Source organism: Corvus hawaiiensis, chromosome 6, assembly GCF_020740725.1.
Source record: "Corvus hawaiiensis isolate bCorHaw1 chromosome 6, bCorHaw1.pri.cur, whole genome shotgun sequence".
In the NCBI taxonomy this organism is placed as follows: domain Eukaryota; kingdom Metazoa; phylum Chordata; class Aves; order Passeriformes; family Corvidae; genus Corvus; species Corvus hawaiiensis.
In genome coordinates this window covers 53,993,572-54,064,644 of record NC_063218.1, presented here as the reverse complement: position 1 = coordinate 54,064,644, position 71,073 = coordinate 53,993,572, and the positions used below count along the sequence as shown (strand labels likewise).

At 40.4% G+C, this 71,073-nt stretch overlaps 2 protein-coding genes, 1 long non-coding RNA gene and 1 other non-coding gene across 4 annotated transcripts in view; 2 read left to right on the top strand and 2 right to left on the bottom strand.

Annotated features, from left to right (window-relative positions):
- Positions 1–19,608: 19,608 nt before the first annotated feature.
- Positions 19,609–25,219, bottom strand: LOC125327209. The gene is made up of 3 exons (XR_007204150.1): positions 25,026–25,219; positions 24,809–24,942; positions 19,609–20,210 (listed from the first exon to the last, which is right to left on the bottom strand). It is a non-coding gene; the product is annotated as an uncharacterized LOC125327209 (long non-coding RNA).
- Positions 25,220–25,469: 250 nt separating this feature from the next.
- On the top strand, positions 25,470–36,678 carry EIF4G2 (eukaryotic translation initiation factor 4 gamma 2). Its single transcript, XM_048307473.1, has 23 exons — positions 25,470–25,499; positions 25,631–25,669; positions 27,232–27,296; positions 27,451–27,516; positions 27,933–28,058; positions 28,408–28,510; positions 29,195–29,326; positions 29,420–29,486; positions 29,571–29,722; positions 30,135–30,245; positions 30,797–30,880; positions 30,965–31,063; positions 31,249–31,390; positions 31,480–31,640; positions 32,076–32,189; positions 32,950–33,075; positions 33,311–33,415; positions 33,500–33,715; positions 33,997–34,255; positions 34,473–34,677; positions 35,116–35,327; positions 35,435–35,556; positions 35,855–36,678. The coding sequence occupies exons 1-23, from the start codon at positions 25,470–25,472 to the stop codon at positions 35,918–35,920; spliced, it is 2,802 nt and encodes a 933-aa protein (XP_048163430.1). The 3' UTR covers positions 35,921–36,678.
- On the top strand, positions 32,229–32,390 carry LOC125328229. The gene has a single exon (XR_007204611.1). It is a non-coding gene; the product is annotated as a small nucleolar RNA SNORD97 (small nucleolar RNA).
- A 15,098-nt stretch (positions 36,679–51,776) lies between the features above and the next one.
- CTR9 (CTR9 homolog, Paf1/RNA polymerase II complex component) overlaps positions 51,777–71,073 on the bottom strand; it is a 20,332-nt gene continuing 1,035 nt past the window's right edge. Inside the window, exons 2-25 of the mRNA XM_048307600.1 lie at positions 70,049–70,147; positions 69,058–69,297; positions 68,579–68,696; positions 67,904–67,993; positions 66,483–66,631; positions 64,085–64,192; positions 63,465–63,572; positions 63,106–63,342; positions 62,292–62,381; positions 62,056–62,184; positions 61,768–61,951; positions 61,097–61,185; positions 60,644–60,829; positions 60,376–60,463; positions 59,974–60,122; positions 57,820–57,936; positions 57,514–57,659; positions 56,055–56,126; positions 55,125–55,260; positions 54,556–54,702; positions 53,957–54,114; positions 53,549–53,645; positions 53,115–53,227; positions 51,777–52,862 (exon numbers count right to left, since the gene is read on the bottom strand). Of these exons, the coding sequence (XP_048163557.1) occupies positions 52,451–52,862; positions 53,115–53,227; positions 53,549–53,645; positions 53,957–54,114; positions 54,556–54,702; positions 55,125–55,260; positions 56,055–56,126; positions 57,514–57,659; positions 57,820–57,936; positions 59,974–60,122; positions 60,376–60,463; positions 60,644–60,829; positions 61,097–61,185; positions 61,768–61,951; positions 62,056–62,184; positions 62,292–62,381; positions 63,106–63,342; positions 63,465–63,572; positions 64,085–64,192; positions 66,483–66,631; positions 67,904–67,993; positions 68,579–68,696; positions 69,058–69,297; positions 70,049–70,147 (3,462 nt within the window). The 3' untranslated portion in view covers positions 51,777–52,450. The remainder of the gene's footprint in view (positions 52,863–53,114; positions 53,228–53,548; positions 53,646–53,956; positions 54,115–54,555; positions 54,703–55,124; positions 55,261–56,054; positions 56,127–57,513; positions 57,660–57,819; positions 57,937–59,973; positions 60,123–60,375; positions 60,464–60,643; positions 60,830–61,096; positions 61,186–61,767; positions 61,952–62,055; positions 62,185–62,291; positions 62,382–63,105; positions 63,343–63,464; positions 63,573–64,084; positions 64,193–66,482; positions 66,632–67,903; positions 67,994–68,578; positions 68,697–69,057; positions 69,298–70,048; positions 70,148–71,073) is intronic.

The following is a 71,073-nucleotide window of genomic DNA, read 5'->3' as shown; positions in this document are numbered from 1 at the left end:
GCACCATGACCAAAATCCTCAAGGCTGCTTCCTCAGTTTCAGTATCTTCCTTTATCTGTGTGGGAGATTATCTCCTCTAACTTAATGAACCAGCAGAAAACGAACATTCGTGCAGTCCTAAGTACACAAAAATACACTACATTAGCATTATAAAGCATACTAATTTTTGACAGAAAAAAGAAGTTATTTAAAGCAACAAGTAACATGACACAAATTAAAGGAAAAGAGGACACTGTACCTAAAAGTCTGTATTTTTGCCATACCCTAAATCCAAGTACTAGACATTTTGTTTAAAGTAATTTATTCTTAATTACAACTCTCACATAATGTGTATCTTAGTGCAAAAACTACACAACTAGCACAAAATGCTTGTACAAAGTAGTGAGCAGTACCAGTTAGACTAAGCTGGACTATGTTCATTACAGCAGAACAAATTGAAAATGTTGCAGTTGCTTCAGCTTTGGATTTTAATGCAGGTGATTATGAGTCTGTATTAGTAACGCTCAGGCTCAGAAGAAATGTTCATTGTTCATATATAGCAACTGAAACAAATTACAAATTAGGTATTTCTGATTAGAGTGATAGTTTATAACAAGATTGGTACCTTTTATATAAATACATGTCTGAATGGTGCAGAATTGCACAGCTGGAGTGCCTGCATTCCATAATTCAAACCTGGCTTAGGAGGACATCATGTGGCAGAATAATATATAAACAGACACTGCAACTTTCCCACAAAAAACCCCTCCTTCTACAGCTGCTGCCCCTTGCAGCCAAAAATAATCAATTCGGTTGACAGACTTGGTGAATGTAGAAGCAGTGTCCAATATTGGATATTAGGATACAAGAGATTATTGTTAAGACGATCTGCAATTCTGTTACAAGAGTGGGGGTGTGTTGGGGAAGATGAAACAGGAAAGCCTTGGAAATATGATTGCCTGACAAAAGATTTTGGGAATATGAAAACTACAGGCAACATCGAAATGAAAGCCACTTTTGAAATACCAGGTCTTAGTTACTGAACAACTAGAAAACAATGGTATGGCCACTGAAGTAATCCCCTCTTGATGGAACAATACCCTCTGCTTGCAAACAGGTCCAAGGGTCAGAGCAGACCCTACTAGCTCAGCAGAAGGGGTCCAAAGAGTAGTTTTCAGAAGTTAAGATGTAACACTCTATGGTAATATAAGAACTCTTATAGGCTGTATGTAAATGCTATAGGATTTGTATCTTGTATTAGATTGGTTAGTGACAATTAGAATATTCAGTGCAGAAGATGATTTATTGTATTGTAACCAGGACTTCAGACATTCTCATTCTCACTTCTATTCATTCTCTCTCTTCTATTCATTCCTCTCTTCCACTTCTACTCTTGCTCCTACTCTCTCTCTCTCTCTCTCTCTCACCCGTTCACTCTCTTGCTCTCTTGGGCCTGCTCAGAGCTGAGTCTACCAGCTCTGAGCAGTGCCCCAATACCCACGCCCTTTACAATAAACCGACTGTGTCCCGAGACCTGCCTATAGAGATCTCTCGTCTCCGTCTACATCCGACCGTCCCGACCAGAACCTCAGAACCCCCGTAACCTACAGGGGTGAATTATTGGACTCAGAGGAGGTTTCCTCCGTTACCAAGCCCTAAGCAGCCATTTTAAAATTTTGGAGGCACACAGCCCCATTTACAGTATTAAATTTCCCCCTTCTACACGTTAGGATCAAACTGCCAGAGCCCTACCAAAAGCAGAAATTTGTGCAACAGTGACCTGAAAGCATCAATAAGGAACTCCAAGGAATATATGAAAGAGTCCCATCCTACTTCATCAGTAAAATCTCTCCTGAACAACTCCACGATTACTAGCACTTCAATCAAAAAAATAGCATGCTAGAGAGGTATTTCTGGAACTTGTGTTGCATTTACCTAAAAATCCATTTGATTTCCCTTGTAAGAGGCTGATAGTAAATTCTTAGAATATCAGATGAAGGTGGAATCTACTTACACATTAATTTTAAAAATTAAAAATAAAGCAATCTGCTTTAGTTATAATACTAGCAATGAATTATAGAATCAATTCAGATAGTTATGGTATCAGTCCAGGAAATAAGACTGAACTGAAAGAACAGAGAATAATTTAATGGCATGGCTAAGGATGGACATAGTTAGAAATTCACCACTGAAGACAACAAAAATTTTGAATGAGGAAAAAAAATATGGAAAAGGAGATCTTTGTCTTTCCTGTTTCTGCCAGAAGACATAGGCTTGGGTCATACTATTTCCTTTCATAAAAGCCCTGAGATGAGATCTCTTGGTCAGAGCATGGTGCTAGTAACACCAAGGTTGTGGGTTTGATCCCTGTATTGGCCATCCACTTAAGAGTTGGACTTGATGATCCTTCTGTGTCCCTTCTAACTCAGAATATTCTGTGATCATAGAAGCACTCTTAAAAATTTTTTTGACTGATGTAGAAAAACTATCATAGAGACAGTAACACTGCTTTTCAATGCATTCTAAACTTAAATCCTCCCTATGGATAAGAAGAATTCTGTAATGCTTACATTAACCCACAACTGAGATGTCCTGAAATATTTCTATCTACAAAGCTTTTGTAATCAGTCTCAGTCTATTGATACTCAGAAAACCTAGCCATTTCTTCCCCTACTACAGTATCTTCCAGCAACCCTAGATCTTCCACCCTATTCTTACATTCTTCATGTCATATAAACTGACAAGATAAGTTTGTGCATTCCCATAACTCAACTCAGTGAGCAATCCTAGACATACTAGAAACAAACCTCCCCAGAAACGTTCTGACAACTCAAGAAACTGCACAACCAAGTCTGCAAGCTGAGTGACACTTCCAAGCACAGATCAATTAGCCATGAAGGCTGAGCAAAAAAATCATGTTTCCAATCAGTGGGGTCCCAGAGCAGCACTCTGGCAGAGGCAGCTGGAAAGAAACACCTACATACCATCTTTTCATGTGTATATCTTGGAAAAAAGGCTTACTTAGCAGCAGTGAGGAGAGCTGAGGCCTTTCAAGTTCATTAACAGCATTTTTTAAACAATGAAGGATATTTCAGAGCAGGTGAGGTGGGTGACAACGCAGTTTCAAGAGTAAGTTGGGATGTTTTTAAAGGGAGTTTATGAGATGTGATGAATGCTGCAGCAGAGAGGTGGATTCTGTGATCCAATGAGTCACTTCCAGTCTCACATTCCTGTTCTGCAGGCAGAGATTGGGAAAGTATAGAGAAAATAACAGTAGCAACTTACAGCAAGACCACAGCTGTTCACTGCCTTGGTCAGAATCAAACTTAAATACAAAATAAAAGAAACCTGCTTTTCAGGTTACCCTGGCAGATAAAAAGGGAAAACTGGTTGGCTAAAATCACACAATATAAAATGGGACATAGGCTCACCAAGTCTGCCGGTGGTTACATTAGGTAAAAACTCATAACTGAATAAAAAAATAAAATTGTCTCTACCTGCTCTCATCAAACCTCATGTGGAAAAGCCAACAGTATAAAGTGATTATTCTGCCATACTTGCTTACTTCCTGCTTAATTGCTTTTGCTTTTTCCTAGGCAAATACATCAATAGATAGAATACTTTTAAGAAAGGAAAAAACCAGTATCAATGAAAGCACACTGGTGTTGCAGAGGAGACTTCTATTTAAACAACACATCCCTCTATATCCATTGAAGTGAAGCAACAGAAGGATTACACAGACTGTGCCACCAGAGCATTATTTTATCTCAGTGAAAGGGGAAAGGGAAAAAGGAGAGTATTTACAAATGAACATACTGTTCTTAGAACCCTGAAGGAACACTTCCCAAGGTCTATCTAACAAATACTCCCTGGGAGGGACAGAAATCTCTGCATGCCAGTGAGGGAGCTTGCACAATGGGGTTTCAGTCTCACCTGCCCCCATCAATCCTGTCTGGTACAGCCAGTAGGATAAAATGCAAAAAGGAGGAATGCAAATTTCTTCAGTCCCGGTGCTCAGACAACAAGGAAAAGGTTCTTATCAGCCAGTATCCAAAATAACCCGAGGTCAGATTTCCTGGAACCTGGCTGCAGAGGGTACACATTTGAGTGTACAACCCTCTGCCATTCTCGTATCTCCTGGTTCTCTCCAGGCTCCTGATTTACGTCTCCCATCTGCTGAGTAATCATACACCCCAGCAGTAAGATTTGTCTCATGGATTGCTGTTTTCAACATCAGGGTTGTTGAAGTTCCAAATCTCAGGTGACTATTCCAGTTGCCTGGGACAGAATTGTGCAGTCTTGCTTGGCAGGTGTTTTGAAAGGATTTTGCATCTCATCCTTTCAGCAGTCGGGTGAAAAATTTCTTGAGCATCTGGGATGACATGTATTTGGGGTTTTACACTTAGTCAAAAAGATATTTATCCAACAGATGGAAACATGACAAACTAGTCTCTAAAGTAAGCATGTCTTCTGAAAATCTCATGCCTGAGTCAATATCTGTAGCTGGCAGGAGACTGTTACAATTTCAAAAGTGTCATTGCACACAAGCGAGAAAATGTCAGAATCAATCCTCCCTCTTCTTTATATAAAAAATCTGTTGATAGCCTAGGAAACATATGAGTAATCTGAGTAATTGAGAAAAATCTAATACATTAGAGGAGTTATTTATACACAGGATGAGTCAAAATTACATTTGTTTTATGTACTGTAATACATTAATCCAAGCTTTGAAAAATCCTCAATAGGGCCTGATCTACAACTAAAATCTTTTGCCATTCTAGAAAGGTTGGCTAAAAGGATGACCAAAAAAAAAAAAAATCACAGCCCTGCTTAGTAGTTTTATGCAGTAATTCACTCCTAAAGACATAAATGTATTTAAGGAAAGGAAATTGCTTTTGAGTTTATTTTATTGAGCTGTAGAGGCAAAAGAATTATCTGTTCAAGTTGCTTTTATGTAAGTGGGAATTGTCAACAGCAGCACAGAAAACTTCAGCAGGAAACAAACTAAACACTGGGCCTAATCTAAACAACACATTTAACACTGGTCATCTTTGATATTTACTTCCAGATCTGAACTTTGCAGGCAGAGTATTTACCTAACTAGTAAGAGGTGGTACAGCTGTGTTTGTATTAGCAGGCACAAATATTACCTTGATTTCCTTTACTTCCATCACATATTGTGCCATCAGAGTTACAGAGAACTGAAAAACGTTCGGGCACATAGACATAACAAACTCTTTCCCAGTAAAAAACTAGTGACCCTAGCATTTTGATTGCACAACTTATCACAAGCCACAGGAAAAAGAAGATGTGATATTTCATGCTGAAGAGCCCTTTGTCAACAATTATTCACTAAGGCAAAGTTCAGGAAAAATTGCTTTCTACTTCCTCACTGATAACATTTATGAAAATTATCAATTAGATCTTAAGAGTATCTTTAAAGCTTTTGTTCTGCTTCAAGGGACTTCACAGATTATCTGTACATAAAATACTAAGCAAATCAGAAAGAATAATCTCTGTGAATTACCAGAAATTACTTGTCTTTACTCTTTGCACTTACTCAAGCACTAATAGTTTTTCCCCAGGAAACTCTCTGAGTTCTACTGGTCTTCTCGGTGAATAATTTTTGTAAAGCTGAGTATTTTTGCAGTCAGATTTCAGTACATAATGTTATACTTTCTTCCTTGCTGCTTTCTCAAAAAAAAGGTGCTTTCAACCTGCATAGTGCACTTACTCATTGCTCATAAATTGGCACATCACAGAGAATTGTTATTCTTTTCCTCCATTTGTATCCAAAATTTGAAAGTAACCTCTGATTCACCATCAGACACACTGAGGAGCTCTCACAGGTGTCATGTACCTCAGCAGAACTAATTCACCATCTTTACAGGGCTGCTGATAGATGTTTCAGCCTTAAATGTATATTGACAGCCACCATTTTTCAAAAGACTTCAGAAGAAACACACTTCTAAGCTTCATTTCAATCAATAATAATGACCAAAGATTACACTGGCAAAAATGCTGTGTAGTTATTTGTTCTCCTAGGTCTCAAATCAGCCAGCATTAAAATTCCTGACCCTCTCTGTTGCAGGTATCTTGTGAAAGGTTGGAGGAGAGAAATAGAATTTTGGTATTTTTCAGTGAGGTTTTTTTTTAACCATAGTTGCTCAGCTGCTGAATACATATAAACATGCAGAAAGATCCAGAAAATAAGATAGAGAGTTGAAGAGAATACAAAAACCTGCAGGGAATCAATTAGTTCTTACATATGCCATTGCCTTTTTTCCAAAAAAAAAGGCCAGACCCTGAGGCACCAAGTAGCACTTACTATTCAAGCAATGGTTAGAATTACTTAGGCCCTAAATATTATTAAAAAGTAGATGTTCACAATAAGGTATCAAACCTCAAAAGATCAGGGGCTGGAGAGTTTTTGAACGTGTTACACTACAGCATACTCTTTTTTCCCAAATAAGAGACTGAGATGCTCATAGACACCCAGCAGAATTTAAAAACATCTCCAACTCAAATAAATTAAACGCTGCTCACCACATGAACTTAAAACCAGCAGTACGAGGAAAGGAGTTTCCAGCTCCAGGGCTTCTGCTGAGCTCTGAAAACATATTGGTTCTCTTAACAAACTCTCTCAATGTTATGGCTCCTAGCCCCATGCTAACTCTGCTGCCAGCCTTTTATAATCTGCAATCACAGGTTGCCAAAACCTGCTTTACTCTGGCAAGACTCCCACTGGCCACCACACGTGCTGATGTAGTGCTGAAGGAAGTATCACATGTGGAACAACAACATAAAGTGGTTCAGAAAGGGGGAAAGAAAGTTTGGGTTAAAAGAATGCTTACTTTACATGTATTTTTTAAAATACAGCTTTTCAGTTATGGATTGACTTCTTTTATGAAAGGCCAACAATATTAATGTGTAAATCTACATAAATGCTGCAGCTCTCATGATAAGGCTTGTAAAAGCTTTGGCACAAATTTCTACATGGCTCATTACCTCTGCTCACCTGACCACTTACCTATTTTAAGTAAAGTCTATGTAAAAAGTGCCATGGCCTCTGGCTTTGTATTTTCACCTTGGTGTTACATACTTACATTACCGGTTTCCACTGAGAGCCATACCAAACACAAGTGCAATACAGCATTGTGCAGACAGTTGTTTAAACAGAGTTTGAATACTAAGATGTAGAGTTGGATTTCATCCTGCTTTGTAGTCCATTTTTAGACTACCTCATGAAAATGAATGCATTCATCGCTTAGAGCAAGTCCTGCTTCATCTGAATGAAGCAGCAGAATCAGCCTCCTCATCTCGTCTTTCCTCACGGGCTTCCGTGCTACAACTCCTGTAAACAATCACAGTCTCAGAAGACAAGCCTTGGCAAGAAAGCCGTAATTCTACTACTTTCACAATTATATAACCTTCTTCAGTTCTACCATTATTACAGGACTATCATATGTCTCTGTATTCACTGCTGCATTGTTTTACAGTACTGACTCAGAAGAATAAAGGCAGCAATAGTATTGTCCGCAACTAATGCTATGGAATTAAGCGCTGTACTGGATTTCATGCAAGGTCTTCAGTTTATCAGTTTTCATTTTATGAAGAACAGAAATATTTGAAATCACGGAATCTCTCTCAGTTGTATCTCTAGAAAAAGGTAAATAGTGAAGGCTTTGAAACAGTAAAATCACATATATGGAAGACACATTTCTGTCCATGAACCCTCTATGTTAGTTATGAAACAGAATGTCATCACTTATCAGGTGAGTCCTTTGTTATTAACAAGTAGCTTCTCTTGTGAACACCTTTATGTTCTATCATGTTTCCCTCTCTCTCAACCTAGTCCAGAGAATATATACTGGAATATTTTTTTAAGCATCGGTGAATATAGAGGGAATTTGTTTTCAAAGGGCAGAAGGTACTAATTCCCTACAGTCTGGCAGAACATGTTTACTTTTCAAACCATCCAATCAATGGATACATCTTCATAAATCTGTACATTCACATCCGGAATATGCTTTTAAAGGGAATCTCCTGTTCATTCGCTCTTACCTTATTTAGTTTCACCCAGCACAAGTCAGAGAGTACAACCAGACACTTCCAAAAGACACAAAGCCGAAAGATGCACTCTACAGACTCTGTAGAGCATCTCCTGTGCCCCAGCTATTACTGGACTTTCAGTTCACAGGAGCAAACTGGAGCTAGTTCAAAGCACTTTCCCTACTTTCCACCCACTCACATGCAGTGTGGACATCAGGTTCTTGGCACCAGAGGCAAACTGGCTCTAACTGCACGGCACCACTTGCAAATGTAGACATGGACAATATTAACTCAAGGTGGTGGGTAGGCTGGAGCCAAATTTTGCACGGCAGGATGTATTTCCTTCTTGCATCTCAGCTTTCCTCTTAATAAAACTTCCTTTGATTAAATCATTTCAAAAATAGATCTTTTTGTTTGCCTAGGAGGAATGGAGCAAGTTAGAGTCACCTATGTCAGGAAGTTCAGGATGGAAAGTTGAAGTTGTAGCAACCACAGCACGTTATCTGCATGTACAAAGATGAATGTACTGAATGTGTGGGCTACGTAGTCCCTTTTATCATGCTTAGAGTCTGCTATCATGCTTATCCTGTGAATCCAGCACATTTTCCCTGAAGTCTGAAAGCCTCTGTATTTATTTCAGCCTGTTTTGTGGCAAGCAAGTTCATGTCTCCACTGAAGCACTTAAAAAAAAAATGCAGATTTGGAAATCACAGCTAAATCAGTGAGTGAGAACTAGGAATATAATAGATTTTAAAAATGCATTTATTTAGTCTGGATATGAACTCACGACTGAAATAGGTTTTGCTATTTTTGAAGCACTATTGTAGAAAGGCTGTGGAGGGTGGATGAACTAGCTCTCTTGGAAGATCTGTTTTTTGAAAATAACCTGATTTTTCTGTCCAAAAAATGAAAAATAAATGTACTGAATAGAATAGTTCAGTTGGAAGGGACCTACAATGATCATCTAGTCCAATTGCCTGACCACGCAGATACAAGTTTTTATAATCAAGAGATTTAGTGATGTATGTTAAGAAAGTTGTCCTAGAAGAAACCAAAACCTACAGTATTTCTTTCAGCAAAAACAAGCTAACTTCATGAAAATATAGGATTTTGTTAAAGGCATAAAATAAAAAAAAAATTAACATTGCAGGTACTATTTCTAATTACTTAATAACTTACTATTTTCATGCTTCCATCTGTAACATCTTAAAGAATTAGATACTTTGCAACAAAAATCTCACAAGTAAACAAAAGGACTGGCTAGAATCAGTAAAAGAAAACAACTAGTGTATAAGTATAATACAATATTATATCAAGAATAATATTTATAGTAGATACAGCTTGGTCAGACGTAGCGTTGAGGACATGGTTTAGTAACTTAGTGGTGAACACTGTGGTGATGCTGGGACTTGGGGATCTTTTGGAGGTCTTTCCCAACCATAATGATTCAAGTTGTAACTGAGCAAACAATACCAAACATAATAGCTTCATTTTGTGGATACTGGACAGCTTAGTAGATTCCTAATGGGAGGATGTGCAAGCTTCTCTTTAACTTGAAAGCTATTTGGTGGCTTACAGGGAATATTCCTGCGCTGTTTGTCTGATTTACATCAGAGATGTAGATCACTGCAACCTGCACTGCCTGTCACCTTTGCAGTTAAAAGAGAGGCTAATTGTTTAATCTAAGAGCGAGATACCATTTCCTCTTTAGAAGTGCTCTCTTCACTTTAAATTGGCAGAAAGGAAGGGAGAAAGTTATTCTATTTCCATTTGTTATGTGTCCTCTGCTGCACAGTCTGCTTTTTTGTGCACCTGATGTAAGCTGAGCACAGGCTGCCACGTGAGCCAGCCTCAGCAACCAGTGCCACCAGTATGCCCAGTGCCTGCTGGGCCCCAGCAGCACTGCTTCTCTCAGGAACAGTGACCAAGTCTCTCACAGCACAAACACCTGTGTTTATCCATACTTCAGCAGGGCTTCAGCATCTGCCTTCCCATCTCCTACATCCTTGGCACCGCCAAAACACAAAGTATGGGGCAGAGCTACAGCTTTCCTCCATTCCCTCAACTGTACTTGCCAGATTGCCTCAGTCCCTAAATACAGCAAGTGAGGCTGAGGAGGTGAGAAAAGCAGTGGTGCCACGTGGGAACCATAAATAATAGCAGTGCTATGACAGCAAAGCAGAAAAGAGAGTTTAAACCCTCCCTTCACCTGAAGCCCCACTCCATGGGATCACCCACAGCATGCGATCATTTCTATTTTTAAATGCAGTATTTTCTAACATGAGTCAGTTACCAATCTATTTCTGATCTGAACAGGAAGGACAGCGGAACATCCTTAATCACAGCTGAACCAAAATTAGAACAGAAAAATGGATCAGTTCAGCTCCTTTATTTATACTAACCAACTTTAGGTGTACCCATATGAGAATATATACACATAAACTCCTTTTGCAGATCCTCAGTAGATGATCAGAAGCTGGTTTAAAGAGAAATTAAAAATGCAGAATTGGGTATTGGAAGGAGCCTGTTCCCTCCAAGGCTTTTACTTGGAAAGCTGTGATTCAGCCAGCCAAGTCACCATCTAAGAGGTGGTGACAGCAGCGTGTCTAAGCAATGCCTGCAAGAGTCACCTCTTGGTCGCTCTTTGATCAGCACTTGTCAGGCCACAGCCAAAACATCCTTGACTGGAATTCTGTGTCCAGTCTTGGCACTCAGCATAGGAGAGAGAAAGAACACAACAAGGCCCTGAACCTCAGGGACTAACCATGCCTGGAGCAGGACTGTGAACTAGGTGACATCCACACGCTCCTTCTGACCTTAATTCTACACTCCTGAGACTCCCACACCACATATATGTTAAAAACACGTCATGAACTGGTTAAAAACCAATCTAAAATAGTTTAAAAAAAAGAGGTCATGCCAATGTGTGACATCAGAAGTCGTCTTCTCCATGGCAGAACAGTGAAACTCTAGCAACAAAAATAATGTTGAAGAAAATAAGAAAAAAATTCTTATTAACAAGACAGTGATGTTACAGAGAGCATATTGTTAGAAGATCACCAAAATACACTGGACGGCACTGGAAATGCAATCAAGCACCAAGATGGCAAATAAGAGTTCAATAAATTATTAAATGTATAAGCTTTGTAAAAACTGCAGAAAGACTGCTGTCACTGCAATCTGCTGAAGCCCTGCTGCTGGTTTTCACATAAGTGCTCTATCTCGTAATTCCTTTGGAAAACTTGCAAACAGAGAATCACAGTAATCAAAATCTTACAGAGGCATTAATTAAATTAAGGAAATATCCTGATGTAAAAAAATTGGAGTGATTAATATGTAAACCCCTATATTTTTAGTCATCCAAAAGAAAGAAGTAACTTTCAGGACAAAGGCTGCCCTTAAAGCTAGTTGCATGTGAGGGAAACGTGCCTAAAAAGGGGGAGGGGAGAATCTGTGCCTTTTTCCAAGCTGTTTCGACTATTAACAACTCAGTTTCAAGATAAATTCAATATGGGTAAGATATGCAGCATGTTTACCTTTGACGTTTACAGCTGCACTTAGGTAATTTTACAGATGTATGTATAGATAAACAGAGGGTCAGGCATGAATACAGCAAACTGCTTCATATAGAGATGGAGATTTGTCATTTAGTTGCCTAGCAATAAGATCTGACTCCTGGAAGCTAAAAAATACTGATTAGAAAACAGAATTATTTAATATATCAATGCATCACACAAAAAGGAACATAAGGCAATTGAAGAAAGGAAAATGTTAGGCCAGAAAAAACAAATTCTATTCAGTGAAATCTATCCAGGAAATAGATGATCCTAAGAAACTGCAATATTTACATTAAAGAAAGCCTCAGTCTGTTCATTCTGTCAGTACTTTTCACCATTATTCCTTTAGCAGAAAGTCTAATTCCATCTCGGCTAATGGATCTGACTTTTGAATTGCTGTGTTTAACTTTGTCCAGCCTCCTCAGTAGTGTTTCAAAGCAGAAGACAGAGAGAGAGATCTTTTTAAAAATTGAATGAACATGATGGCATTTCTCTTCCTGGAAAACACAGCATTGTACTAATGGAAAGTTTGCTGACATTTTCTACAGTGGTGGAGAGGCAAAAGTCCACATTTGTATTTTACTTTTTACGAAGAGCTTTAAAACTGCACGGATGCCTTTTAGCACATTTGTAAGGTCTCTCTCAGTTCTTTCAGTGTTACAAATGTTTTTCTTTCAGTACTTCAGCAGTACAACAGGAAGATCACAAGCCAAGGATGGGTAGCCTACCACAAGTCCAGCACAGATCAGGAGTACCCACATCTTGGATCAGTACTAGTATTGGTCTTTCCCCCTTATAGTCTAAATTTAAATAGATTAGTCTACAATAAAACTGGGGAAACAGAGGCCACTGGATAGTATTCCAGCATTATAAGCAGCATGGGCTTGTAATGCACTACTCAGGCATTATTTAAACTTGAAAAAAGAACATGACTCCTCTTTCTGCTATTTCCAACCATTCTTTAAAACATTCTCCTTTAACAAGCCTTTAAAACAGTACCTCCCAAATCTGTTCCTGCTGGAGCTGTCACTTAACAGTATTCTATGTGCTTTGGACAGAAAGTCATAAAATTTCTCTCATGTCCTGTTACATCAGCATAAATCTAGAGTAACTCCCCAGACTTCCTGTGTGACGCACTTGCTTGGGGCTTGCCTCCACAAGGAAGTAAACATAAAGGAAAACTCGCCTCAATCAGAGCCCAGTACCAACCCTGGCTCAGTCCTGGTAGAAACATTCTTACCAGACAGAAAAGAAAAGCAACTTTTCCCACTCTGGATATGGGTTTAACTACTTCGAACAATCCTAGTAAAATCCAAAGGTGTAATCACATTCCATAATGAAGTGCTTTATAAAAATGAAGTTTCAGGATCAGAAGCAGCATGTCTTCCATCCAGTCAAAAATATCCTGCTTCTTGAACTTTCCCTAATTCAGTTTAGAGGTACTCTTAGATACTGGACACAGCTTTGCATTTTGGCATGAAAATACTTTTCACTGTCAATAACATACATTTTTACAGAATGGTCCATAACCTGGTACTTAAAAAGCACTCATTTTTCCATGAAGACAATGACTTTATTTCTTAATCTTCCTTTCCCAGTTGCAAAGACTATCACACAGACTAATTAACTACATCTTAATTTGGTCTTGTAATGTGTCTCCTTTGTCCTTGTTACAGCAGTGTTAACACCCCTAAATGTGACGTAAGTTATATTTACTACATGAAAGGTTGTATTAAGATGGCAATTTATATTAATGTTTTTTTCTGTGTTGGTCAGACACTATAACGATAGGAACTACACAAATATCTAGAAAAGCAAAAGCAGACAAAAATGAGGGACACATAAGTGAAGATTTTGATGTGTGAATCATGGTAAGTTTTTCAACCAGGCCTAATTTACTGAGATGCAAATCCATTGGTAGTTTCATTACAGTATTCTCTGTATAATAATAATAATAATAATAATAATTGACAGACTTGTAATAATTTAATCACGTATGTGACCATCACCTACATGCTTAAAAAGCTAAGAAACAATAGTATTTATTTGCACACATTCCTTAGAAGGCACTTGCTGTTTACAAAGACCTGTCAAGAAAGAACAGACAGTCTGGGATGAAAAGCCTTGCTTCTAAGCTTTCCCACACAGATAGACATCCCAGAATAATCTGGCACTAGGGAAAGTCCATGTGGTCAACAGAAAAAATCATCATCTCACAGAGAAAAACTGTAGAGGGAGTAGGGACACAGAGTTGTCTTTGATCTCTTGTTGATTCTCACAAGTTTTGTACACATTCTGTGCTATAAACACTGATTTCAGTGAGTTTCTGAAAAAGAACAAACTGGACAGAAACCTCAAAGGTGGAAGTAATTAATTTTCTCATTTGGAGCCATGTGGTCATCTTTTCATCTATTCTGATATCCTAAGTACAGAATCCAACTTTTACTTTTTTTTCCTATGTCATAAGAAATAATAGCTTGAGCTATTAATTTCAATTATATGCACTGTAATTTGAACTCTGCTCTTCACTCCATTTTTTTTTGTTTTGATCTCTTTTGACAAGTCACGAGAAAAGTAATATACGAGGTTTGAACTCTTAATTCATTGTGAAAGTAGTATACCATCTACCCTACTTTGTATTTCCATGTCTTAAACAATATTCAAAGATCTGCTGTCAATAACATAGCAAAGATCATACCTAATTTGCAAGATGAATTGAAAGGAACTGGTATTTATGAATGTATGAACCAAAATACTTCATGTTCTCAACCAAGATTCAGTAATCCTGGTTGTTTATGGATACTCCAGTGTGGAGAATAAGAAAAGGAGATGCTCTGGTATTTATATATTCTGTATGAAGTGTGACTACTCTTTATCTTTTTATCTAAATTATAACCAGCAAATAGCCAAGAAACTGTCTTATCAAATGAATTCCATAATAAAATATAGATTACACATATATGTAGCCCAAAACATGTTTTATTTCGGCCTAATAGCAAAGTTTATCAAGCAAAATGCACCATAAATTCTCACAGTATTGCAAACAAGGCAGTATTGCCACTCCTTCTTCAATTGGACATCAGTTTGGTGTGTACTGCTTTAGGTAGTCTTATCCTCTTCCTTTTTTACCACCCAAACTATAAACCTTGCTTTCACTGACTACTTCTAAAATTCCTTTCAAAAATTAGTAACTATAAGGCCTGCACAAATCCTGCAACTCAATAACGACAGAAAAAAAGACATTTTGGTGCAAGAGCATTTTGTATAGTTTTATCTACAGGTTTGTCCTACTGTATCTACTCCTTTACTAAGTAACCATACTTAGAATTGCAGTAAATCATGTGTTGTACTCTCTCACTGTAAGCAGGAAATATCCATCCCACTCTCTGTGTTTGTTGTCCTGTAACACAAGATGTTGTCCTTTGAATTCTCCCTCTCAAAAAACACACCCCAAAAGCAAGATTCAATATTACAGTAGTCTGACCATAATTTTTTAGATTACAGTTAATTCAAGCAGTTAGCTGTAATAGGTTGTAAGACCACACAGAGGAGCCGGCATCATGTGAGGCCAGATCACTGGCTGACATCAAAAGGGGCCAACGGCGTTCTCAGTTCTCTTTCTTCAGGCAGCCCCATTTGCATTAGTAGTGATTTCCTTTCAAAAGCACAATGGCAGCAGGTCTTAGAGGGGACAACAGAAGTGACAAGTTTGCATCTTGTAGAAGATCAAATGGTTTGAAACATCAGTGCCAACCCTTTTCAGGTCAGCTCTAACAAGCCTGAGAAGTGAAACTTCTGACATCAGTTTTGTTTGTTTACTTTCCAGTAAAGTTTCTAGCTGCAAATCCCTCTTTTGAATCCTGAGGTTCACTGATTCTGACGTCTTGCTGCCCTAGAGTATAAACGCTGAAGTGTTTTGTTGGGTTTTTTTGGTTTTTATTTTTCCTTGCTAGTTGGCTAACCCCCAAAAAAACAATTAATGTCTCTCAGTAATATTTACAGAGATTTTCACATTTGTAAACATAAATACCATGGTGATGTTCTGCATTTTCTTAAAGAAGCCCGATGACTTCTTTTAGATTCTTTCTACTTAAATCATGCAAATCAATGAAGTAACAGCTGAAATAATAATTGACTGAACAAATTTTCCATACCAACTAGGATGTGTTTTCTGTTGAATTATTCTTGGTCTTGATACAGACTTGTGACGTGTGAAACCCTCCTGTCCTGCAAAGATTTGTGGAAAGGTACCACTATCAGAGTGGAAGAAGCCATTAATGAATTTAATATATCAGCGACACAAATATCAGCTGTCCAAATTCTGTGTCTTATCCAGAATTTCTGCAGATCTGGGAAGTCACTGACGTGCATATTGATTACAATTTCTTTTAAAAGACTTTTTGTTCTCATTTCTGTTGAGAAGTGACAACAATCTCCAGCAAGTAGAGAGTTAGATTTCCTCTTCCACTGGCACTGAACTAGATAAGATTACACTCAAAGGTTTAGAGGGTCTAGGAAACTTTGATAAGAAGAGAGAAGGGACCTCAGAAGCATCCAAAATGTAGCTGCTAGAAGGTAAAATACCTGCCCAGGTGTGCTGGGGTTTTTGCCTGTATTCTATCTGATGTTTCTGTAGCAGTTATGATACAATTTGGGCAGGATGAAGCTTGTAACAGATAAAATCTGTCTTCCATAACTTGGCTTCTACTGCTTTGCAACTTTTGTGAACACAATACAGAAAGAACTGTTAGAAGGGAGCACTCTGCACCCAGAGTTCACTCCAGTCAATGAACTTGGAGTGTGACTGCTCCTGGCACCTTTCTTGGCCCTGCCTGTTCACGCTGTGCTGCTGCTCACAGTTCACAGTGCAAAGCAATTGTCAGTCCCTTTTTAAGTCTGCTCTTCTTAAAGAAAGGATCTTTCCTGTGAGTGACCCTCTTGACAATGCATCATCTGTAGATACAGTTGTGTGTTACACAGGGACAGTATAATGTTGGTTGGTCACAGGATAGATAATCTCCTTCCATTGTACAATCTAGCTTTGTATGAGTTCTTCCTCAGCCTGTCAGCTGGTGTGACTACACCTGTTGCTACCAAACTTCATGAAAAGTGGAACTGAGAAACACAGCCTAGAGTACTGAAAAAGGATGAGAGTTTCACAAAGATTCAGAATGTAGCTATTGTTTTACTCCACTTTAAGGGCAGCTTTAGTCCTTATTTACCTATATGAGGTTAACTGCTCTGCTTAAGTCGTCTGTTGTTTCTGTGTAGGAATACACAGGAAGTTATCTTGATCGTCTTTTTAAATGACCAATTAAACTGCTTTATTTCTAACTGGACATTCTTACTGCTCAAAATTAATTTGGTTTAACTGTTTTTGTAATTTATTTAGAAAGTACTTTAATAATTTAATTTAAGACTCCTGGCTGAAAGTATCCAAGTTCTAATTTCAATTAATCCATAAACTCTCTGTGGTTGGACTCATCTTCCAGAGTGTTCTCCTGCTGACACATCCTCATCCTTGTACTTTTTCTGTTTGTTACACTGCTATCATGGTTCTATATCTGTTTTACTGAAGGACATAATGTGAGTATATTTACCATATGGTTGCTGGGAGCAAGATGAATGGGGAGCTGACTAAGAATGTATTTATTACTTAAGAAAATCAGAGCCAAGGAAGAGAAGGACAAGCGTAAAGAACTCCAGAAAGCTTTCACCAAGGTAACTGAGGATGGAAATACCCATTGGCAAGAACAGTTTTAAAACATCATTTGTGTATGTTTTGGCTTCTCTGGGTACTTTAACCCCTTACAGGAGTGAGAATATGAGCTTGGCTGGGGTTTTCTAGTGCAGCTTCTAACTTCCAAAGGCGGACAAACCAAACTGTCTCTTTTAATCAGAGCAAGCTTTAAATTGAAATTACTGACTCCTCTTTTTCTTAAGCTTTTCTACCAGTTATTTAGGAAACAACCACAGTAAACGTGTTATCTACTAATGGAACCAGATGAAAATCAGGACTTGAAGCCAGCACCCTATAGCTGTGCTCTCAGCTAACTCTCTGAGAGCTACAGCATTCAATAAATGAGTCAATAAATTATACAAGATGGATAAAATGCTGAGTTAAATTAATCCCTGATAAAACTGACCTTAAGTCAGTGGTTAAGTCTTTTAGTGTCTGTTTAGGGCCTAAACAGAGTTCCATTGCTAAAAACACAATATTAGGAGTTTGTAGAAGGAATTAAAGCTTTTGATTAGCTCAAGAGTGGAGTTTATGTCTCCTCAGTACTTCAATCCCAGAAGGCTCAGCTCTCGCAGTATCTGAAAAACGCTTAACCCAGAAATTACCTGTAGAACTTACCCTGTATAACCTTTTGTCAATTCAAACCAATATTGTCTCAGTCTAGGGACCCAGCTATTCACATGTGAAACAAACGTGTCTGTGGGCAGAGGAGTTAACTCAGATTCACGGCATGTGGGACTTCTGCTTCAGACACACAGCATGTAAATGCTAAGACTGAAAGCCTCACAAAATTAGTATCATTTCAGTAAATCCTTTATGTTAACCAGAATAACTACCTAGGATGAAATTATGCTTATTTATATTGTTTCCACTTAAAAAAAAAACCCCAACAACAACCACAACCCAGCAAAACCCAAAGCAAACAAACACCCTAAATTTAAACAAATGAAAAGAAAAAAAACCAGAGACAAACCCATTTCCTTTTTACCAAGGAAATCCGGGAAAAGAACACTCCAGCTTCTTCTGCTGCTAATTCTTCTGCTTACAGGTATTTTACAATAAGCACACATACAGCTGAACTCCCCCATAACCCGATATTCACCTTGCAACCCTTCCTGAGATCACCCCCCAACCAGAATACAGTGATTCCCACAGCTCCATGTGAGGCTGCAAAGCCATACCAGCTCAGAAACTTGCAAAAGAACTAGGTTTTCAGAATCTTTTCAGACCTTCCATTTTTACTCAAAATTTCACAAGAGCGAACCCAGAGAAATGGGATCATGCTATTCAAATACATCTCTGAAGTCTTTTTTACCTTTTGTTAATGATTATCCATCCATTCCCTGTTCATTAAACTTGTGAAGCTGGCTAACAGGAAATAATTCTGTGGTGCTGAAATGCCTCAGAGAATGAATTCTTTTCAATCCACAGAACACATTAAACATTTTCATAGAATCGTAGAGTACTTTGGGTTGGAAGGGACCTTTAAAGCTCACCTAGTCCAACCCCCCTGCAATGAGCAGGGACATCTTCAACTAAACCAGGTTGCTCAGGGCCTTGTCCAACCTGACCTTGAGTGTTTCCAGGGATGGGGTATCCACCACCTCTCTGGGCAACCTGTGCCATTGTTTCACTACCCACATCATAAAGAAATTCTTCCTTATACCCAGCCTGAATCTACCCTCTTTTAGTTTAAAACCATTGTTCCTTATCCTATTGCTACAGGCCCTATTAAAAAGTCTGTCCCCATCTTTCTTCAAAGCGCCCTTCATGCCACATTAAGCCCTCCCTGAAGTCTTCTCCAGGATGAACAACCTCAACTCTCTCAGCCTGTTCTCATTGGAGAGGTGCTCCATCCCTCTGATCATTTTTGTGGCCCTCCTCTGGACAACTGAATTTTTCCTGTATGACACAAAATCATGCCACATGAAGCCAGAAGTACCTACTGGTTAATAAAAGCTATTTTCAAAGTCAGATCCAACCTTCTTTTATTTTTAAAACATCTAACAGTCTTGCAATGTTTGTCCTGATTTAGGTCATGTTCTAGTAGTGGCTTTGGTTCTCCCATCTCTCTTCCCAAAATGACTCCTTTATGCAATTTCTTTAAAAACAAGAGAGATTTCACCAAAATAGGGAAAAAATTACAGCTGCACTCGAGCAGCTGCACTTGCTTTAAATGGATTAGGGACTAAAGAATGACAATATAAAATTAATCTACAGAAAAGCAAAACAATTTTAACATACCCTAAGTAGGCTGGATTTAATAAAGGGAACCATAGATCAAACAATGGAAATGCTGTTTATTGTAATCTAATGGTTTAACGTTCTTGAACATATCTAAAAATACAGGTTTGTACTAACATGCTTATATGTACAAGTAATCATCTTTTTTTAATTAAAGAAAGGTTTTCAACTTTTCAAATGGGTAACAAGGGAAAGCAGAAGAACTTCACTGCCTTCCAAACGTTAATTTGGATTTGTAACTATTTGCCTGATTTTCCTGGGTTTTTGCTTCCTCCTAAGGACTGAAAAGGCAAAGCAGCTTTTCCTCGTCCTTTTTCTAGTTCAAGTGGATCTTTGATCCCTAAATAACAGAAAATGTGGTCTTACAGAAACCTAACAGAGAAAGAATGCTCCCTTTTTTTCATTAATAGAAATTATATTAATGGCAAACCACTGATAACTATTATGCCTGAGTATTACCTTAAATTGCAAGTAGCCATGCTGTGTTTCTGCCCATGGCAAAGTAAGGCAAACAGCAAGGAGTAGTTCCCTATATCCAGCAAAAGCCCTTTGCTACAAGTACATAAATGCATATGAACGTTCTGTGGTGAACTCCTTCTGTTCCTTCATCCACAAACCGTGACACAGCATCTTCTGTACTGAAAAAGATAATACAAAATTAGTTTGGTAAGATCATGTGCAGCATTTCAATAATAGTAATTTCCCATCCATGCTTCTGAGCTCATCAATAATACATATTTTTTAAGGAGTAGTGCAATGCGGCTATAGGACATTCTGATGATCTTCCAACTCAACTAACTGTACTGTGTGTTCAGCTGCAGTGCGTGTTTCTGAATATGATAAGTATTCCATATAGAAGATGATTGCCACAAAACCACTTAAGCAGGCAGATTACAATGGAATCGAGCCAATACATCCTAAAACTGGTACAAGGATTATTACTTCTTAAACACCATACAATTAAACCACAGGACTCACTAAAACATGCTACTGGAGGGCCTAAAAGCCGTCAAAATTAGACATGAACATGGCAAATCAGAATTCTAACAACTATAAAAATTACAAATTATGGATGTGCTTTAAGGTAACTCAGACATGAGCTGGCAGTGGTTAGGAGAAAGAAAAGCTCTTCTCCTGGCAAATAATGAAAATTATAAATTGGAAATCTTTCCTACTTTATTGTAAAGCTGGTGCTAACCAATGCCAGAAACAGAACATTGCAGCACAGCACACTCACTCTGCTGAGCTAAGGACCATGAACAAATCTGTCATTTTAGAAGACTAGAGAACGTGAAAATTTTGCAGCTTATATATTTCACTGAACTTGACCTGATGAGCAGACAGTCACTGCTGGGTTGATTTTTTGGTTGGTTTGTTGTCCTAAACCATTCTGGGAATACACATGCAATCTTCCTCTTTGCAAGTTATGATGATTATGCATTAGTACAATTATATCGGCTAAAAATATCCCCTGTTCTAAATAGGCCTGTGAAAGCAAAGCAAGCTGTGCTGCTATGGGCACTGCCTCGCTTCCCTCACGGCATGTACAAACATTCCCTGGTGAAATCTCACTATCTCTGACACTTGACTATTCCAGGCAGTTTTCACTGGCTAACTCTCAAGTCACACCCCAAGTATCTTTCCAGACTTCTGAGGGAGAACCACCGTAAGAGTCCTGTGCAATTGTAACTGCCAGACATATTGTTACACTTGAGAAATCCAGCAAGTCTTCTGAGTCTTAAATTGGGAATCAGGAGGTGGATTTTTTATATATATATTTTTTAGTATGTCTGGTTCTGAGCAGCAGGAATCCAGCTGGTGAGTTAAGGTATTGGATGCAGCATTTCAGAAGACAACAGAATGAAAGCAAAATAATTTATTAGATAGAAGACTCAGTGAAATCTACTGCAAACCATTTTCCAAAGAAAGGGAAAAGAGAAGGGACCTCCCAGGTGGTTAAAAGTCCACCACTGTCTAGAAGGGTTGGAATGCTCTTGCCTCAGCAAGTATTGTTAAATCAGTGTCACTCAAAGTCACCTCTACAGATATTCAGAATTTTAATACCAATACTCTGCAAATTAAAATCCTGTAGAGAACAACCACAAAGCCTTCTGCAATACTTTGACACCATCCACACTATATTGTACAATTTAGGCACATACCAAATATATTATTAGTACATTTCTCCAAGAGACAATGCAAACAATTCCTGTAAAAGCGAATCTGCACAGTATGAATAGGTTCACTGTTAAGAACATTCTGCTTCAATAGAAGTGCCAAAAAAAATGTTTAAACATATAAGTATATTTTTCAGTTTTGGTTTGGGTTTTGCTTTTTTTTCTTCTTTCCCCAGGCCTTTTATCCTACAGTACAGCTCTCCTTGAGACAGGCTTCTATCACAGGAAAAACTAAATGAGTACATTTCACATTTGGTTAAATGTGTGTGCCAGCTCCTTCGTTCATTGGGTGGGTCAGGATGGCTTTGGAGAAAAATAAGGCTCCCCTGAAAAGGCACAGGCTGAAAAACTGTTTGGAAAATAAGAAGGTGCAGGAGGTGATTACGTTGGAGAAATTAACATGGAATAAACTAGGGTGTGAATTGCCAATGAATTACTTACTCTGCAGTAATTACTCTCTACATGGATGCTTCGGCTCACAGTATCTGCATGTCCACATTGCATTAATGGGGCGCTCTGAATAAAGCCAGCCCAGCCAGCCCCACGGCCAGCAGGGGATGAGGTGCAGGATGCACCGGGGTGGGGTGGTGCAGCGCCACACTGCCCCAGCCACTCTGTCACCAGCACTGTCTGGAACCCCCACCCAGCAGGACCCAGCTTTGGAATCACTGCAAGGCAGCCTATTACACTGGGTAAGTCGTGGTGATTCCAGCGTGGAAACAGTAAGGGAAAGCACCCTGTCCTGAAAGCTCCTTTTGCTCATTTTGTGGGCTGTTTTCATAGGAGCCTGTCCGGGTTCTGAGCTCTCCCGTATGTGCAGCAAGGGGCATCTTTCTTCCTCTCAGCCAGATGCTGCATCTGTGCAGCAACTCCTGCTCCTGTGCCACACTGCCTGCAAGGCAGAGGGCTCCTCAGGACACTTGACAGACATCTCTTCTCCAAATAACCAGTGGCAGTGCACTCAGGCTGGAATTACGTATTGATTCTGCAAGTTCAGACTCGCAGAAACAAATCCAGAACTACCACTATGCCAATTGGAAACCACCTGATTTGAATTAAAGCATCACTGGTGTCCAGCACAAGTGGAAGAGAGAAAGGGGCAAAATACAAACCGGGTGTAGAATTTGGACAAATCACAAAGGGGACTGATGGATGCAAGGTGGTGCTGCAACTGGGAGCCATAAAATTACTTTTTGGTTTTTTGGTGTTTTTTTTGTTTGTTTCTTTTTTTGTTTGTTGTTTGTTTGGGGGAGGTTGTGGGGGTTTTTTGTTGGTAAAGTCAAGGGCACAGATGGGAAGAAGTACTTTAGGTAAATTTGTTACTGAATAATCAAACAAACAATTGGGCTACTACCTTCTCAGACATGAATAATGGTGTCTTCCACGCCAAGAAGCGAAGGAATTTAAGGAGAAGGTGAGGTGTATAAAATAGAAGGCATTTCACAATCTTTTTTGTCCTCTGCATTACGGTTCACTGCCTTCATCAATTGTACTTGTGCAGCAGGTCTCTGAGGCTGACAAAGTGTGGCACATGTGAAGGGATGCTATGAGCAGCCAAGCACAGAAACTTCCTTGGTTCCCACCTGCTAAAGTCAGTGTGAGCTATGGAACACCATATATCCTGCTGAATCCTTCAGCATTCAGTCCTAAAAAAACAACCACAGCTTTAAGAAAACATTGCTATTCTCTTACTGACCAAATGTGGGGGGATTTTCTGTTGTTATGGTAATAAGTAGTTTGTAGTATGCTTTAAAAAAAACAATGAAAGGTGACACTTCCTCACTATGTACCTACTATGTTTAGCAGGTTTCCCAACCTGTCATCTTCCCTTCCTGCCCCTTCCCCCCCAATACATATAAATTCTTAATTTTCATTTACAGTTTAACAGTATTGGAATGCTTATGCTGGAAACACTGAATGAGAATATTCTGCCATCCAATGCAAAGCAAAATCCCTGCTTTCACTCACATTTTTAAGATTTGCAAGTAATTTTTATTGCTTTTTACTCTGAAAACGTTCAATAATATTAATCGGTTTTAACATCGTTTTAAATCTTGTTGACTTTGCTGTTTCCTCTGTGCCCACTGTCACCTCCTTTCAAGCTGGATTCCATGGATTTCAATGGAGTTCTGCACAGTTCTGTTATTGCAGATTTACTCATGAGGTCCAAGCTCTTGCAGTAGTGTGGTTATCGTTACGTGTGGGAAGGTGTCATTATATAAAAGTTCTGGTATGACAGGTACTTATCACAGTTGTGTCACCTTTGTTCAACAAGCATGCACTCAAAACTTACTTTCAGGTAGTTTGTTTGTATGAGATTTTCCATAACACAATCCAGTGAGTAAACTGTGCTTAATGCTTACAGGTATGAGAGGAGGAAACCTACCTTGAACAAGCTTCATCCCACATACAATGCAACATAACTCCTACATGACAGCCCCCTTTCGGCCTTACATAACCCTTGGGACATAGTGGCACGCTGTGTTGAAAGCATTAGGAATGAGGCTGGCTTTGGGAAACTGGAAGTTCTGCAGGATCATGTGTTTGGACTTGCCATCTGCACAGTTCAGGAGTTACTACATGGATCACTTTCTCCCAGTCATCTGCACCGTGAGTCACACAAACTGAAAGCAGAAGGCGGATGTGTGAACAAAGCAGATGTGGGTGTTTGTGGGACTTCTCCTCACCTTTCCAGTGCCCTTGTTTTCTGACCCGCCCCATCCAGGGCAACTACGTTTGGACCTTGGGAGGCCAGGGTGGCAGCCACTTCAGCCACCACCGGGGATGGAGACCAGGCTGTTAAAGGATAAAACCCTTCATGGGTGAGTCTCTGGAAGTCTCCATGACTCAAACTTCCACCTACAGCGGAAAGCCTGGCCATCTTTGTTTTGTTTAACTGAGGAGGAGCAGGAACACCCCACAAGCTGAGTGCTTACCATGGTAAACATAAATGTCTCTCCCGAGCCCTGGTTGTCCGAGAAGTGCCTGCAGCCCCGGACAGGCCGGTTCACGGCCAAAAGCACATGCAGAGAAATAGTTTCCAAAACCCAAAAGCAAACCTGAAACTGGATCCATCCACACAGACTCCTGGAGCTGAGATGGCAATACCTCCTCCTCCGGGTCTGATTGCAAGCCCAGGGCTACCGTTTGCTGTCGCCTCATTTTTTCACCTCAACCAAATCCGAAATGTGGTCTGACAGAGGGGGCTTAAATAAATCTATTAAATAAATTTTTTAAACCCCAAATGAACAAAAATCTTACGAACATCTATATTACCATATATATATATTAAACTATCCTTCTGTGAACGTGCCTGAAGCTCGCACGGCAGACCCCCGGCACTGGAGCTCTGTGAGGGCTGCAGCTCGGCAGCGAACGGCGCGAGGACGCGGCGGCCGACCGGCCGCCATGAAGCGGCTGCGCCACTTGCGCAGGCCCCGATACCCTGCGCGGCGGCACCAGAGGCCACCAGCGTAGCGGCGTTCGTGAATACCGGTGCTGCACTGCGGCGGCAGCACGGCGCAACCAAACCGCCTCCCTCCACCGCCCACCCCGGTTCTGGCACCGCCCCTTTCCTCGGCTGTGATTGGCAGGGCGGGTGGAGCGCTCGGCAGCGATTGGTGGGTGCCGGCGGGAGGTGGGGTAGGTTGCGTGAAGGGTGATAAAGTTAGTGGGGCTGCCGGGGAGCGCCCGAGACGCGGCGGCGGTGGTCGGCGCTCTATGGAGGTGGCGGGGGGCGGCGTCGGGCCGGTGCTGCTGCTGCTGTGGTGACTCGGAGACTCGCCCTGTCCCGCGCGCTCCCCCCTTCCCCTCCCCAGCCCCGGTCCCCGGCTCCCTTCCCCTCCCCCCCCTTCTCTTGCCTTTTCCCCTGCCCTTGGTAGCCGCCGGGACCCGGGGAAGCTGACAAGGCCTTAGGGAAGGTGAGAAATACGGGAGTGGCGGGAGAAGCGCGGGTCTGGGGCTGGGAGTGAGCGGGTACTGTTGTAGCTGCAGCTTAAAATGGCGGCTGCCCGGAGTGGCCGCCATTTTCTTGTCGGCTGCTTGTCTGTTGCTCCCGCACAAAATGGCGGCCCGGGCCGGTGGCTGCTCCAGCTGCCGGCTTTGCGAGCCCCGCCGCTGCTGAGCGAAGGGCTGGAGGAGCTTGGCGGCCCCCGCCGGGCGCGGAGGGGAGGCTGAGCGGCAGCCTTACGGGTTAGAGCGAGGGAGATGGGATCGGGCAGTGCCGGTCCGTACGGGCGATACGTTTAGGGGCTGCAGTATGGTGGTCTGGCCGCGGTGTGCGGGCGCCCGCACTGTGCCCCAGGTTTCCCTTGGAGGGAGTAGCCGCGGTACACGTAGCGGTCTGAGCATCCGCTTATTGCTGGTGGGGAGGTGACGAGAAGATTTTAAAATATTTTTTTATTATATTGTTCATTGCCTTCCCCTCGCGGGAGGGAGAGCGGGCGCCGAGGCGCCGCGTCAGCCGGCAGCAGCCTCGCCCACGTTTCCTGTTTGGGGGCTCGGGCGCCGCGGTGCGGGACGATACCGCCAGCTTCCCCCTCACGCCTCCCCGGGCGGCGCGGGGTGGCCGGCGCTCCGCCGTGGTGCGGAGGAGCGGGTCCCGCCCGGCGCCCTGACGGAGAACAAAGAGCCGGGTGGGTGCGGGCAGCGGGCGGCGCCCGCCGGGCGGGGCGGGGGGGGGCGGCGGCGCCGCGCGGAGCCTGCGGGGGGCGCCCTCCGCGGCCGAGCCTTTTGTTCGCCGCCGCCGCCGCCATGTTGTCCCCGCTCCTCGTGCCCGCGCCGGGCGGACGCGGGACGCTCGCCGCGCTCGGCTCTGGGAGGGCTCCGAGCCCATCCGGGACGCTCCCTCCCCCAGGCGTTTCTGTCCCCGTGATCGCCTTTCTGCTACGTGAGCAGTGCAGTGAGGTTCTTTCTGCAAGCTGAAAGTTGAGGTGGTGGGTGGACGGCACCTTTTTTCATTATTGGGTAGGTTAGTACGCCATTTGGACGGAGAATACGCGCCTTTTAGTACATTAAGTGTGCGTTTTGTTGTCTGATGCTTTTCGCTTCAGAATTCGGCTGCTTTGTCGTGCTATTATAAGTCATGGTTTCTAAGTCACATCAATAAAGGACTCATTGTCCTATATAATCAGAAAAAAGTACTTTCCTTCTTTTGTGCAAGTACTCCTGGCTTTTTGGGTAAACTTGAGGGTTTTGCTCAGTCCGTGATTACTTTACCTCTTTCCCCATATCCCCTCTGGAAAAAATGGCTACGATTATAAAATCGGCCTTTCTGCGACTGTCCCAAGTATTGCATGAATGAAAGTTTTCTTACTTTATAAAAAGTTCAGTGTTGGAGGGTTCTTATTCTCGAACAAACATTTGTACTTTTTAAAATAAGACGCTGTGGCTGATAGTAAAACAACTGTAATATGAATGCTTGGTTTGTCTTTCTAGGTTTTGTTTTTCCCTACCCCGTCAATTTAATTTTATTCTTTTGAAGATTCTTCGTTGTCAAGCCGCCAAAGTGGAGAGTGCGATTGCAGAAGGGGGTGCTTCTCGTTTCAGGTACCAGTGCCTATTGTTTGTTTAATGAGCAGTTAGCAATGGAAAATCTCCTCTGACGAGGACTTTAGTTAGTGTAATGTTTATACTAAAACCGAGATACTTGAAGGCATCGAGTGTTTGAACTTACCCAGGGTTCCATGGTTGTTTTTAACAGTGCTTCTTCAGGCGGAGGAGGTGGTAGGGGTGCACCTCAGCACTATCCCAAGACTGCCAGCAACAGGTGTGTCATCTCACTCTTTGAGTTTGCATGATTTCAGAGTCAGAACATGCTTGATGGTGAATGCAGAACTGAAAATAGGGTAGCTTTTAAGTTGTACAATGAGTACCTACTGAGTTAAAGACCTTTAAATGTTTTCCAGTCTGTGCTCTGTAAAGTGTACCTCATGGGTGATAGGTGGTGCATGGGCTTGTTGATGTATTTAACTTAAAATGTGTAGAGAGTTTCTTTGGGTGCCTGGGATTGTTGTTGTTGGGTGAGTACTTTCCTGTGCACCAGTGTTAAAAGGGGCAATTGTGCACTCTTAACAAAGGAAGGAGTAGAATTGGTCTGAGTAAGGCAGCACTGAAAGGTTAAAAGGGCAGTTCCTTAAATCACTTGTTTCTGGTTGAACAACTATATTCTTCAAAATTTTTCAGCGAGTTCCTGGGGAAAACCCCAGGGCAAAACGCTCAGAAATGGATTCCTTCACGAAGCACTAGACGAGATGACGACTCCGCAAACGACAAAGAACGACATGATGCAATCTTCAGGAAAGTAAGAGGGTAAGTTCTTCATAAAATTACTGGCTTCTTTCCTTACTCTTTTCATTAGCAATGTGTACCTAAGAAATGGGCTGGTGGAAAGGGAGATGTGGGTCTTGAGTTTGGGGGAGGTGTGTCCTTTAGCAAGGAACCAACCTGATAATCTAGCAGCAGCAAATGCTTAAGGTAATTCCTGTAAGCAGATTAATGATATTTCACATTCTGAAGATTTCAAAAAACCCAGTTAAATGGAAAATTACACTTGCAGTTTTTAATAGACTTAAAAAGTAAAGATAAGTTAAGTCTAAAGTGACTTGTAGTGTGCTTACAATATCTTTATATTGTGGTTTTGGTTTTTGTTCCTCTTTAGCATACTAAATAAGCTTACTCCTGAGAAGTTTGACAAGCTATGCCTTGAGCTCCTCAATGTGGGTGTAGAATCTAAGCTCATCCTAAAAGGGGTCATACTGCTGGTAAGCTTGCTGCATTTCTTTTAACTACAGTTGTCTTGCATGCTAAAAAGCAAGGGGTTGGTTGGTTTTGATGGGATACAGAAGTAGCATGGTTAATGCTTTTGTGTATTTGGATTATCCAACACCACCTCCCACCTGTGCTTTCTGTATGAAAAAGGATCTCCTGGGGAAGAAGTAGGTTTAATGCTTGAACTTTGTCATTTAGAAATCTCCATGATCACTAAATGTGACTGGGGATCCTATGATTTTATTTTTTTAATAATCTAAGATGCTAATTAGTGGTCTTATTTGCTTGCACCCCCCACTTGCCCCTTCTTTTCCTGAGGACCAAGCCTCATGGTTTTGGAAAGGCTACCACTGGTGACCTCTTGGGACACTGATGTAACTGTTACATCACTTTTTTTTAATCTGAGATCAGATTGGTGATACTAACTTTAGTGTTGTGATGATAAACTTGGGTTTTGTTGGCCCAGGATTACAGAGGCTCTTCAGTAACATGCAATAGCTTTTGTCCTTTGCTTCAGCATTAAGACTGGTGCTGGATCACACTATTTCTGTATTTGATTTAGCAGAAAATGGGATGTTTTAGATGAGAATAGTAATAATCCATTCTGTGTCTTGCAACTCACTTTCCTGGTAACGTTTGCACCCTACTGCTGCCTTACTCAATGTGAATCTCTGCAGATCGTAGACAAAGCCCTTGAAGAGCCCAAGTATAGCTCGCTGTACGCTCAACTATGTCTGCGACTGGCAGAAGATGCACCCAACTTTGATGGCCCATCAGCAGAGAGTCATCCAGGACAGAAGCAAAGCACAGTGAGTACATCTCTCAATCTGGAGTGGTAAATTTTGCTTGCATGTGTAGCTGACCTGATTAGCTGAATTGTTTTCTTTGTTCTCTTTCCATAGACATTCAGACGCCTCCTAATATCTAAACTTCAAGATGAATTTGAAAACCGAACCAGAAATGTTGATAGTAAGTTCTAAAACCACTTTAAATGCAGAATCTATTTGTCATCTTTTCCCACAGCCATGTAAAACAGGCTTCTTTGTTTTCCAGTCTATGATAAGCATGATGGTCCCCTCCTCCCTGAGGAGGAGGAACAGAGAGCCATTGCCAAGATCAAGATGCTGGGGAACATCAAATTCATTGGAGAACTTGGCAAGCTTGATCTTATTCATGAATCTATCCTTCATAAGTGCATCAAAACAGTGAGTATTTAGATTGGGTGGGGACTAGGAGCAAAACAAAACTTAAAACCAAAAAAAGTGCAAATGTTGGTGCTGCTTTGGGAGCATAAAATGCCACAAAAATATTTCCTGACCATTACTTATCCTCTACTGTTAATGTTTTGGCATGATTAAGAAGTAAAATCAGCTTTGTTCAAAGCCATAGGAATTGTCTCCAAGGGAAAATGTAGTTTGGCCTAGATAAAAGTGTGCTCTAGGTGCTTGAAAGTACACACTCTTAAGAATTGGCAGTACTTAAAACTTAATTTTTAAGTCCATTTGCCTTCAGAACAAAACAATGTTTTTGTATTTGTCAGTGTACAAAGTTTGTTGCTTTTTATAAATCGTCTTTTATAAAATTTTTAAATCCTAAATTTCCCCTTTAATATTTCAGCTTTTGGAAAAGAAGAAGAGAGTTCAACTCAAGGATATGGGGGAGGATTTGGAGTGCCTCTGTCAGATAATGAGGACAGTGGGACCTAGATTAGATCATGCGAAAGCCAAGGTATGTGCCTATCCAGTGCAGTCATTAACCTAATTAAACTATGTGGCTGAGACTTCTGATGGCCTGAACCTTCTGTATTCAGTATTCATAAGTACAAAACAGAGGTTTGAGTTTTTTGGGTTTTTTATCAGAGAAAAGAGTGCCAGGTATGGCTCCTACACCAATTCTTCCACTAGAAAAAGGAGCCCATCTTTGAAAGTTTTACACTTCTCCCAGGATGTAGTTAAGGGTCATCAGGCAGTCACAAAAGTGAGACTGCTGTTTCCCTACAGGCTGTTTGAAAAGATGTGCTGAGAGGAACTATTCTTAGCACAGCTAGGTGATTTGAGAGATGGGGAGTTCGGAACGTTAAGCTTAAAATAAATGAGAATTTGGGCTGTGTTGCTTCTCTGACTCAAGTGTCTTAATGCATTACATCTTTAATTCTGTCATCAAGGAGATGAGATGGCAGGAAAGGGCAGCTTGTTGTATTGTTTCATTTCGGATGTCTTGAGTAAAAACACTCAAGGCACTGACAGAATTACCCTAACTTGTAACTTTCATTCCCCCAGTCCTTAATGGATCAGTACTTTGCCCGTATGCGCTCCTTGATGTCAAGTAAGGAATTGCCAGCAAGGATTCGTTTCCTGCTGCAGGTATGATCATAAAACAGTTTCCCTTCTGCTTTCTTCTTGCAAAATTGTCTTGAATGCTTTCCTAATATCCTGTTCTCATCCAAGGATACTGTGGAGTTGAGAGAACACAACTGGGTTCCTCGCAAAGCTTTTCTTGACAATGGACCAAAGACTATCAATCAAATCCGTCAAGATGCAGTAAAAGTAAGTGTTGCATCCAAGGTCCAGAGCCCGGCTTGGTGCTGTGCACTTGGGAGTAGTTTTCACACAGTGTGATGGTTGTGTTAAGGGTTAAAACCAGGTGGACTTCAGTAGTTGGGGGCTAAAAGCTTGGCTTTCTCAGGGACTGTTACTTGAAGCTGACCAAAATGATAATTCCTGTTTTAAAGGATCTGGGAGTTTTTATTCCTGCTCCTATGTCTCAAGGGATGAGAAGCGACTTCTTTCTGGAGGGACCCTTTATGCCACCCAGGATGAAACTTGACAGGGACCCACTCGGAGGGCTTGCTGATATGTTTGGACAAATGCCAGGTATAGACACCGCAGGGGTGATGGGATGGCTGTAACTTTGCTGTGCTGAACAAGAACTAAAGCTGTCATTTGTCTCCTTGCTAATCCAGGTAGCGGAATTGGTACTGGTCCAGGAGTTATTCAGGATAGATTTTCACCCACCATGGGACGCCATCGTTCAAACCAACTCTTCAATGGCCATGGGGGTCACCTCATGCCTTCTGCTCAATCCCAGTTTGGAGACCTAGGCAAATCTTTTCTGAAAAGTCAGGTAAGGAAGATGTTCACATGATGACTTCAGCTTGTTTAGAAGCTCTTCCTGAGATGCGTATGTTACGGATTGTAGACTGCTTATGTTGAAAGACCTAATCAGATTTGATTCTGGTAACTGATGCTCAGGTGATACAAAAATTCTAAACCACTTTTTAAATTGTACAAAAGATGCAAGAAGTACACTTTTTGGTTTTTTTTTAACTGCAAGGAAAAGGTGCATGTGGCTTTGGTGGGTCAGAACGGTGTGTTTTATTTAAAAGATAGCCCTGTTTTTAGGGATAGATGCTATTCTCCCACCACCCCTGCTCCTTCTTTCTCCCTTCCTGGCAAATAGAATCTTTGTTCCTCTGGTCCCTCTGGTACTACTTTACCATATGATGTACGCCACTCCATCATCTGCACTTCTTTCTCTATATCTCCCTTTCTGAAATAGGGGCAAAGCCAACTCTACCATACCCAGAATCAGGGACTCTTATCCCAGCAACAAGGACAGTCGAAGGATATGCCACCTCGGTTTTCTAAGAAAGGACAGCTTAATGCAGATGAGGTACATGACCTGTACATTACTTACAGCCTATTCTAAATATTGCCCAATGATTATAGCAAGACGCGTTATTATGAGGACTAATGCTGGAACTCTTTCTCCTCCTCCTCCTCCTTCTTTGTCCCTTCCTCTTTCACCTTTTACCCCCCTCACTTTCTATAGGGTATCCAGCGTCCTATGAGCAAGACTGAGATATGAGGGCAATTTTTTGGGGTGTCCTTTCCTTCCCACACACTTCCAAGAGCACTACTCTGACATCAGTTCCCATGCATCCTATTGATAATAATACATTTAATTAAAACTTCAGAAAATCCTGAACTTTAGAAACCCTGAAGTGCTGGACCAGGTTAATTTTTTTGTTTGTTCTCTTTTGTTTAGAACTGGCTAATACGCAAAATTTCAAATGCAGAGTAAATTGCATTGTGATTTTGAGTGTTAACCAGACTTGTATCCTTGATTTCTGAGCAATTTGGTAGAGTTTTATCTTGGCTGTAAAATATATCAGCAAACATGCTAATTATCTTCTTGGGTCTCTAACATACTGCATCTAAAAGGAGCATTTCCAGGTTTTTATACCAGTTGAACTAAATGCCAGTAATTTGCTTTTGGGGGAATTTCAGAACACGTGTGGCTTAATCTGTATTTAAGTATTGTAGAAATGGAGTCACGCTTCAGTGAGATCAGTTGGAGAGAGTCCATGGCTGTGTATTGTTGGTCAGAATACTTGAAACAGTTTGAGTTTTTTCTGACTTACTGTTTACAGATTAGCCTGAGACCTGCTCAGTCTTTCTTAATGAATAAAAACCAAGTGCCAAAGCTTCAGCCCCAGATAACTATGATTCCTCCCAGTGCTCAACCACCACGCACTCAGACACCGCCTTTGGGACAGGTAAGTACAAAAAATTCCTGTATATTGTTGGCTATACTTACCTGTTTGTGCTTGGAAAACTTAATTTCTGTTGTGGGAGGGGAGAGAGAAGTCTTTGATTGTACAGAGCAGTATTTGGGAAAAGAATGTGTGAAAACAGAGTTTCATCTGCTTTTGTATGTGTAGTATGGTTAAAGTTGATATAAGCAAAGGTAGATGTGCTGCAAAGAAACAAATTCTGGTCTCTTTTTTTCAGCCGCCTCAACTTGGTCTTAAAACAAATCCACCACTTATACAAGAGAAGCCTGCAAAGACCACCAAGAAACCACCTCCTTCTAAGGAAGAGCTGCTTAAACAAACTGTAAGTTAGTGTGCAGTAGTGAGTGTTACAGCTTTGGATGTGCTCTTCAAAAAGAACTCTTAGCTCTACTTCTTTCCTCTCTAGGAGGCTGTTGTGACTGAGTATCTGAACAATGGAAATGCTAATGATGCTGTCAATACTGTGAGAGAAATGAGAGCTCCGAAACACTTCATTCCTGAGATGCTGAGCAAAGTAATCCTTCAGTCCCTAGATAGATCAGATGAGGACAAAGAGAAAGCAAGTACTTTGATCAGCTTGCTCAAGCAGGAGGGAATAGCCACTAGTGACAACTTCATGCAGGTACTGTGGTCTGATAATCTTGCACTCCTTGTTTCTTGGCTCTTCATGGGGTGTAGCTGCTTGTAAGGGCAGTGTGCAAGTATTTAAGTCCTGTCGATCTGAGGAGGTAAAAATAGTATATGAACCTGTGAGGGGCATAAGAAGCAATAAAAGGAAGGAATGTAGTATTTGGGGAATTGGAACCTCTTTGCAGCTGAATACAGAAAATGTACTACGAGTATTATGTTGCACAGGAACAAAATTACTGGAGAATTTCAGCGTGTGTGTGTACTGTTCCTTAGGCATTCCTGAATGTATTGGACCAGTGTCCCAAACTGGAGGTGGATATCCCATTGGTGAAATCCTACTTAGCACAGTTTGCAGCCCGTGCCATTATTTCAGACCTGGTGAGCATTTCCGAACTGGCTCAACCACTGGAAAGCGGCACCCACTTCCCTCTCTTCCTGCTCTGCCTTCAGCAGTTAGCTAAGTTACAAGACCGTGAATGGCTAACAGAATTGTTCCAACAAAGCAAAGTGAATATGCAGAAAATGTTACCAGGTAAGAGTTGCCACAGAGCTCTTCTGTCACCTGTCTTAGAGTAAACAAAATGTTCTAGTTGATGCCAGAGTGAAATAACGTGCAGGGTTACCTGGGTGGAATCAGCTGTCATTTTTGTTAGGAAATGGTGTTTCTTAAGGGATGGCTGGAGCCATGAACATCACTTACAGCTGTTGAGGAGCACAAGCACTTACATGTGTCTTCATTTCCTTGTCAGAAATTGACCAGAACAAGGATCGCATGCTGGAGATCTTGGAAGGGAAGGGGCTTAGCTTCTTGTTCCCACTTCTGAAACTGGAGAAGGAACTGCTAAAGCAAATAAAATCAGATCCATCCCCTCAAGCCATCTATAAGTGGATTAAAGATAACATTTCACCCAAGCTTCATGTAGATAAGGGATTTGTGAATATATTGATGACCAGGTGAGATGCTGTTTTGATTTATTTTAGGTACTTGTTTGGTTAAGCTACCAGTAAGGCACGTACTCCATAAAGGCTGAAATGTAGCTCTACAGAAATCTGAGATGCAGTACATGGGGAGACATCGTTCTGAGTGAACCTTCTCTGTTAAAATCTTGTTGTATTTGAGAAGAAAAGCAAGTCTCCAGACTTGCATCAGTGTGAAGTAGTGTTTTGTTTGGGAAAAAGTCTAGACCCGTGCATTTCTCTAAAACGCAGAGCTATAATAGGCAAAACAAGAATTTCTGTGGTGTGCTGTCAACCACAGTACAAATCCTTGTGCATGCTCCTGACTGCAGGTGCAAGCAGGAGGATATTGGTAGTGATAGCTATCTGAATTTGAAGTGTAAAGTGCTTGATCTCTTAGTTTACAGAACTTAGCCTGGCTTTTCTGTTGTCCAGTTTCTTGCAGTATATTTCTAGTGAAGTAAACCCACCCAGTGACGAATCAGATTCTTCATCTGCTCCATCTAAAGAGCAGCTCGAGCAGGAAAAACAGCTGCTTCTTTCCTTCAAGCCGGTGATGCAGAAGTTCCTCCATGACCACGTTGATCTGCAAGTGAGTGCTTTATATGCACTCCAGGTGCACTGCTACAACAATAATTTTCCAAAAGGTAAGTGCATTGAGGTCTTACTTGAATTGGCTTGTCACTGCATTTCTTAGTCTGGTAAGCTGTTGAGAAAGTTACAAAGCTAACCAAGCTTAAATTTGCTTTGATAGGCATGTTACTGCGTTTCTTTGTTCATTTCTATGACATGGAGATTATTGAAGAAGAAGCCTTCTTGGCATGGAAAGAAGACATTACTCAAGAGTTTCCAGGGAAAGGCAAAGCTTTATTCCAGGTAAGTGTGCTAACACTAGAGACCTGTTTTTTGTTATTTCTGCTGCACTGGAGTGTTTGAGAAGATTGTCAAAGTGTCTAAGCCTTATAAATACCTAGAAACTTCTTGGAATGTTTCACTAGGAAGGAGTTCAAAGGAAGGCGAACTAAATCTTGCCTGTTTACTGAAGGCCTATGTGTAGTGCAAGTGTGGCTGAAAGGTTTTTTAAAATGAGTTGGGGGGGAAGATGAAGGTTCTGCAGAGGTACCTAATGGGGAAACAATTCCTGGTCCCTTAAACCAGTTTTGTGTAACTGCAGGTAAACCAGTGGTTAACCTGGCTGGAAACTGCTGAAGAAGAAGAATCTGAAGAAGAAGCTGACTAAAGAACCAGCCAAAGCCTTAAATTGTGCAAACATACTGTTGCTATGATGTAACTGCATTTGACCTAACCACTGCGAAAATTCATTCCGCTGTAATGTTTCACAATATTTAAAGCAGAAGTATGTCAGTAGGATATTCTCTGCAAAAGGTTTTTGTAGTATGTCTTAATAGTCTACAATAAAAATATTTTAGAGTATCTTTAATGTTTAGATAACAGTATATTAGCAGCATGCAATAATTACATCATAAGTTCTCGAGCAGAAGCAGTCTGTTGCAAGGGTCTTTGCTGCCATTTATCATAGGCTGTTTTTAAGTTAGAAAACTGAATAGCAACACTGAATACTGTAGAAATGCACTTTGCTCAGTGTAATACTTGAGTTGTTGCAATATTTGATTATCCATTTGGTTGTTACAGAGAATCCTTAACTGTAATCGATGGTTGTTGCCGTAATAGTATATTTGCCTGTATTTCTACCTCTAGTAATGGGCTTTATGTGCTAGGTTTTAATATCCTTGAGCCTGGGCAAGTGCACAAGTCTTTTTTTTAAAAGGAACAGTTTACTTGCACAAAAACTGATCGGCTGAAGAGATGGTTTAATGCCCTTTGGAAGAGGTTTCTGTGGGTGTGAAACATGACATGGTGAGAAATTTGAATTGGTCCCTCTTATAGTACTGAAATTAAGTCTACTTAATTTATCAAGACATGTTCATGCCCTGATTTTATATACTTGTATCTATCAATAAACATTGTGATACTTGACTTGTTTCTGAATGTCTCCCAGTAGAAAAGCTTTGGCTGGTGACTTGTTCACTTAAGAAAGGAAATATCAGTGGGAGTTGCCTTAGGTTGCAACCATCCTGAAATTATTTTTACACTCCTTGTCTGGATATGCAGATGGATTCTAAATAAGGTCACAGACAAGATTAGACACTACAGATGTGTTGTGACAGGAGGAAAATGATGGAATTCTGCTGAAGAAGCGGTAGGGGTTTGCCTTGTGGTCCAATGTATGCTTTATCAGTGAGTATGTGCTTTTGACTTGGTAATGCTTTGAGCTTCCCCCAGGCCACATGCATGTTTCTGAATCAAGTGGCACTGTCTGTTAGCTGCCTGTTTCTCAAATCAAATTGGCAAAAAAAATCCCTACAAAAGAGTTGAATGATGTTGCATTGTACAGGCTTGAAATGTCATCTATTAAATACTCAAAATACCTTACTTGCTAGAACCTTGTCCCCAGTGAGTTTTTTTGTCCTCGTTGATACTCAAGACTTCACCTGTTGAAAGGTGATGCATTTGTAATGGCAAAAAGGGTAGTGGCTCCTGGACTGGAGCTTTGTTTGCCAGTGATGTTAGTGCTGTAGCCTATAAATTTATGCACCACAGGAGGTGAAGAAGTGGAGCCCAGGAAAAGGACTAGAGCTGATAACAAGGCTTGCTTTGAGGAAAGGAGTAGTTGGAGTTGGCATAGAGCATCTTGTAATGCTGCTGCTGGAAAAGTGGGTCATAGTTTTCTTTGAAGGGCTCCCTAACTCCAGTCACAGCTCTGCCCTCCTGAGTGTTTGTGAGCCATTGTCTGTCAGGGAGTTCTGCAAATGCATTGGGAACTTCTGTACAGTGTGGAGCCCAGGAAATCCAAGTACTGTGCTCTACAAGCCAAGTGACCTCAAGGGTATTTAACTGGAATTGCTGGCAAAATTCCATAGCTCCATCTCTGCATTTCAGAAATGGGGTGTATTCAGCAGTGTGAGGGAGAGCAGGATACTGGTGTGGGGTCCAGAAAGAGACAGGAATGCTCCCACTGCCATTAAGTGGCTCGAAGTTGAGAGCTGGCTGTGTGTGATGGAGCTGCAACATGTGGAGAGAGAGATCACCGCTAGAACTACAGGGGAGCAGAGTTCACTCCTCACTCCATGTGCAGGCTCAGGTGCATGGCTGCTATAGTCCTTAAGGTTCTGCACTTCAATACTCAACAGGATGGAGGAATACGAGTACAGTTAGAGGGTTCATTTAATCCCAATTAATTCAAAGTTCTGTTCCAGAATTGCATTTTTGAGTGCAATAAGGTGCTGTGAAGTAGAACTTGCCATTGTTTCACTAATAGTGTTGTGTTTCTCCCAGTTTGTTAGTTTATCCTTAAACTTTCCTGTTACTGCTGGTTGGTTTAGTGGTGTGGGGTGCTATAATGCTACTTCTTGTGTATCTGGTAATCTGTACGTGAAGCATGTGCTGCACTTTGTTCCCATGCACTGCAGAGGGAACATGGGGAGCACCCACACCTCAGGAATGACAGTGGTTTCCAACTCAGTTTATACCAGAGGTGAGAGGACCAGGTAGAAGGATGTGCAAGTAAAAATTCCCATTCAAAACTTAAAAATAGATGCAGAACCTGCAGCTAAGCTTTTCTGCCACATTTTGGAGAAGGCTGAGCTGGCAGCTGTGGGCTCCTTGAACAGTCACTAAGCCTTGTATTGCCCAGTCTAACATGTCCTTACCACAGCCTTACATACCTGTGCATGGAGGCTTTGCTGCTTGGCTTGTTTCTGACTAACCACTGTGTTTGGTAGAGAAAGCTATAGAAAGAATGACTAAAGATGGAGAACAGGACATGAACAGTAGAAAATGCCACTAAAATGTGGAATTGGGAAGAACCTTGTGCAGTGTGAACAGGCCTGGGTTCTTCAAACTGGTATGAAAATGGTGCTTTACTGCTGTGTGCACATCAAAGTGGTCTCTCCATTGATGAGGAGAAGTGGTAGCATCTTCATAATCTTTAACTGCTGCTGAGGTTATTAAGTGCTCAATTGCAGAGCTTGTGGCTAATCTGGAACAGGGGCTGGCTGTTGGGTTGGTCTCACTTCTGTGTTTCTGTTGACTATGAGTGGCATTGTACTTCAAATGTAAACAGAGTGCTCAATTCTACATAGTAAAGTCACAGTCAAAATTAAACCACTCTAACTGATAAATGAGAATGGCTTTTATTAATATTAATTTTGTTAAATATTAGGTATACTGCCAGGAGCATTGGAAGAAACAGCATATTACACACAATTCTTACCAGTTACAGTTCCCATTCCGGAGCCCTCCCCCTGTCAGGTGTGGGTTGGTTTTTGAAAAGGACCTGTCATGGTGGATTCTCGCCTGCTCCTAGAGAGTGCCACAGTTGGACAGCTGCTGCCTTGTCACTGATCATAGCAGTAGGGCTCCAGCTCCTCTCCAAGCTGCAGTGGTGCTTAGGTATGAAATCTGAGAATTCCAGGGCTGTGTCCTGATCACAAATCCTGGAAAAGGTCATCTACTTCCAACTGCCCAGTGATGGGCAGGGACACCTCCCAAGAGACCAGCTTGCTCTAAGTTTCTTTGAGCCTGGCCTTGAACACTTCCAGGGATGGAGCAGCCACAGGTTCTCTGGGCAACCTGTTTGGTGTCTGCCACCTTCATAGTAAAGAATTTCTTCCTTTTATCTCACCCAAGCTCAGTTTGAAGCCATTCCCCCTTGTCCTGTCAGTACCTGCCCTCGTCAGAAGTCCCTCTTCAGTTCTCTTGTAGAAGAACCTTACATAGGCTCAACAACCCCAACTTCAGCCCCTCCTCCTGGGAGGGATGTTCCAAATCACCTGATCAGTTCCAAAAACTCAAAACATCTTCATAACTCCTGTGCAGTTCTGTTTCTTGAGGAACAGTGAGTGCAGGAAGAAGCCTTATGGTGTGGGAAAAGGAGGAGGCTGGGTCCAGAACAAAATTTTTGAGAGTGACTTATCTAACCTGCTTTTTTAGCAGATGGAAGCTTCCCTCTGAATGCTATTTGGACTTGGAGTGCTTTTTCCCCAGAGCAGTGAGTAAATCCAAGCAATTTGATCATTTCAGCACACTCCTGAACTGTAGAAATTCAGAGCACAGCCTGAACCATGAATTATCATGGCTTATGTTGCAATCCAGGCAAGCAATTGCAGAGACTGATTAAAAAAAGGCCATTGCTAATTCATGCTTATTCTCAAAAATGAATTCCCAGGGAGGTGGTGCATTACCATGAAGGGTGGTGAGCTTGTGCTTACAGGTACCTGAGAAACCTCCATTTATTAACTGTGGTTGCTGCAGTGTTTGCCTCAACTGCTGCTCAGCTCCAGCCTTGTCCTGGTGAGCTGTGTGTGCTGGGGCTTGGGGCATGTGGCACCACTCATGTCATAAGTACTCCCCTAAATTTGGGAGGAGGTCAATACTTTGAAAGCTGATAAATTAGCCTTGGTGCATCTCCTACATAAAATGATTTGAATGAATATGGGAAGTGACAAGAGTGTGAGACTAGTGGCAGAGTGGGTCAAAGTGTCACACAAAGGTGGTGGCTTTTTCCCTCGCCTCACATAAATTGCCATATCTTGTAACTTTATTATTGTTCCTTTTTATCTCCAATGATGTTGGCCAGAGCACACAGCAAGTCCTCTTGCCCAGCAGGCAAGTTCAGGGGCCAAGATCCTGCAGGCACAGCTCTAGCCTGGAACAATTGTATCTCCATACGTTGTATCTGCAAAAGCAGAACAGAAACAGCAGCTGGGCTGTGAGCTGTGCTCGGTACCAGCAAAGGGAAAAGCTGCCCAGCACAGCTACAGTTGCAGACATCAGGGTGTAACAGTAATTTAGAGGAGACTCTATCAGTATGGCTTTGAGGTTTTTTTATGGCAGGGTGGTTCTACATCCAACACAAGATACCCAAAAAAAGCTTGCTGTTACTTCAGAAATAGCTGCATTTGTTTTTCAGCAAGATACAAAACAGTTACTGTATCTGCCTAGATCCACCCCCCCCCCTCCTGGCATTCCCGAATAAGCTTCACTTCTAAAAGACCAAGAATTCTCTCAAACAGGTTCAGGCCTTTCCCTCTCATGGTCAGGGACTAAGACCCTTTAGGGGTAGGAGTTCCTTGAATAATGTGCCTTTTAAGTGGTGCTGTAAAGGGACACAGGCTTGCCTGGGTTTGATTTAGGGAGCCCACAGCCCTTTCCTTTAAGGGAGGGTAGCTGGAGACCAGTGAACTGTTATTTTTAATGAGTTGAGGAAGCAGCCATGGCAACAGTTACACTTGGCATGGATACATGGCTGGAGTGCGGAAAGCAGCCAGCTGAGGGGATTTTTATCTTCAAATATTTTGCAGTTTAGAACAACATCAGTCTTGCATTTAGTTTTTGTTTATGTTAGCAGTAGAAGTGCCTGAAGGATCTGATGTGTGAAGCCTTCCCAGAATTTTATTATCGAAGAAGCTATGCAAAAACACTTAAGTTTGTGAAAGGAAAAGGGATCTTGAACTGGTTTGATAAAGTGTGGAGGAGTTTATAGAGTTTGTTCTGTTAGAAAATGGATGCTTTTCTTTTTGGTCGGACAAAGTGAAATTTGAGAAGTGGAAGTACATAGAGTTAAAACTGAAAGACAGGTGAAGGCTTGATCTGCATTTCTTTAGGGATTTTGTTTAACCCTTAAAGAAATGATTGCATGTTCTTTCAGATTTCAGGGACAGCTGCCTCCACAGCAGAGTAACAAACAAGGCTCCAGGCATGTGCACCAGGCCAGCTTTGTGTTCCTTCCCACTTCCTTCCCACTTCCTTCCCAGAGGCATAAAGCAGAGGAAGGATTAAAGCCTTGGGTTTTTCTATAGGTACATATATACACACATACATGTTATGTATATCCCCATTTATTTTTATTCCTTTTGTTCCTCGTGGAGAAATGCCATTCAGTTACTCGATTATTTTAAGGTGTTAATATTTCTGAGTAACAGTAGAAGCATTAGTCCTAATCCTCCTTCCCAATATTGACAACAAACCAGGAACTGGCCTGGGGTTCAGCTGCCATGTTAACCTTAAAGAGCCCTGGCAGGGCTCTCTGAGTTCCAGACAAAGAACATTTTTAAAGCCAAGAGAGCCCCAGCCAGGCTGTGGGGAAGAGGCCCTGCATGACACAGCCCTGAGAGGCAGGGTAGGTGCACTGCTTTTAGGCTGTACATAACTGATTTCTCACTTGATCAACACAGCAGTTTCATTTCCTGCTCCAGTGAATGTGTCCACAGTGACCTCCAATTTCCCATAGTTTTCCATCTATACAATTGCTGTAATTTAATTTGCAAGACCATGAAGTATTTAGCTGTGATGAAAGGCCCTTCACAAATTCAATTAGATAAATATTTCAGTAGATTTCCCATGCAAGTAGGGACCATAATGCAGTAAAACCCCAGCACACACCTGCAGCAGGTGGAACCTGCAGAGGCCCACTGGAGTCAGTGGGAGTGCACTGATTGTGGCAATCCAGGGGCTGGAATGGCTCTGACAAAAGCCATCAGTTATGAGTACAGAGCATGCTATTCTATCAGCAATTCTTGTGGAATTCTTGCCAGTGCAACTTCCATAGTAATCCTCATGAAGGACTGAAGAACAATTCAGGAATAATTTAACATAATCTCAAAGACTCTACACACTTAAACTGGTTTGTAAGGGAAAATGTCATTGATTCAAACTCTTCCTTCCCCTCTTGCTTTAGAAACAGGCAGCTCCTTGGATCAAACAATATAAATCCAGGTAATCCTGTTATTTCTGACATCACATAAGCTTTGGATTTAATCTTTAAATAAGGAACATAAAAGACACTATGGATTGAGTTGAATCTTGGTACTACACCCATTGCCTGTACAGTAAAACACACACCCAGCAGCTAAGTTAGACACTAGAGCCATAGAAAGATGGGGATGGGATTCCTGCAGAACGTGGTGCAGGCACTGGAACAGCTCAGGCCGAGCCTTCTGGACCCCAGCACGTGCACCACAGAGGAAGAGTCTCCCTGCACTGCAACACCATAAACACTCTGCTGTCTGTGTGTACTCACCCAGCACCTCCAGGAGCTCCCAGCTGCCAGATGCTGTTTGCTAGGCACTTTCACGGCTCCACAAAAAGTAAGCCTTAGTTTGGCTGACACTCTGAATAAAGCTTGCTGTTGACATTTGCTGAAATAGCAGATCTAAAGTACAATTTGGGGGAAAAAACTTAAAATGTAATCAAAAAATCTCCTAAAAGCACAATTAAGAAGGGAACTGGTAGATGAATGCCAGCTGTATTCATACCTCTTCTCAGTAATCTCCTTCTCAGTTCCTCACTGTGATAAAGGTTCATGTAAACTTGATCCTACTGGATTGGTCTAGGGAGGAGGGAGAGGGGAAAATTACACCTAAAGTGGAAAATAATTCAAGCGAATAACAAAGAAAACATCTGAGCTTCTGTGGTGCTGGGGGGGATTCCTCTTACTTAACTATCCAAATGCTGGGTGTCTAGACATCCATGCACTCCTGGGGCAACAGACAGGAACAGGTTCCTCAGAGTGACTCATTCCTCACATAGTTACCTTGGGATGGGATCATTTGCCCCGTGGGGAAGCCAGGCCACCTCTACAAGGTGTCTAGACTGCTAATTTTGAGATGTCTGAAGATAAATAAAATTCACCTAAATCACCTGGCCCTGTAAACACTGAAATAAAATGTGCCATTGTTGCTAGAGGAAAATTTAAGAATGTGATTGATCCAGCCCTTTTTTTTTTTTTTTTTCCTGATGACAGTATGAGATGGATGCAATTTGGAAGTCAACACAGGAATTTTCTCTACACAGCACTTACAGCAACCCATTTAATTAGAATTTCAAATTTAGATACGTGACCTGTAGGATCTGATGCAGGAAATACATAGATCTGTATGGGAAAAAACCAAACTAGCAATATACATAATGAAAATCTCGGGCATAATGTCCCTCAAGGTCTCTGAAATCATTATTTTATTAATACAACCTTTCAACTGCTCATTTTATAAATTTGGTAATCATAATTTACATATTTATTTTGTCTTTTTGTTTTTCCTTCTTGATTTTTCTGCTTCTGGAGACTTTGGGAGTTTCTCCAAAACACTGCATTTCTGCACCTCTAACCCACATTCCTTCACCTTCTCTTCTTTGCCCTGTTCAAGGGTGTCAGCCCCACTTCCCTACAGCCTCTTCAGCTGCTGCAGCCCTGAATTGCTGAGACAGCTCTCTCTGAGCCCAGGGGAGACAATTATTGTGGAATTTAGAACCACCACTAAGGAAAATAAATGCACACGTGCTTCTCCACACATCACCCTGTACATGGGCTACCTCCCTCTTCATTTTCCACCCTAACCATTCAAGGATGTGAGATGAGTCCACCAAAACCTAAATCCAGAATGTTTGAATTAGAAATCTTGACACACAGTAAATTCTGGTTTGTTTTTCCTTGCTTTTCCAGTGTTGTATCCCTGAGGCACTTCCCTTCAGACATCCAGACTTTTCACTACAGCCACAAAGGCTGAACAATTAAAACAACAAACAGCCAAACAAAAAAAAAACCAACCCAACCAAAGACAATAAAACAAAACAAAAAACCCCCAAAACACTGAGGAGTGTTAGTTCTCATCATTCTTGCAGGTGAGGCTTAGAGAAAGCAGCAGGTAAAACAAGAATCAGGATCAAAGAAGGTGGAAATACTGAATACAGAACTTGATGCTCTGCTGCTCAGGGACAAGTGCATTAATCAAAAGTAACTCCCGTGAAGCAGACAGTAGGTAAAGAAGCCCTGTAATCTGACAAAATTCACTAGATTTATTAATATATCGATACCTTTTATTTAAGAAACTGCTTTAAATTTAGATTTTTCCTCCCCTGATTCTCTCAGCTGGATTTTTAGCTTATCCTTTTCATGTTCTACATGACTGTTGTCCAAGATAACTCTCCATTATTCTGTGCAGTCCCAGCTCGCCTTCAAAATAATCCTTTTCCACTTGACACTAATCATGGCTGTAATTCCTTTAACTGAAGTGACAAGAACAGTCCCTTTTACATCTCTCAAATTCACAGCTCAATCTGAAGTTATAGAGCAGCATTTTAGTTGTCAGATTAATGTTACCGACTGCCTTTGTAAAAAAATAGAAATTAAAAAAATCACCAAATAAAAAGTTTCTAACCATTATTTCCAAGATTAGGTGTGGATTTAGCACATTTGCTACCAGGGGCTAAAGCAGCACCCATTGCCTCTCAAGGCACAGCAGTTCACAGAGAAGGGAAGAAGCACAGCCAGGATGTGGCTTCCACTGCCCTTCTCTGCCCCTGCTCTCAGCTGAATTCTGCTCACACTGTTGATTTTTAAGTTGACTTTGTTTTCTGGGCCCATGAGCCACTCAGAGCATCCACAAGAAAGTATATTCCATGTGTTGATCCAAATGGCCATCTCCATCAGAGAGATGCAAATCAGAAGGACTTCTGCTTCAGGAAAAGAAATTACTGGCTATGGAATAACCAGCTCTGCTGCAGCCTTTCTCCTGTAGCCCAAAGTTATACCACTGGCCCATTTTAGTCATGTTAGATTCACTAATTCTTAAAAAGAGGTCACAGAAATGCATCTTCCTAACTACTAACTGAAGCAATGTCTGCATTTGTAGCAATTAACAGTTGAGACAGTTGACCTGGGAGTTCACAGCAAAAACCATCACAACTGGGCATTAAACTAAACCCAAGTGGAAGGCAGGAGGAAGGATGCTAAATATTAGGGTAAGACCATAAATCTAGGGAGATACAATCACTGCAGTGCACCTAAAGCAGCTCTGATTCTCTGACTGGGATATCTGTGAGCCTGCAGGTTTGCCTAGTGAAGCATTTCCAGAAAATCCACATAACATGTGGATTTTGAGAGGGATTTTCGTGGCTTTTTGGTTCTGCATCCCTCACTCACCCCTCGCTGCCACCCCCAGTGATTGGTCTGCGGTTGTTTCGGGTTTTTTAAACAAATCACCACAGGAAGTTTTCCCAAACAAAACAAATGCATGTGATTATTTGGCAACCTCAGTGATTGAGCAACTTTAACCACAGCCTCTGCTGAAGCCCTCCAGGAGATATTGATTAATTGCCTACAAAAAGTACTCAGTGAAAGCAAAGCAGCTTCATAGCAGTTTAATTTGGACAGGAATTGAATCAAGGCATGCCTGGCCAAAACCCAGCTCTTCAATGTTGGGATCAACAAGGATGGTCATCTTTTAGCAATAAAGGTTTAATTCTGTAAGACAATTCTGGCCCTAATTTGTTTGCAAGTCATACTCTTGGCCAGCACTTCAACCTTTCTAATAGCAAAATTATGTGTTTATAGTCTTCTTTATTTAAATTAAACCATTCAAAAGCAAATGCAGATCTTTTTCACTAGACTTCCTATTATGAAGGATGAGAAGGAGGCTGTGGTTCTATTACTAATCAAGCAGCTATGTTTGTAATTTTTTTAATCAAGGTACAATTTATGCTCCAAAGACCTTGCAGATCAGACAAAAATTCGGTCCAGCTCAGTAAGAAATCATCCTGCCCCAAAGCAGCTTTGTGTCAGTGCTACATGAAAGGCAGTCCTGATGTACAATCTGGATCCCACATCTTCACACACTCCCTTGCATACCATGTTTTCTTACACATTTCCTAAAGGCAACATTGATGGCAAAAATGTACGGAAACCCTGAGAAATACAACATCACTTCAGCTGGAATACAGCAACAGGACATTCTGCAAAAGTACAGCTGAAGGGAACTGCTGCTGTTTGGAGGCAATTTAGGCCAGGATGCAGAACAATTTAAAAGTTGCAATTCTTTTTCACTGAGAACCATTTCTATGCAAATATTATAGATACCACCACCCTCTCACTTACATAGAGCTTGCACTGCAGCCAGCTGAGGTGAGTCTTCTAGGATCACAGCACAGTCTGATTGGACTGGACAAATCCTTTCAGATCCTTGTGGTTTTTATGTTACATTTTTAATCTTTTTAATGTATATTTCACTTGATTTTACTGTTACAGTTTCCACTCTCCACTTTTACATTTAGATAGATCAGTAGTTCTTCCATACGCACTGAATAAAATGTCCTTTCCCTGCACTGTTTAAAGGCAACAGAAATTGAAACACTCATGGGCAAGGCAAGTGTCTCTTGGGGCATTAATTACAGATAACCGAGTGCAGAGCAAAAAAACCAACATAGAAGATGCAAGATAGAAATATAGAGACCCAAGTAATTAAGGATCAAGACTATAAATAATATCTATCAAAGCACTGATCTGACAAATCATTGATTTTCTTTCCTTCCTTGCCCCTCCCAGTAATAACCATTCTGTTTATATGGCACCTCCTAATTACCTCATAGCCAGAACTTGGCTACTGCCGGGATAAACCTTGAGCAGCCCAGACTGCAGAAGGAAACGAGGAACACTCCAAGAGTTATGGGTTCAGACTCCTGCAGTCCACGCCAATTCCCCTGATGCAGAGACCATAAAACAGCTGCATGAAGACGAAATTGGCTGTATGGACACTTTGACTAAAATCATCACCTTGAATTTGTGTGTGAACATGCTGCGTTCCTGCAAACCCAAACAAGACCTAATTCCTCTCTCCTTTTTAGTATTAGTAAATAGCTGCTGACAATAATTCTTCCTCTCCAGCTGGTCTGGGACAGCTTCCCACAAGAAAAAAGAATGTTACCTTTTGGTTAGACAGATTCCCATGAGAATAGAACATATATAATGGAATAATTTAGCACAGCATAACAGATACAGACAGTTTAGAGCAGTTCAAACTCTACTGAAAGCTGGAACAAAGCAGTTACCTGTCTTTAGAGAGGAGATGGATGAAGAGATGTTTCATGTTCTCTGAGGCATCTTCAGAATTGGTAGTTAACTGTCACCAGCTCAAAGCAAGACTGGTATTTACCAGTATTTATCAGTATTAGCTCTGCCTAAAGGAGTCTGTGGTTCAGCAGTGTCTGTACAGCCAGAACCTTCAGGTGCAAAGGTGAGAAGACTCCAAAACCAGTTTTCTCTAATGGAGTTGTGGAACCAGACAGAGGGAATACAGCATTGCATGAGATTCTTCTCAAATTGCAACCTCCTCTGTCCTATAGAATGAGCAGCCAGAAAAGATGGGCTCTCTACTACTGCCTGTGTGTCCCAAATCAGAAAGTCACTTCTGAATTAGCAAATACAGTCAGGAACATTCTGGCTGAGACCTATCTGTCACTGAAGACAGACTGTGCAACCAACTCAACTGCACCTTTGACAGGAGGCCCTAAGAATCAGAGTGGGCCCACAGTATTCCTGAAAGAGTCCAAGAATGTTTTAGATATTCCTCAATGTGTCCAAGAATACTAAAGCTGTTGCAATTCTCATATGGGATTTGCATATGAGAGAGGCAAGAGAAGAGATTCATGTGCTAAGAACTCTGAAGGGTTCAAAAACATTTAAAGACACAGAACCTTGCTTGGAGCCTTCCAAGGCAACTGAAAACACCCCTGAAGTCACTGCCACTAACACTCACTCACAGGTACCTAAAACCTTGTTTCTTCAGCTAAAGCTGGGTATTTGTATCTTAATCAGAAAAGGCTGGGTAGGAAGGCATGAAAGTCTTATGTGCTATTGAGCCAAACAGCACTTCTGAAATTCAGGCAACACCACAACAATGTTGGGGGCATCTCCAAACAGGGAGACACACAAACACATGTAGGATAAGGATGACACATATTTAGAAGCAGCAATAGGGACTCTTCAGCACTGATCCTTTCAAATGGAGCTGAAAGAGACAGGTAAACCCAATCAAGAGTGCCAATACGACACAGTTTGCAGGCCAAATACTTCACCAGTACCATGCTCTGGAGATTGCAGAGAAAGCAGCTTTGGCCTCAGGGCAAAGGAAGAATTAAAAAGAGAAGGAAAACAACCCAGAGGCACTTAAAGAACAACATGGTTAGGATGAGCATTCTTAATCTCTCCAATAGTTATGAACCAAAGGTAAAAAAGATATTACAAGCTGCGTGACTACACAACTGTACCTTCTACTGGAGCTGCCAACACTGGAAAGTTTCTCTGCCAACTCTGAAGTTTCAAGTATTTCTAGTATAAAAGTACAAAGCTTGAGCAGATATGGACCAACATTCACAGACAGGATGGAAATACTACACGTTTTCAGCACACTGACTTTGAATTTCTCTCCTAAGTATTCCCGTTTTTGGTATTCCCTTTGATTCTGTCTCCAAATCCTCTTCTGTAGAGCAATTAGTGTTTAGATAAATAACAAAATACAATTACTAGGAGTAAGGACTACTAGCTATGAGAATAATGAGCATTCAGTTACACACCCTTTTTCACATCCATTTTGCCAACTTGTTTTGTTGCTCATATTAATACTGAATTTATCCTTGCTGATTGCTGCTCCAGCTATAGGAATTCTTCCAGATAACTTCTGAACTCCAGATTTATTGACTGTAAAGTAACTACCACTACTGAACAAGGGGGTCATCACAGCACTATATAGTAGGAATAAAAAAACTGCAAAACAAAGTAGGGAGGAAAAAAGTAGGGAGCAAACTTTTTCCAGAAAGCCTGCAAGTCTTAATAGAAGATGTCAACAGTATTAATTAACCTCCAATATAAGTTTAAAACTTTGCTGCAACAAACATTGCTCTAAGCAGTGAAATGTTTAACGTGGAAAGCAACTTATTCCCAGGCAGTGGCACTTCCTTATAGAAAGAACTGATACAATTTTAGCTGTCATGTTCCTACCATAGGTCTTGCCTTGTCCAAACCCTTCCTTGGCAGCTCATTCCCAGATATATTCCTTGCTTCTATGTGGATAGAGTACTGTGGTTTTCAGAGTTAAATTAGCAGAAGTGGACATTTACAAAGAGAATGATCAATTTACATACAGATGCTTTGTCATTCAGCAGTGACAGCTACTCCTTCCCACCAAGTATTGACCTGGAAAAGTTTCTGAAAGAGAAAATTGAGTAGGTGGATTAACAAACCAAAAACTAAAAAACATATACCCCAACGAACTCCCCCCTTACCTCCCCCACCAAAAACCTCCCCCCAAAACCAAAATACCCAACCCAGCAACTTTAATTTTTTTTTTTTTCTGTCAAGCTACATTTGAAATGTTCTGTGAAAGGCCAAATCTACAAATTTCAGGAACGAGAGCAAATTCTACATGACCCTTTCCTGTTGTATTCTGGAGAAGATGTGCTGCTCACATGTGAGGAGAGCAAAGTGTTGAGCTGCAACAGAGCTCACCAGGAAACACTTCCTACAGTCATGGAACTGTAGATGAATGATGCAATCCACATCGTGCAACTGTGGATGCAAAACACAAACTAGGAATAAACCATGTCTCCAGCAAGGCAGTGTTACACTTCTAACTTGCTGTATTTTATCCAGGAATAGATTACTGCTAAAAATAAAGGAATTTAATAGCTGCAAGCCAACCACACCTACTTCAGAAGGCAAGGAATGCTGCCAAGAGAGAATTACGGCAATGTTATTCCACCATTGCACTTTCAAAAAACAAGCATTAGAAAATATGAATTAAGCTAAAACACAGCTTTCTCTCCAATTACAGCAACACATGACTTTTTATATAACCTTAATCCTCCCATTAACTCTCCTCCTCAAAGGGAAGAAAAAAGAAAATCTGACTTCTGGTTTCTGGCGGGTTTTTGATTCCTCATTTGCTCCATAAAAGCAGAGGAACAACGAAGCAAAAGCATCCCTTGTTCCCTTTCTGTCCCTGTTGATCGGCCTCTTGTACATCACACAGTTCAAGCTGTCTTAAGTCATAACCTCTCCTTACACAACTCCTTTCTGTGGAGAGCACAAAAAATACCTCTCACACAAGAGATGTCTGAAAACCCCTATTATTTTACACTTACTGAAGCTATTTCTCTCCAGTTGGATATTTGGTCTGAAGACCCACTCATCACTTCACCTAGAACTAACTTTAGCCTACACAAAATTTTCTGTACATACAGCATCAAACAAGACCTTCAGACTTCTCACAAAGAAGACAGAATTAGTAACATGACAGAGAAAGCTAAGACAGCAGAGATGTATTTCAGGCAGAAAAAAAGTTTCTGAGATCCCATAGTAAGTGCTGTACATCTTCTTCCTTCCTGTTGTTAAGAGCTGGCTACTCTCACACCTTCCACTGCTGGCCATGCTCCGTTTGTTTCACCTTGCATGGATCAGTTTTCCTTAGTTGCATCCATCTCCTCACACTTCTCCATAGCCTCATAAATGAAGCTGTGTGACATCAAACACACCCACCTCAGCTATCCACTGCTTCCCTGTGGTTCTGGGTCATGATTCAACTTTGTTCTGACCCAACAAACATGAGAGTTGTTCTTCTACTCTGATGCTAAATTTTAGGTAAGACCACAGACAGAAACTTGATACCAAACTGAGCCACAAGGAGAGACATCTCGAGTGTTCTGCATTCTGCTGTCTGCTATGGTTACCAGCAGCCCATAAACACATGAACAAACCCATCTACAGAGAGAACAGCTCATGCTCACAGCAAACCAGAAATAGCAGCATGGGAAACTTCACTTTCAGTTAGTGCTTCAAGTGAACTATCAGTAGTGACAATCCAGGCTTCCTAAAAACAAGGCAACACAGTTTAGGCCATACAGTCTATTAGAACTGGTAGCAATACACTATCAAGACCTACAAAATCTTCTCTTAGCAAATGCTTGACGCAGGCTTGATGAACAATGAAAAAAAGAAAAAGATTTCCTTGGACTGGTACAAAATACTGATTTTTTTCAGAACCACAGAGAGAAATCCGATTTAGTCTACAGCACAGCAATTTTTTGTTGTTATTCCTGAACACGTTATGTGAAAGGACTTAGTTCCCAAAGCCATGTATGTACAATACAGTTAGGACCACCTCCTCAAAACAGATTCTGTTGTCAAATTTAGTGTTCTCAGATATTCTGCTTGCACCTTTTAAGGAGTAAAATAAATCACTCCAAGCAAATAAGCAAGAACATTTTATTGAGACACTTGCAGCTTTACCTTTCTCAAGTAATACAGAGTTCTCCCAAATGTCTTTGCCAGCCAATTTAAATATTTCACCTACATCTGCATCACTAGTTTATAAAATTTCTCTAAGATCTGCATCTTTTCAACTGATTTAACACAAAAACAGAAGCAAAAGAACAAACTCTTGAAAACATAAAAGAGTTACATCGTGGCACATTTATTCTTTAGTAGAAAGTAAGAAAAACCTCCCTACTGACCTTTACTCCAAGTGAGGAAAAAGATAAATATCCACAGCTCTTTGTCCCATCTGGTAGGATTTTAAGATCCATCTATGCATGTATAATCACAGAACACAGTTTTAGCCACACTGAACCACCTAAGCAGATTTTATGTTCCATAGTTTTTAACATGCATTCCGTCCTTGGCGTGCTGACTACAGGACAGAGATTCTGTGTACCTACAGTGGTTTCAAATTAAAAATACACCATAAGCCAACTTGGAGAAACATCCATTAGTAACTAATAGAAAGAATCACAAGAAGGTCTCACAACAGTTTACTAAAACATTAAGGTTCTTTAAATCACAGTTGTCAAATATAAAAATTCTATTTCCCCTCTAACTGAGATCTATTTACACGAACATTTTTAAAAGATGGGCTGTAACTCAGCTCTAATCGCTGTCATCTGAGCCCCCTTCAGAGCCCTCATCATTGGATGCCTCTGGTTCAGACTCGTTCCCAGAAGCTCTGGCAGAGCCCTCGTGGTCAGAGCCCCTCTCGGAGTCTCTGTCGGACTCGGCGCTGCGCGAAGCCGGGCGCGATTCGTTCTCGGAGCCGCCGGAGCCGCGACTCCTCCCCGACTGCACCGACTCATTGTCGGACTGCTCCGACTCCGAGCGCCGCCTCTTCCTCGGGGACCTGTCGCTGTCAGACTCCTCGTCGGACGCGCGGGCACTGCACCTGTGGGGACTGCCTGCCTCGCTGCCAGACTTGTTCCTGTTATCAGAATCGCTATCAGAAACAATGCGCTTGCTGTGCTGCTGCTCCCCGTCGTCCGAGTCACTGTTGCTATTTCGAGCGTGTCTGTGGGGAAAAAGCAGGGGGAAAAAAGGTATTAAAAGGTGCTCCCTTTAACTTACAAATAAAGCAAGACACCAGGATTTGGGTAATGCTGGAGTTAGAAGAATGAGTGGAATTAATTTGCACTGGGAAGGGATGCTGTCAGTACAATGAAAGACTTCTCATTATCTTTGTGTTATCTCATTAAAACTGCATTTTCTCTTGAAGGCATGCATTGAAACTCTAAGCTCATACAAAGTTAATTAAGGTTCTTACCCATCATCAGCAATTTTGAGTTTGTCCTCATCAGAAGAATCATCACTTGATGAAATGATGGCTTTTGATTTGATCTTTCCTTTCATTGAAGGAGGCAGACGTTCTGGTTTGGGCTGTATAGGGGGAAAACAAAGGGCTGCTTGATCATGTGGCACACACAGCCCAAACGTAGAAACACATTCAGAAAACCAGACAGGCTTTTAAAAAATTTTCCATTTACTATCACTTAATTCTAGATGGCTTTGGAAATATCCTTTTCATCCTTGAAGCAGCAATAGCAATAGGGGAGGAGGATAAAAATAAGCTCTAGGGCCAGTTGGCTCCAAGAGGTTTTGCTGTAATTCTCAACACTAATAAATCTCTCTTGACCAGGGTAATGCTGAACTCCAAATGCATATTTAGAAAGTGATGCAGTTATTCAGGGTTTAACTTACAGCCTTCTTCTTCTCTGCTTTGGGTGGACGTCGCTTCTTAGGCCGTGGGCCGTTTTCGTGTTCTTCATCATCACTCCCCTCTTCTGCCTTCTGGGGTCTTGAACAGAAACATATTTTATATGGCATAAAGCATAATACTGCAAAAACCCCTTAAAACATACAAAAATACCAGTCTCAAGAAATGTCCAGTTCATCAAGTGTTACTCCTACTTCTTTTGCAGAGTGGTTGTTTAAGTTTTATCATGTGTAATGTGTAAGTAAAAAATAATCACGTGACCTCTTGATAAGAGTTTGTTTTTAAACTGTTACAAAAGACTGCAGAGAATTTACTTAAAAGCCCTACTATTGCTCAGGGACTAATATTAAACGAACATTAATTAATAATTAATTAATTAAAGTATCAGCTACCTCCTCCTTTTCTTCTTCTTCCTCTCACCCTCCTCTTCTTCCCCATCTTGTTCACTGCCACTGCCCTTCCTCTTCTTTTTCTTTCTAGAGATGGGCAGATCTTCATCACTGTCATCATTGACAAACTCATCAAACTCCCCTGCTCCTTTTTTGGAACGCTGTAAGAAACACAGACAACACAACATATTATTCACATCCCAGTCACAAAACTACCAGGAAACACTTCAAAATAGAAATTTAACTGAACATGTTTTGGAAGAGATGACAATACAAACCTTCTAGAGACTATGGCAAAGTTGGCACAAGATGGATATAATTTAGAAACTGATTCCAGATTGGCACATGAAAAGATAATATTCTGTTATTTTAACAATTGAACACATTTTAGTGATGCGACCATGCTCAGAACTTTTAAGTATTAGTTTCCAATTTTGACATTTTAGTATTAATACTGTGCAATTTTACTCAGTAGAGCCTAGGAGCTAGAAATTAAAAACCTGTGCTCCTGCAAGAGACCAGATATCAAAAGGGAAAAATTAAGGAGGTTTAAAAGGAAAGAAAAAACAAACAGAAAAAGAGATTAAAAAATTCTGTTCTACCCTGCCTCCACCACCACCACGTTTTTTCTCCTTTGATCCTTCTACTTCACCAGTAAACATCAGAATATTCTTGGTCTTCTCTACATATTGAGCTCTTTGTTCCAGAAGTTTCTTCTGCTCCTCTTTTTCTCTCAGGCGCTTCTCTTCCTGAAACACCAAGGAAGCCAACCATTACCATTGTATTTGCAGCATCACGGTGATTATAATAGCGGGCACAGAAATTATTTGCTGTCAGGAGACTGGAAAATTGCTTTTTGATGCTCTGTGTCACAGCAGAAGGTGCACATGGCAAAAAAAAAGTTTTCCACAAGCCCATAGTGGAATAGGTAAAAGTCTGATGGCAAAACTTCTGACACATCTATTTTATTTAATCATACAGCTAAAAATCTATTTCTGAGGCTATGAGGAAGAAAGAGTATCACCTGTTAGCTGTAGTATTTTCAGCTAGCACTTACTATGACTAAGAAAAACAGCTACTAGGGACCACCCCAGAGCAGCAGGAGCACACATTTTGTCAGTGTGTCAGTACACTTATAAAATGCAATCAACAGAATTTAGTAGAGTAAAACCTGCTCTTTCAGCAGTTTCTGGCGAAGCAGCTCCTTTTCCTGCTCCTGCTTTGCACGCAGCTCCCTCTCCTCCTCATCCTGCTTGCGTGCCCGAGCCACGTGATACTGGGCCTGGCTCAGTAAGTCAGAGCACTGCCTGCAAAATCCAAGGTTCTCAGGTAAGGCAAGGTGGCAAACACAAAAAGAAATGCTTTTATAAAGGGCCTGCATCACTACACCACGTTCATATGCCCAATAAACTGAAAAAAAGCTACTTGAAATAGCACAGAGAAGAGCAGCGCAGATTTTTGAGTAAATTAATGCATGTTTAGTAAGCTAATTTATCTTGCAATGTATCATTTCAGAACATACTGCTTCACACTTCAAATTCAGCCAATTCACATACAGAAAACCCACACATGAACATAAAAGGAATTGTACCAACCAATTTGGACAGGTTCAGAAGTAGGGTTAATAAGAGCTTGTATTTAATCACAACACCCTAGCAAACCTAATCAGAAAGGGCAAAATTTAAGCTCAAAAAACTCAATTGTGTAAGAATTAAGGTTGCATAAAATGTCCAAGTCACATGAAACATTAGAGCAAGGTGCTTTCAACACCCTCTTAGCTGATGTCAAAATGACACTTCTTTTAATATTGAAATTTCCTTCTCTGCACAAAGTGCTTCGCTGATACCCATTTCAGATGTACAGGGCAGGATGGCCAACACATGGTATTTGTACAGGGCTGTGGAAATCTTACAAGAATGCACAGTAAGTGAAACACAGGAAAAGAATGGAACAGTAATAGGGAGTGACCCTGCACTTGTATTTCTACTGTTCTAACAACCTGACAGCTGAAATTTTTGAACCTAGTTTTAATACAAAATAACAATATTCCACTTAGTATCTGAACGAAGGATTTGCTTGTGAGTTGGGGGTTTTTCTTTACCTGGCTTCTGTAGCAGCAAGTGCCAAGTCAAATCTCATCTTATCACCTACTTTACTCAAGTAACTGAAGTACCTGGAAATCACAAGAAACTAAAGTAAGCAAATATGGCATTACTTACATATTTTTTGCAGTTTTGCCTTTAAACAAAGCATTTAGTACTGAATTACAAACCTGTAAAACTCAACCAGTTTCCTCTGTGCCACCACCTTTCAATACAACAGTTAAAAAGGGCATTCACAGTTCTCCAAATTTAAAACATTCTAAAGCCACTCTGGAAAGGAAAAATTCTAAAGAGAGTTCTGAGATTTCATTTGCTGGCTCCTACCAGTAAGTACATTGCTGACCCCAGCAGATTGATTTCTTATCTGTCATAGATTACATGCTTTAATTCAGCATAAGAGAAAGAAGGAAAACTTGTTTTTCAAAAATCCTTCTAGAGCAGCCTCCTTGACCTAGCGGACCAGCCCTTGTGAATACAACAAACTTCCAAGTAGATCAGTAAGCTATGATGATCAGTGCTTTGGAAAGTTTCTCCCATTTAAAAGACAATTACTTCTAACTTTCAAGATTGCCACAGTTTCTTCCCATATACCCTCAGACACATTTCCAATGAAGTGTTTTCGTGCTAGACTCAAATTCTTGTGTATATGAATAAAATAATTCCTTGCTCAAGGTCTAGACTATGGAGAGTATTTTCCCAAAAGTTTTAGTTAATAGGTAAAAATAAATTCATGCAACTTGTTCAAGACAATAAATAACAAACTTCTCACTAAATTTAAGTTAGAACTTCTATCCTCAACATAACAGCAGAGCTAAGAATGCACAAAGCATGCACCAGCTACACCAGCAATACCTAGGAGCAGAATAAATAGTTGAAAGCTCTGTTCAAGGATGGTGACAACTGAACCAGATTAATCACACTGGTGTCTGCACAAAATTTTATATTATGTTTTTTTAAACAGAACTAAAATATCTCAAATGCACTTACGAAACTGCTTCTGTTCTTAAGCTGTGACAGTACTTGGGCTTTACTTGCCAAAAGCAGGGCGAAATTAGTTTTAAGGGACTGCCAGTCATTAATTATGCTTATGTAAGATAAACTGATTTGCTTTTAAGCCCCATAGATTGTTTTGAAAGAAGTCATGAAATAGTATTCAAGTTGTAGAATAATTGTCAACATTTTTTCAACTGCGCATTTCTGGGAAGAAGAGCATCTTGGTCACCACAATAACGAAACGCTTTGAGAAACACATATTGGCACCTGGTCAAACAAAACTGGCTCTGGAGCAAGGTCTGAACACAGAGTTTTGTCAGGCTCAATCTTTTGTTTTTCTACTAGAAACTCTGGAATAACACAGTGCTTTGTAGGAGATGATTGCTCTACTAATCAGATTTGTGCAAATATACTGTAAGGGGACAACCAAATAGATTACAATGATTAGAAATAAATGATCTTTACCTGTGGGCAAGCTCCAGTTCTTTCACAGCATTAAGCACTTCCTTCAGATTGCTTTTTTCATCTTTCAGGACAGAGGTAGCAAGTCTTTGCAGCACTAAAGCCACATTAAACATGAGAACTGTATCACTTGGAGCCACATGCCTGGCCTAGAAAAAAACATGTTTTTAAAAGAAGCTACAGCATGATACAGAAATGACATACAGAGAATAAACACTGCCATTTCAATCCCAGACCACCAAATTTAAAGAAACACAAATTAACCAACACTAATTTTATTCTGTGATACATGATGTTCCAGATCCATACCTTTAACAAAGTTTGTTTGCATTCCTGCAATTTGCCACATTTGAACAGTGCCCGGGCCAAATATAACAACACTTCAGTGTTTTGATGCTTATAGAACTTCCTGAGGCAGTTCTCATACTGAAAGAAAAGAAAAAAAAAAATCAAAGTAAGAGGTGATAGTGGTTTGCTGTTTCAGTTAGCTAACTCCAGCAAATGTTTCTATTCCTAAAAAGCATGACTGCTAATATGCCTTTTGTTTTATAAAGAAGTGTGTTATGCTACATGGGTGCCTCCTTTTCACTGATCAGAACACTCTCTCTCCTACTCCATAGCAGGTACCTGTTTTTTTCTAGAAACTGGCTGCAGCCCAGAAGGCTCTGTAGGTCTTAAATACCAAAGAATACTTTTTAAAGTACCATCTACTGCAACAAAGTCCAACCAACATGACTCATTTTAAGACCACTCAAATATTCTCCACAGTATAGGGGGAAAAAAAATCTATTTTCTTTATTCATACAAGATGTTTTACCAATTGAAATATATTTAATATAGTAATTCCATATATCGGATGTAATTAGTTAAAACAAAAAATCCGGACTTTCCATATGACAACAACATCAAATTTGTTCTGTCCACTCAGCTGAGGAACTTGGCCATGCAAAGGGGTATTAGTTTCTCTAAAGAGACTTGTTACTATAAGTTTTGTGGGTCTAGAATTAAAGGTTTAAAAGTTACCAAATTGATCTTTTTCAGTAACAAACACCTTCTGTTTGACACTCTTTTCTCAAGGAATCCTTCACCCTTTCTAAGTCCCCAAAATAGCAAGGAATACAAAGTAAGTTTTATTTCCAGCTCAAGTACAGAAAACTGCCCTGAACTGTAACACCTGAGGTTGCTACTCTTGGATCTCACTGTGCTGTGAGCACCCAGTTTTCACTCACCTTCAGCATCAGAGTTTTGTGTTTAGCTCAGGCCTGCCTCAGATTTGTATGCTTTAGGGTAGAGAACTCAGTAGGATAATTATTGTGGCTGCAGTAAGCTGGGCTAGTAAATTCAATTTGTCTCCCTTTGAGTCCAATATCATGTATCACACTGTGACTGCATAGCAGAACCCAGGGAACAATAAAACACTTCAGTAAACAAACACATTTCTAATAACACCTTTTCTTATATAAATCAGCAAATGAGTAAAGTATTTTTTCTCCCAAATGGATAGGTGAAAGTGACACCCACTTCCCCACTGTAATTCACTGCTTAAACAATTGCTAAAATTAGATTTTCATTAGGCTTTTTGTCAATAAAAATAGACAAAGTGCTAAGAAAACAACAGACCCCATTCAAGCACAACAGAGTGAGTGTGATTGTGTTGCCAAAGCTTGGTAACAAATAGTTCACTGGAGGACAGTGACTACTGAGCTCCTGATCATGTAAGAAAGGCCCAGTAACACTTCTTTATTAAGCACCACAAAAGCTTCAGAATAGCTCTGAATGAAGCATTTTTGAGCCTCAATAAGGACTCAAATGACACAAGTTTGTTCTTAGTTTCTTCCTGTTCAACATATGCTGTGTTTTTAAGCTTATTTGTAAGCTTTTGATCAGCTAATTGAGTCAATTCACTCAGAATAGGTTGACACTTGAACATTTACTTGCTTGGGCAGGTCAGGTCAAACTAGCTGACCTCAACAGATTTCTTCCAACATGAATTACTTTGTGATTTTAACTGTGGTGAGTGAAATGATGGCCCAGTCAGCTTTTAAGACAGCTCTGTTTGTTATTCATGTGATCATCTACAAGAACAAAAATATGAATTGCTGCTATTAAAAAAAAAATTCCCAGCAGCAAATTGTATTTACTTACTTTGGAAACATCTGAATGTAAAATCACATACTGTAACTACACTGACTGAAACCCCTCTGACTAATAATTTATTCCACAACCAAAATTCTAACCCTGCTACCAAAAAAAAGTATAAAAGTTGATAGGTGCTTTGTCACTCCTCACACATATTTGGCAGTCTGTTATTAAATCTAGACTTGACAGCCAACAGCTTATTAAAAATAGACCTAGAACTTGTTAAAATACTGCTCAGAAATTTTCCCAGCTGCTCTGACAACAGAGAAACATCTAGAAGTCATGTAAGCCAACGCAGGATGTAGTTCATTGTGGAGATGTTACCATCTGCACAGCACTGATGTACTGCTTCTGCTCTACGTAGATATGTGCCAAATTCAGCCACACATCACTGATATCTGCTGTTGCCTCTCTCACTTGGGCAAAAACATCACGAGCTTCACGGAAATATCCTTTATGTGCCAAGACAGCTCCTGAAGGGAGAGGAACATGTACAATGTGAGCTTCCAGGTTCATGCACTGTGCACTCCTACCACAGAAAATTCAATACTGCCTCAATAAAGTGCCCCCTCCAAAACTGACACAGCTGCCATTGCCTGGGCTCCACTCTACAGTGCTCAGGCCCTGAAAAACAATTCTATATTAAAGCATGGAACATAAGAATACGATCACCTCTAAAACAAGAAAATGATCACCTCTGAAGGAAAACTAGAGTCTAATATTCACCTATGCCATTAGCAGCATACAAATTCTTTGGGTCATTTCTGAGGACTTGCTTGTAGATGGCTAATGCACGGTCTTGGTGACGTTTCTCCTGCAGAGAGAAATGCCCCAATTCATCACTCACTTCTACAGTGGGGTATTAAAAGATCTACACAGAGGTTTTATGAACTGGAAGATGCTAAACAGATATGAAGAAGAGGCTCTGAATAGCTAACAACATACAAAAAATAGACAAACAAACCCACACATAGGGCAGAGAGATGCCCATTACCTTTTCTCTGTCTCTTGTGGGTTGATGGAGAGTCTGCAACCAGACGTTGCCAAGAGCCAGCATGGAATAAGTATCATTTTGTGTGGAGGGCTGCTTCAATATTCTTTCAAATTTCTTCTGTCCTGGACCCCACTCTTGTTTAGCCAAATGAAGATTGCCAATCAGAGACCAAGCATCTGGATGGTCCTAAATAAAAATTCACTGTAAGTTACAAATGCACTTTTCCTTTTCAAAGCTACTTTTCCAAGTATAAATGTTACTCCTCTTAAATATAATTCCATATTCAAAAGAACCCCAAACAAACAAAACACAGAGAGCAGATCTGGCAGATCTCTCTTCTTTCCCTAGTTTATGTGAACAAACAAAATAAAAATATAAAAAAAGGAAAATTAAAATTGAAGTTAACTTATTATTTAGAGTGTTTTAATGTTAAACACTTATGGGGTTACAAACCTGATTTATTTGAAGTGCTTCTTTAAACCAATCAGAAGCCTCATAAAAATTCCCTTTATCCCTGGCCATAGCTCCCAAGCGCAAATAGCCTGAAAATAAAAATAGAAAATAAAATAAAAATCAGGGAACTGGTTAAAGTCATCTTGAACAAAGAAAATATTGTCCATGTATGAATTTCAAAAGCAATCCTTCTCTTGACCAGTTGAAGACAGGAAACACTAAGACACCTTTCATATTCTATTCACAACGAGAAATATGTGAAGAGGAACTTGCACCCACAATGGCCATACAAAAACTGCAGGTTTTGAATAGTTAAAGTATTGTAGATGTGTTCAACTGGCTTCATAAGTTAAGAACAACTGAAAAAACACAAAGAAATAAGGATCCATCAGTTACATAATTCTCCTCCCTCCACTTTAGATAGCTCTCCCATCTCCACAAGCTTTGGGAAGGTATCAGCAGGTGACAATGGAAAACAAGCAGGGAAAAGGCTACAGATGAGGCTGGGGCATGATGTGTGCTGCAGCTTGTGGCAAATAGCACAGGTCAGCCCCAAAACTACTATGAAAACAAGGGAAGACAGACATAAGGAGAGCAGAAGACACTGTCAACCAGAAGATTGTTGGTATTGTAAGGACGACTGTGGAACTGAAACACCGAATGTTTCTTACAATCAACGTAATTTGGATGTTCTCTCAAAATGTTTTTATAGAGCTTTTCCGCTTCATGAAATTCACACATGGCCTCATAGAGCCTGGCAAGGTTGTAGGATGTTGTCACAGAGATGGCATTGTAGTAATGCTCATCGTGCTCAGCCTCTGCTTTTGCACGATCCAGCGACGCCAAAAAGTATTTCTGAAGTACAGAAAGAAAAGAGGAATGAAGCACTCCAAAATATTCTCAAAGAAAAACTTCTGTTTGATCAAGAAACTCCATTTAAACTGTGAGTAACTGCATACCTTTGCTTCTCCTAGGTTTCCCAGCCTGAAGTGCAGAGCACCCACATTATTCAGGATCTCTGGAGGGACATCAGCCTGTACTTTCTCCTGCAGAATGCGTGTGGCTGTTCCATAGGCTGACAGAGCACCCTTTGGAAAGAAACAAACAGAAAGTGGATGAAAGAAAGAAGACCATGACCTCTAAAAGCTCTTATGAAAAGCACATTTATAATTCACCAAGCGTGTATTAATAATACCTGTATATCAGTCTGCTCTAGAATTTGGGCTAGCTCAATCCATGCCTCTACATCATCAGGATACTGCTCTGTGACTTTCTTTAAATGCCCCTGAAAAACAGCAGAAAATAATTATGCCTCTTCAAAGACATACAGCCTTCTTAAAAAAATGGAAATAAGAGTGAAGGCATTAACCTTATCTCTAGAAAGATACACCATACTGCAGAAACAAATGTCCTAAACATCTGCACAGTAATAAATCTGCATTAGTTTCCTTCCTTCATTATTCTCTTTTTCTGTAGAAGAAAAAACCTGCTTCCAGTCTCAGAAGCAAAAACTATTACACCAATATGAGAAACTAGAGAAGTGATGTGTAATATACTTTGAATTTATTTACCCAACATTAGGTTTAAAACACCTTTCATTTTAAAAAAGCATAACAGTCCTTCCAGATAAGCCAAGACAAGTGTTTTCTGGAAATCATCAGCTGATTTGCTGTCTTCAGGAAATCATGTGAGCTAACTTCCCATCTTCAGAGAATTTTATATATATATGGGAAGAATTCTGCCCTCTTCATGTACTAAATAGAGACATGAGGCTGGAGCTTCTCTAAATTCCTGGACATGCTTTACCTAGAGCTCAGCGTCGTCTCAGTACTGTCCAAAAGTTGTGACTCTTCATAGACAGGAAGATCCCTCATGACAACCCATATGAAATATTCCATATCTACAGCTGCCTAACCCTGAGTTTTTTTTAACTTAAGGAACAGTCTGATTTCAAGTCTGATTTCTACTCTTGCATGTAAACACATGATGCTGGCAGAAGGAAAACTCACCTTTGCAATATCCCGTTTCTCCTGATCTTCTGAAGCTGCATAAAGAGATCCAAGGATTTTCATAGTCTCATAATTGTTAGGATAGGCTTTCAAAACTTTTTCAAAGCATTGTGAAGCATTTTCTTTGTCCCCTCGATAAATGTACATTTGACCCAATCCAAAAAATGGAAGAACGAAAGAAGATGAGGCAAACTGAGTGGCCTGGTAATAATACTGGAAAGCTTGATCATAATCTTCCTAATTAAAAGGAATTAAATGAAGAACAGTCAGTGTTTTTAAAGGCAACGTTTGCATGACCTTTTATAACAGAGACTTTTCTAAAGTGTGAGCTCAAAGAGGACTTTTAAAAACTGCCCTACCTGCACATGAAAAGACCTTGCCAGCTGATAACAGCTCTCTGCCTGCATCGCTTCCACTTCTGTGTTATGGAAAGCATGAAGAGCCAAGTGTTGTACTTTACCATAGTCCTGAAAAAAAAAAAAGGAAGTTAAATGAAATCAACTTCCTTCTTCACTTTATTATGGTCAAGTGATTTATGATTTAAACATGGATAGCTAGAAAATATAACAAAGCTTTAGTCACGGCACTGACTAAATAACAACAGATTTAGTTTTAGCTGTTACTATTATTTTCTCTATTTCATATTTAAAAGCATGGGAGAGTGAGGAGACAAACAAACAAACAAACAAACACCCCAAACCAAACTAACCAACCAACCAAAAAAAAAAAAAAATCCCAAACATCAAAAACTCAAAACCCCTTCAGGGCACAAAGGTGACTTTGAGTTGAAAAGTAAGTGTACCTTTTCTTGGTTTTCTTGACAAAGGTTTATACAAAATTCAGGCCAAAAACCTCACACTTGTCCATCTAGATTAACAGATATTAGGCACCTGATGAAATGAGTTTGAATCTAACACCAGAATTCTTGCTGTTCAGAATTTATCAAGTACTTAACTGTAAAACTTCAGAGATCTCTTACCTTCTTGAAAAAGAAGTGATTAGCCAAGTGATTCAACACCATTGGATTACTGGGATCAATTGTGTAAGCCCTAGAGAGGAGTTGAACACCATTCTTGATGGAATCAGCCTAAACGAAACATTGACAGGTATCAGCCACACCTCAGTATCTGTATCTTATTACTATTTTCAAAACCATTTTTCAGTCTAGGCTCCTGCAGGATTTCTGACAACACCACACTGAGCTCACAGAAAAAACTAAGTTCAGCTACCAGCTTTCTTCCTGCAGCATACAGGCGGGAAATAGGAAATGAAGCTACCACACAGGGATGGAAAAGAGCAGAGCAGGACTTTCTAGGGAAAAAAAAAAAGCAAAAAAACCCCAAAGACTTAGTCTTGATGTCCATTGCCAAGTCACATTCACAGCCTGACGGCCCTCCTTCTGTTCCTTCTATTGTTCAGTGTCCCCAGTGCTTGTTTGGTTTAGGTTATGATGTTCTACCCAATTCATTCAGCAGTGGAATGAAGATATTTTCATGTTCAAATTCTGAACAACAACTTCAGATGTCATTTTAAAAAATGATAGAAGTTTGCAGTGCTTATGTAAGAACATCATTGCACCAACTTAACTCTTTCGTAAAGAAACTTTACACTTTAAAGGAAGCTTCCCATAGGTAAAAATGTGACTTACCTGCAAGTTCCAATCAAGTAAAATAATTGCTCTTTATTTAGGACACCCATGAGACCTGTATCACAAGCATGTCAGCTTAATCTGTACTTATTTCTGAACAGAAACACCAAAAATGGTATCTAGAAACCATCTAACATCTGTGCTTTACTTTGTAATTATGATGAACAGAAAGCTGTCTTATTGAACAGATTAGGTTTCAAGAGGTTAAAACATAACATGAAGGCAGCTAAAAAACCAACTTCTATTTGAACAGGTACAATCTTTCCAGGCCTAGCATAACAATATACCTGGATTAGGAGATATTGAATCATTCCTGCCTTAATTTTCAAAGGTAAATGTGTTTTAACAATCACACTATGCATTTGTCCAAGTTCTCCAATAATCTGAGTCTCATGTCCAACTTCAACCAAATTCAGTAGAGGGATAGAGGTCCCAAAGCTCCTAAGTGCTTTCATAAAAGAAAACCTGAGATCAGACAGACCTCAGCAAGTACAGTGTGATCTCAACCCTGATCTGACATCATAACATCTTCTAGGAGGAAGAAACATTAGAAATATTTAAGCACAGAAAAGATGCCAATTAGTTTGATACTCAGAGAGACTCTTTTCCCCAGTGTTCTTCCCTCCCTGTGTCAACTCTTCAGTGTTATCCTAACTTGGAAGTAAAAGCTGTGAAAACAGTTTAAAGTAAAGCACAGATGATGTATTTCTTAGAACACAAAACATCTTTGAGCAGCTCAGCTTTCAATCACAGCTTTTTGAAGCTTCAGGCGCGTGGGCTCATCCCTTGACTTCAGTTAAAAGATCTTCAGGAAAAGAAAAAGGAAGATACCAGATTTCATCAATTTCTCATCTGTGGAATTTATTAAAATTTGACTTTAGAGTATTTTTGACTCTCTCTGTAGTTTTACAAAAAAACATCTTATGCCCACTTTTTTTAGTTTCTTCATGGAAGTCTTAACAGTTATTTTTTTTTCCCCATGAAGTAGTAATCCAAGAATTTTTCAGACATTCTGTGCTAACAAAAAAATCTTTCTAGGGAACTATAGATCACAACACACTAAATTTTGACCGCATACAATTATGTAAAAATTTAATTTTTGAACACTTAAAGGTCTCATCCTCCACTGATAATATCTGAGATGGTTAATCCATGCTAAGGAAGTTATGATCCCAACTAAGCTATATTTTCATATGTATTTTTCTAGTGATACATCATCTAGAAAAGTGGATCACCACTTAATTGTAGTTTTATCAGCCCAGTTAAAATTTCTTCTTGCCTACTCTTGGGTTTACCATGCAGCATGCATGCCTGAATATAACTTTGAAACTTGTTTGAAAACTTGTTCTTAACTCCTAAACTTTTAAAAAACTTGTTCTAACCTCCTGGGACTGTGTCTTATACCTTGACCTTCCTTCACATATCTCACCATGGATTTTTATTATTTTAAGTAAAATAGTTAACCTAGCACTGTTTTTCTGTACCTAACTCCTCTGTAAATAACAGAACTGAGTATTTTTAACAACAGAAGAAAGCTATTCAGAGTGTGCTGCTCACACCACAAGCACGTATCTGTAATATCATTCAATAGTAGCACAGACTTAAAATTATTTAACTATAAAAGTTATTACCCATTTAAAAACTAGACTATCTTTGAAAGGATAAAAGTTTAGCTTTTTTAGCTAGAAGAAAGTAAACTGAGCGTGGATTCTTGCTAAGTCAGACCCACCTCCTTATTATTGAGTTCCAGAACAGCCAGTCCAACCAAGGCCCCGACGCATTTGGAATTCAGCTCCAGAGCCCTGCTGAAGGCCAAGCGAGCTTTTTCCAGCTTGTTCAGTTTCACGAAGCAGTGGCCCATTCCCAGTCGAACCTCAGCTAGAGAACAACATGACACCATTCAGAACCCCAAAGTTTCAACTTTTTGCCTTTTTTTCACAGCCTGGAGTGAAAGCAGAATTTTTAATAGTTTCCTAAAGCCTCTAAAGCCATTTAACAATTTGCTGTTTTTCAAGGCAGCAGCCCATGCTTGGCTGACCACAAAATGAACGTGAATGCATTAGTAAGACTTTATTTCTTCATAAACCCCAGAACACTGATCTATCTCCCACAGACTCCACTGCCAAACAAATAAAAACTTATTTTTATGGGAATGTATTAGAAAACAATAGAGAAAAGCATTAAAAAATTGCCAGATGGAAGGGTTGGAAATTTCTCAGGCAGGTTAAGTTCACCCCAAACTAACAGGCCTTCAGAAAACACAGATGCATAAACAAGTTAGCTGGCATTTCTCCTCAAATGATCAACTGATTCACATGCTGTTTATCATCCTCCAACTTCCACGACCATGTACATATGGACTAATACAGAAAATTCGTATCATATTGCTCTTCTGGTGTGCTCGTGATCTAAGAGTACAGAGAATTTATAAACAACAGTTTCAAATCTGTGTCTGTAAAAAAGCAGGGAGCAAAGGAAAGATGTTTGTTGAAAAGTAAGGCTTTTGTAGCATTCATTCCTACGGTAAAGCAGACCATAGAACACACATAAACCTTTTTTCAGAAAGATTATGGCAAAATGTATCACATCTCTCATAAGACTTCCAAGAATTTATGATCCTAATGTAAATACCTGGAATTAATGTATTTATATCCCATGTACCACTTTTACAGCCATTAGCAATTGCTTTCCAAGATTTTTGCATAGAGAAAATAATACAACACCAGGAACATTCACATTGTGCACTACAGGTAGAATTCTACTTTTTAGGTCTTGTTTCATTATTGCTATGTCATTTCTGAAGCCTTATTCCAAGAGCTCAGAGAGAGAGAAATTCTGCAAGAGCCTTGAACAGTTCCCTCCCTCCCCATACAACTTTAATTTCTCTTACACACAAATTCTCATTTTCCAGTATCTCTTTAAAGGCTAATGCTTTGAAAAATAGAACAGTATTTTCCTAAACACAACTTCCTTCTCTAACAATTAAGAAATATTTCAAGTCAATGAATGCCTAAATCTCCCTATAATGAGGGCTGGGGTTCTTTTGATAGATATAGACCACAAAAATGCCCACTGAATTTGAATTAGGAAGACCCGAGTTAGTTTGCAAGCAGAACAAATACTTCCAGTAGCAGATACTGTCTGTCTTACCTGGGCAGCCTGGATTGGTACGCAGTGCTTTCTTGTAGTAGGCAAGGGCTCCTCTATAATCCTTCTTGTTAAAAGAAATGCATGCCTTACCTATTAGAACATACCAGGAATAAAACCAAAGAGTTATAAACCAGAAGCTCAAGTATTACTTGGTAAACTTGTGCTGCGCCCATTTTCAAAAGCTACAGTTAAAAACTAACAGAAAATTCAATCAACAACAACTTTTATTACCTTTGATGATGTCAAATATACGAAAAAAGCAAACATGAAAATACATGAAATGTACATTTTCATATTTTTCTGCAGAAACTTAATTCCTTATTGGTCCAGAGGAAAGACACTTACTAAGACTAGTGAACAACTTAAATTTCAAGTGTTACAGTCTGTTAACGCCTCACTAGTGGTAACTTCACCCTTAACAAAGTGTACAGCTTCATTGCCATCATCAGGGAAGCATAAATAACTGGACTGGATGTATGCCCATGGACCTCAGAAGATGCCAGTTAGCATTACACTTTTCCTAGCTCTTCCACCTATGTGTACTTTCCAAATTTGAATTAGTCTGGCATGTGTGTCTTGATCACATTCTCTCTATACACACACTCTTAAGCACATAATTCATTCTCAAACTCAACCACAGAGACCAGGTTTTTACAAATATCCATAAACTCATACCAAGAAGGGCAGGAATATTATTTGGAGACTGGTTGAGCACGAAGTGGAATTGTGCATCGGCTTGGTCCATCTTATCACCTTCAAGCAGACAAAAGCAGGCTCTTCCCAACAAGTGATTCTAGACATGGAAAAGAATTTGCAATACATTTATCTTTACAAAATAGGAAGTTTGGACTTCATGGAAGATTAAGTGCCTTATAATGCTTTTTACAATTAAATTATTTCTCTTAGATTTATCAAGCAAGAGAATACCAATCCTTCCTTCCCAACCTCCAAAGTTGACTGAAGTAGTTCTATCAAGCATGCCAAGCTAGAGATAATTACTCCTGGTGGCACCACACACATTTCAGATACAAGTTTTGCTTACATGTGACTTTAAAGCCTGAGCAGTTGCTGTCTTCCATTTAGTGAATCAATACTTGTTTTCTTTACAACAACTAATTTACAAAAATGGGTTTTTGATCAGATATCAGTTTTACCTGATCATACATGATGATTTTGTCAGCCATGGTGTACAGCAGGGTGGCCTGGGTAATGAGCTCCTTCTTGTTGTCTTTGTTCTTCTCCTTCCGAGCCTGCTGTACATAGTAGGCTGCCAGTGTGTCCAGACATGTCATCTGATCTTTCTCGTGGTCTCTGTAGTCCAGGTTGCCATCGATGCGGGCAGCTTCCAGCAGCTTCACAAAGTCTTCTGTTTTGCCTTGCTTGTAGTATTCCAGCTATAAAACATACAGTTTTAATGGACACCACCCCAGTGAGTACAGAACATAGCAAGGTGGTGCTTTAGATATCACACAAACTCTTTTTCCAGGATGTAGTGATAAATCAGAAATAAATGTAGGGATAATTAGAGAAAGGTATTCTGGTAACGCCAAATATTTTTCTGTCCTAGAATCATTGAATGGCCTGGGTTGGAAGGGACCTTGAAGATCATCTCATTCCAACCCCCCTGCCATGGGCAGGGACACCTTCCACCAGGCCAGGTTGCTCAAAGGCCCATCCAACCTGCCCTTCAACACTTCCAGGGGTGGGGTATCCACAGCTTCCAAAGACAACCTGTGCCAGTGCCTCACCACTTTAAAACACAAGTTTTTGAGCTATTTATAAGTGAAGAATCCACTGGTCTTCACCTGAACTTCTTTGACTTTCTGAAATTTAACCGTACTTTCCACAGTAGAGATATTGCCCCCTCCGTTTTTATGAAGCACGTAAGCAAAGCCACAAACCAGGAAAACTATGGATTGAGGGGAAAATAACCTTAGAAAGCAAGCCTCAAGAGGCACTGTTTCAGGAACAAGAGATGAAATTAAAATCCTAATATGCATATGCCAATCAGAAACATCAATGACTGCATGACCCCATAAGGTTCCTGTTCAGAATTCAGTTATCACTGGTCATGAGAATAAGGAAGTGGAAATTATGATTTATGTGAATACAATACTCAAATATACAGTTTGTATCTATACTGACCGCTAGGGCAATCCATATGTGCAGCTGGGTGTGTTCCTGTTTGAGTATACTTATAACTTCATCACCCTCGGGCAACTGATCGAAGTCAAGCTCGATAACCTAGGACCAAACAACACAGATAATCTTTTCACAAAGCATTAAAAACATTGTCTATCATGGAGCTCAAAGGAAGCTGGACATGTCAGAGCACAAAACATAAATAAATACTTGTGTTTTAACAAGGTTATGGACAAAGAAAGAAGAGATAATGTATTGCATTCTGTACATCACAAAAGCGACAGTCTCTCTTTAGAGTAAAAGACAACCCAATGTTTGGGATAGCAGACAGGGAGAATAACCAGAGATCCTAATTCAACTTCTTTCACTATGGACTTCATGCTCAGAATCAGCTAATAATCAACTTAACTGCACACTGCTGAATTTCTACAACTTTTCCTACAGCTAAGACAGAGATTTAGTTCAGAGTCAAAATCTTCCAAGTCATCAGATGTCAGAAAATCAACACCTCAGACTTATCTCAAGAGTCCTGAAATTTTGTAACGTCACCTTTATGCCCTAGGAAATGAAGAGACTATTGAAGCAGCTAAATTTCTGAATATTCACAGCTGTAGACATGACCAGCAAATGACATCAACAACTTTTCATTGTTCAAACATTGTTTTGTGAGTACTATTCTCCCATGTTGATCTAATCTTGTGATACTATAAAATGAGTAAAAAGGAACAGGTACTCCCTAGATGGGGTATTTGGGAACACAATTTAACTGCTTGTTAGTTCACCTTACTCAGTCATGCTGCCTTTAATAATTAGTCATCTGCGTTACAAGTTAATTTTACAGCAAGAAAGAGGCGCAGTTGTCGTACCCTGATTACCAATGCTGGGACTCCTCTATAGGCTGAGTTAGAGCAATCCAGTTTATAAAGGCTTATAGTTTTGACTATGCAAAACTTTAGAGTACCAGCAAAAATATTTCTGCTTAGCTATTGCTCATTTTAGTTTTGAGTTTGTCTTGCACAGTACCTCCT

What these genes read in the sequence shown, in the direction of transcription:
- EIF4G2 (XM_048307473.1), top strand. Translation starts at nt 25,470, where the DNA reads ATGGAGGTGGCGGGGGGCGGCGTCGGGCCG. An exon ending in TATGTTTGGACAAATGCCAG is followed by an intron (nt 31,391 to 31,479) that starts GTATAGACACCG and finishes TTGCTAATCCAG; the next exon opens with GTAGCGGAATTGGTACTGGT. An exon ending in AATCTTTTCTGAAAAGTCAG is followed by an intron (nt 31,641 to 32,075) that starts GTAAGGAAGATG and finishes TTTCTGAAATAG; the next exon opens with GGGCAAAGCCAACTCTACCA.